This window comes from Panicum virgatum, chromosome 2N (assembly GCF_016808335.1).
Source record: "Panicum virgatum strain AP13 chromosome 2N, P.virgatum_v5, whole genome shotgun sequence".
Lineage (NCBI taxonomy): Eukaryota > Viridiplantae > Streptophyta > Magnoliopsida > Poales > Poaceae > Panicum > Panicum virgatum.
The window spans coordinates 45,160,934-45,233,022 of record NC_053146.1 but is presented as its reverse complement, the minus strand read 5'-3'; the positions used below and the strand labels follow the sequence as shown (position 1 = coordinate 45,233,022).

General features: G+C 42.7%; 2 protein-coding genes and 1 long non-coding RNA gene across 3 annotated transcripts; all 3 read right to left on the bottom strand.

The window, feature by feature from the left end:
- Window positions 1–21,005: 21,005 nt before the first annotated feature.
- On the bottom strand, window positions 21,006–23,161 carry LOC120660675. The gene is made up of 2 exons (XM_039939291.1): window positions 21,538–23,161; window positions 21,006–21,449 (listed from the first exon to the last, which is right to left on the bottom strand). The coding sequence occupies exons 1-2, from the start codon at window positions 23,094–23,096 to the stop codon at window positions 21,365–21,367; spliced, it is 1,644 nt and encodes a 547-aa protein (XP_039795225.1). The 5' UTR covers window positions 23,097–23,161; the 3' UTR covers window positions 21,006–21,364.
- Window positions 23,162–23,231: 70 nt separating this feature from the next.
- LOC120660677 lies at window positions 23,232–23,734 on the bottom strand. The gene has a single exon (XM_039939292.1). The coding sequence runs from the start codon at window positions 23,669–23,671 to the stop codon at window positions 23,267–23,269; it is 405 nt and encodes a 134-aa protein (XP_039795226.1). The 5' UTR covers window positions 23,672–23,734; the 3' UTR covers window positions 23,232–23,266.
- Window positions 23,735–31,911: 8,177 nt separating this feature from the next.
- Window positions 31,912–40,339, bottom strand: LOC120660674. The gene is made up of 2 exons (XR_005669694.1): window positions 32,409–40,339; window positions 31,912–32,326 (listed from the first exon to the last, which is right to left on the bottom strand). It is a non-coding gene; the product is annotated as an uncharacterized LOC120660674 (long non-coding RNA).
- Window positions 40,340–72,089: the final 31,750 nt, after the last annotated feature.

Genomic DNA, 72,089 nt, shown 5'->3' with positions numbered 1-72,089 from the left:
GTGGCTCAAGACCTTTTCCACACAATGAGATTGTGATAGAGTAATCCCATTATCATCCTTAATAAGCTAGATGTTCTTAATAACATCAGGTTCTCCCAAATCCTTCATATCAAAGCCCTTTGATAGAAAGGACTTGACCTCATTGATCACATCAATGTTTGTGCCAAAGATCAGTATGTTGTCCACATATAAGCATAATATAACTCCTCCACCCCTACCATAGCGATAGTACACACATCTATCTGCATCATTCATGGCAAAGCCCACAGAAGTTAAAGTTTTGTTGAACTTCTCATGCCAATGCTTAAGAGCTTGTTTCAGGCCATACAAGATTTCAAAAGCTTACACACCTTATTTTCTTAACCCTTCACAACAAATCTATCGGGCTGATCCATGTAGATCTCCTCATCCAACTCTCCATTTAAAAAAGTTGTCTTAACATCCATCTGATGAATGATAAGACCATATGAGGCAGCCAAGTAAAGTAGTGCTCGAATCATGGTCAATCTAGCGACATGTGAGTAAGTATCAAAGAAATCTTCGCCTTCCTTTTGTGTGTAGCCATTGGCAACAACTCGAGCCTTGTACTTGTCAATAGTACCATCAGGCTTAAGCTTCTTCTTGAATATCCACTTACAACCCACTGATTTGCAACCATAGGGTCGTTCGGTGAGCTCCCATATCCCATTAGAAAGAATTGAGTCCATCTCACTTTGGACAACTTCTTTCCAATCATCTGCATCTGGAGATGCATATGCCTCGGCAATAGATGTGGGAGTATTGTCCACAAGGTACACAGTGAAATCATCACCAAAGAATTTTGCAACCCTTTGTCTTTTGCTCCTTCTAGGAGCTTCACTGTCATCCTTCTCTAAGATATACTCATGCTCATTGGATTGTTCAGAAGACTCAATAGGTGCAGCTGGTTGAGGAGTTATCTATATCAAAAATCTAGAATTGTTATGCACATATTTCAATGGAAAAATATTCTAAAAAATTACATCACGAGATTCTATAATAGTATCAATATGCATATCAGGTATCTTAGATTTAACTACTAAAAATCTATAAGTAATGCTCCTCTGAGCATATCCTAGAAAAACACAATCCACTGTCTTCGGCCCTAACTTGCGCTTCTTTGGAACAGTCATATTAACTTTCGCTAAGCATCTCCAAGTGCGCAGACAAGAAAGTGATGGTTTTCTCCCATTCCACATCTCATATAGAGTTTGATCTTGATTCTTACTTGGGACTTTATTCAGGACATGACATGAAGTCAATACAGCGTACCCCCACCATGCCTTAGAAAGACCAGCCGTGTCTAACATGGAGTTGACCAAGTTAGTCACCGTGCGGCATTTCCTCTCGGCAATCCCGTTTGATTCGGGAGAATTGGGAGGCGTCCTCTCATTAATAATTCCATGCTCCTCACAGAATTTATCAAATATTTTAGGAAAATACTCGCCACCACGATCTGACCTTAGACACTTGATTTTTCTCAAGTTGATTCTCAACTTCAGCTTTAAAGATTTTAAAGTAGTCTAACGCTTAGTCCTTACTTCGAAACAAATAAACATAGCAAAATCTAGTCGCATCATCAATCAACGTCATGAAGTATCTCTCTCCACCCTTTGTCAACACACCACTCATCTCACATAGATCAAAATGTATGAGTTCTAGAGGTGCCAATGTCTCCCCTCAGTTGCCTTGTGAGGCTTTCAAGGTTGCTTTGATTGCACATAGCTATGACACTTAAACCTTTGGCAATTGCGAATTTTGGAATTAAACACATGCTAGAAAGCCGAGACATCAAACCAAAATTAATGTGACACAAACGTGAATGCCAAACACTACATCATCGCTAACGTTGCCACAAATATGATTCACAGACTTACTATAGAATTTAGCAAGAGAGAAGCGGAACAAACCTCCGCAATCATAACCTTTACCAACAAATTGTCCATGTATATCGACACGACAAATTTATTGGACTCTAACACTACCTTAAACCCGTCCTTGCATAGGACTGACCCGCTGACCAGATTTTTGTTGATAGTAGGGACATGCGGCATGTTCCTCAGCTGCACAATCTTTTCCAAAGTAAACTTTAGATCTACAGTGCCAAGACCATAAACAGAAGCATGTGACCCGTTCCCCATCAGCACGGAGGAATCCCGGACGGTCTGGTAAGAACAAAACATGGAGATGTCAGCACACACATGAACATTAGCACCCGTATCAAGACACCAACTCATGGATTGAAAAACTGAAAGAACAATAGGTAAATTACCGTACCCATCTCCAGTGTTGCTCATAGTCACCATGTTGACATCTTTTGACTCATTAGCCTTCTTGGAGAAGTGTCCAAGCTTACCACAAGCATAGCACTTTTCCAAAGCTTTGTTCTTCTTCTTCTTGAAGGTAGTGGTCTTTTTAGGCTTGTTGTTCCCTTTGTTCTTGCCACGTGGGAACTTCTGGACCATGTTGGCGCTGGACTGGCCTTGATCTCCTTTCTCAAGCACATCCTTTTTTTGAGGTTGCTCCTCAACATCAAGAGTTACTATCTGATTTTCAACTGATATTTTCTGTCTCTTGTGTTTCAGAGTTGTGGCGAAATTCCTCTACGTGGAAGGCAACTTTGCAATGATGCAACCAGCCACAAACTTGTCGGGAGTCGGACACTTATGAAGGTCAAGATCCTTGACAATGCGCTGCACGTCATGCGCCTATTCCACCACAGAACGGTTTTGTTCACTATCATGTAGTCATGGGAAACTCTCCATGACGTACAATTCATGGCCTGCATCTGTTGCATCATACTTAGCAACTAGAGCATCCCACAACGCCTTCGCCTCTATCTCTTCCATATACACACGAACCAAGCCGTCGGACATATTACTAATGATACATCCCACAAAAAGATTATTGACATCGTTGTACTTCGTCTGCTCTTCAACAGTAAGTACACCCTTAGGCTTGCCAAGTCTCGTGCCCCAGATGTGCATAGCAATAAACCAGAGGCAAACCTTTAGTTCCAGATCTTAAAGTTCACACTACAACACATATGACCTTCCGTGATGAATATCACACCAGAAAACTTTTATGGCCTCAGTGACTCAGCAAAACCAGTCATTGTTAAATCAATAGATTGGCTATAATCAGGTTTTTAGATTGTTGAAAAAACAGACAACTGTAAGTTTAAATTCCGAACTAGATTAAACATGACAAGAATAAAACATAGCATGCAATACTCTAACATACTAGACTGTACGAACAACATGAACATGATCTCAGAAAACATGATTATGAACTGGATCTGATCACATAATACATATTGAGCGGAAGCCACCAGGAAGACGAACGGCGTAGACGGGACAAAGATGGTCCTCCGAATGGAGCGCAGCAACTGTCGTTGTAGACGACGATACGCTGCAGCAGCTAATTTTGATGGAGGACGAGTCGTGGTGAAGATCTCAAGCAGTCACGCCTAGCACTTCCCAAAAACATAATTTGCCCACTCCTGGTGCTGGATCGCAAGAGCGAATGATTCTGGAGACCCGCTCTCCCATTCGCCGGTCCACGCCGGCGTTCGGGATGGAGTAAGCTACAAAGGCGGTGTAGCAGCAAGGAGAGGCAAATCTCTAACTTGATTAGAACGTGTTCTGGTGGAGGTCGATAGGTCGAATGTATAGGAGAACCCATGACCCAAGTTGTGATCGATTCTGAACAATTAGGAAACCGATTAGGCTTCCATATCTTGTTAACTTAAAGGCCAAGTAACCAAAAACAAAAGGAAGCAGTGCCCCCGCAATGCGAGGGGCCGGATTTCGGCGAACCATTCACGCGAACGTCGTGCGCCCGCACCCTTCGCCAAGCCATGCCATGCCCCGCCCCGGCGAAGCGAGTGAGCGTGTGTGGATCTCTCATTCTCTCCCCACACATATAGCTTGGATAAGTGAAGACAACCTCCATATTTATATTGGTCATACTTCACTTCAAATAGCAAGGTGGGACTAAAAGATTCCACACTAGCTCACTTCCTAATGCACACACATGAGCTTTTTGAGATTTATTTGAAATTTCTGAAATCTTTCATGGGCCAAACCCAAAATTCCATCAAGTAGGCTGAGAGGTAGGCTGTAAGGATCCTTGCAGCCTGCAGCTGGCTGTATTATTGATCTTGCTTTTATGGAGGCAGTATACACCCACTACTTACAGATTTGACGAAGGAAGGAGAAATGGTGGGAAGCAAGCTGTGGATGGGAGAAGTGTGGAGTGCCCTGTTCGTCTTCATGCCCGGATGTTCGGTGATGTAACTTCCTGAGTGGGTCAACCGGTCCTAAGTCCTAACAGATGTTCAATGATCTGATGGCCTCGTGGCAACATGATACCGACTCTGGCATTTATAATACATGCATTCACACCTAAGGTGATTCATGCTTCCCGAGCCACCCCAAGATGCATATATAAGGGGGGATTTGATCTCAGAAGCTCTTAAGGGAAAAATGCTCACACAAAACACATCATATATAAGAGCAAACTAATAACATGACTATCATGCATGAGCTTATAACGACACAAATCGTAAGGAGTTTTGCACGCATCAAGCAAACTGACAGCATGAATGTAAAAGGAATGGAATCATATGGATTGGTCCAGCTAAGGTGGTTGATAAGGTGGTGTTCGGTTTGTCATCCATCATGTAGGTGTACCATCACTATTGGAAACCGATTTTTCCTGGTGGGTGTCCAATTTTCCTTTGTGTTTCTTTGAGCGTGCACAGGAAAATTCATACTTTCTTATCGGTTTTGTATGAACACATAGGGAAATGACTGAACCTACAGGAAAAATCGCATTTCCATGTCAGGCATGAAAGAACACACAGGGAAATAACTTGAACTCACAGGGAAAGTTTAATATAACTTTGATTCAATTTGCTTGTGCACAAATTTAATTTTCTGTAAATTTTGTATAATGATATTTATATTTTCAAATTATCAGGTATTCATATCTCAAAAAATTGGCTTGAGTTGTAAGAAATTATGTGAGAGATACACCCTTTTATGAGAAATGTATAGACAACTTTATTAAAAACATTTAATTTTTATGTCAATCTTAATAACAAAAAATATATTGCCATATCATTTTGTAGAATTTTCTAACCCAATTTAGATACTATTGTAATTATTATGTGGTAATATGGAAATAGAAGTTTGAATTATCCCTAGAAGATAATTCAATTTTTCATATATCTCCAAGACATGTGCTATAATAGAACATATGAACCTGAATATAATTTTTGTGAAACTTTTTATATCTTATTATATACACATATAGTTCAATTTGGAATTAATTTTGATAGCCATATAGAAAATCATTTAACATATATAAAAGAGTAAATCAATTTTTAAAAATTTCAAATTTCAATAAGACAACTTATAAATAGTTTATTATACATAGAAAATATATTAATTTGTACAATACAATTATTTTTATATGATACTTTATAATGGTGAAATAAAAAAAGAAAATGTTGGGAAGAAATGAAAATAGAGATAATTCCCCACGAGCCATTGCAAAAGATCGAAATTCCTCATGTACCATCTCTCTAGTGGCCTCCACTTTCTTGCGATCTTGTTCACTCAGTAGTACCCCCCTATCTCTCTGGTGGCCTCCACTTTCTTGCGATCTTGTTCATGCAGTTGCACCCCCCCTAATTTCTGCAGTAGTAAATCAGATTTTTACAAGATATCAATTGGTGAGGAAGGAAACTTTTTCTCGACCGCCATCTTGTTTCTGTTAGTCCAAAGCGCCTAGGCAATAGCAACAAAATGAAAGAATTTTAAGTCATAATCACTACAACCCATAGTTAACCAAACCCCCAAGAAATCCACCATGTTAGCTAACGCCCTATCCCAACCTAAGGCCTCTTTGTCCCGTGTACGTATAGAGTCACTTAGGCATGACTGAAGATCCAAGTTTTCATGGATTGAGGCATTTGCTACCTGAGTAGATTAGCTATCGTTAAGAGAAGACAACAAGTGCAAAAGTAAGTAGTTGATGTTGCGACAAAAAGAAGGCGCGCTGCGCATAAAGTAGTTGGTGAAGTGTTGCTCTGGATGGTAATTCCCATCGAGACACGTACACAGATAAGTAGTCGGCACGATGGCCAATCTTGTGGAAAATAAATTGGAGAAAGGTATAAGTCACTTAGCTTGATGGACAATTTGTTGATGAAGCCAACTACCCAGAGTCGATCCAACTACCGTTGATGCTAGATAATGACCCATTTTAAGCATCATTTCGAGACAAAAATCATGAGAATTAAAGACTCATGCATATATATTCATCCAAAAAGGGCCATTTCAGTGTTTCCCATTTGAAATTTTGCTATATCGGAATTTGGGCAGAAATGCAGGTAAAATAGGCTCCAAGCTCCAAGTTACAAAACTCGACTAGTCAGAGCATGCTGATTAGCCTCGCATGGATCAGAGCAAACCTTCAGCTCCTGCATGAGCGTATAAAAGATGAGTGTCAACATTAGTGGTAGGAGTTGTTACTAACAAGTTCTACAAAGTGTTGGTAAATATTTGTATGCAGGTTGCTTATGCTTGGGAATGAGAAGAAAGCACAACCCATGAGCATGAACATATCATCAATCCAAGGCTACACTCTCTTGGTGAATCAGGCATGAGCACAAAGATCAAAGGGCCCACCAGAGCATGCAACCGACATAGCTTTGAGCTAAGCCACCAGGAACCGACCTAAGAGCCCACTTACCAGCCCCCTGACCAAAGGTGGTGTCCAGAGGCAGTGGCCACTGGTCGGCAGACCCCACTGGTTGGCCAAACAGGCCCTAGCCCCCCTCCTCTCCAGCTTACATGTGGCAGCCCTTGGTGAACTCCTGAAGTCGGTTTCGAGCGTGCCAAGCTTCCTCTCGTCCGAGACACCCCTGGTTCCCCCTATAAATATAAGGGGAGGGGTGGAAATGGAGACATCCCACATTCACTCTCCTCTTGAGTTTTCACTTCTTCACTTGAGCTTTAGGCTCATCCTTGAGGTGTAGTACTTCCTAGGTAGATAGGGATAGAGTGAGGGGGAGTCGAGGAGGTGCCGGTTGGCCCCCAATAGTCTTCTACAGCTTGTACCTCAACAGATGCTTATCAATCATAGTAAGTATTCGTGATATTCTTTGTGCTTTAGTTTCTTAGTGAAGTAGTGCTAGTTCCCTAGTTGTTTTACAGGATTGATTGTTCACTAGTATTAGTGGATGCCTCTAGAGTAGGACTTCTGATAAAGATGGATAATCCCGATCGACTCTAGAGTTAGTAGAAGACAGTGTAGACGTGGTGTCTAGACTAGACTCTACCCTTCGATTGTTGTGATATCCCACGGTTTGTAGAGGTAGCCTGCAGGTCGTGACAACCCTGTTCTGTGCCATCGTAATCCTCCATGTTCGATGTATGACAGTAGCCTTATTTTCAGAGCTTCTAGTATTATCCAGGTGAGCCTGATAGCCCGAAGTAAACAACTAGTTAGTGCTATCTTACCTTTGATTCTGAGCCTTAGAAATCCTCTCTACCCCTTACCTCTTCGGTAGTGTGGTGTCCTCGGATGAATTCGGGCCTTATATAATATACTTACATTCCTCAGTGGATACGATACCCTGGAATACTCCCGAGTGAAAGCTTCGACGATATTCATGCGCTTGCAGTTTCTATTCGTGATGCTTCAAAACATCAACAACTACTAGTTGACCGTGCAGAATTCATCACCGAGTAATTTAAGACTCATCCCCAATAAGTTTGTTGTCAATACGAGTAGTTGGGGTCGACGACAGCGCATCAATATTGCGGCGCGAGCTGAAGTTGAGTCGAGTAGTTGAGATCGTAGTTGTTCATTCAATGATTTGATCTCGAACTCAACGAATTGATCTGAGGTTCATATGTGCGGAGTGGCAATCCGCCATGTTGAGTGGATTGATCTTGATGAATAGGTCCTTTATGCTCACTCGATGATCTCGACGATGGGCCCCACGGTGGCGCCGGCTATTTGTGTTTTCATCTACCAACCTACCGAGGGATACCCAGAGGTAGGAGATTGTTTGGTGGGGGTTCGCTAAACCTGGAGCTTGTTGGTAAAAGCGAGGACATAAGACACACGGATTTAGACAGGTTCGGGCAGCCAGAGTAGCGTAATATCCTATGTCCTATTTGGGGTATTGTATATTGCACCCTGCGCTTGGGTGTTGTGTTTCTCTGTTCAGTTTGTTGATACCCTTGCCCTCCTTTATATATCCTAGAGAGCAGGTTACTAGTTAGTTATAAGGTAGGAGTCTTAGTAGGATTACAGGGTAGAGTCCTAGTAGGATTAAAGAGAAATCGTAGTAGGAGTTGAAAGTGATCGGGTGCTCTAGCCTAAGAGGGGGAGGGGGTGAATTAGGCACTCTAAAAACTTAGACCTATGGCTCCAACTAGTTTGCACAAAACTTAAACTAATTACAAGCTATCTAGATGTGCAACTATGGTTGTTCTAATGTGAAACCCCTATCCCAAAAGAGTTTAGCAACCTATAGCCTTTCCTATTAAGAAACTACTCTATGAAAGTAAAGGCATACAAATTGCTAGTATGAAATGCGGAAGCTTAATGAGCGGGATAGGAGATAGCAAACTCTTGACGCGGGTGCTTATCTAGTGGTTTGGTTAGCCACAAAGGCACACCTACATCCATGTTGTTGTAGCACTCACTAAGAGTATTGCTACTCGGCCACCAAGTCTCTTCCGTGAACACAATCACGGTCACCTTGGCCCTGGGTTCCACTAAGGAGCTTCTCCACAAAGGATGGGGGTCTCCACGTCCCCCGCACAAAGATGTCGTCGCCGCTCCACACCAAGTCGGAGGGTCGATGACGTTGCCGGCGAGCTTCACGCTCCAAGGTGCCGGCGCACCAAGCTCTTGTTTTGGTTCGCTAATAAACCACAGCACAAAGGCTCGAAGCCTTGCAATCTCACTCACTAAGAGCTAATCCTTTACACAACACTCTCAAAGTGTGCTAAGGGCTAAGGATCTGAACACTAAGCTCTTGGATGGCTTGGAGTGGTTCTTGGGTGTGTATGTGACTTCCTTGGACTCCAGCAATCTTCAAATGGCCGGGGGATGCCATATATATAGGCCACCAAGTCTTGTAGCCGTTGCTCCAACGGTCAGCAGAAAATCTGCGTATCATCGGATGAACCGATGCCTCTAGCATGGGTAGCGTCGGTTCATCCAGTCTCTCTAAGCAACTGAAGTAGCCGTTGAACTCCTGACAGCTGACTCAGTGAACACCGGTTGAACCGATGCTTGACCGTCAGTTAAACCGGTCACTCACACTAGCCGTTGGCCTTCTTCTCTTCTGCTGATGTCATTACACCGGTGCTTTGTTCCGATGCATCACCGGTTCATCCGGTGCTGAAGGATCTTCTCCTAGGCGCTTGACATCGTCTCTGGAACACAGTATGCCCAATGCACCGATGCCTGTCCTGATGTCGTCGGTTCAACCGGTGCCTCTCAGACTTGCATCAAAAACCAGGTCATCGGATCATCCGACAACCATCGGATGCACCGATGCTTAGGCACCGGTTCAACCGGTGTTACTGATTTCTGTAGAACTCGTCCAATTCAATGTTTCTTTGAGTTCTTTCTTCGTGTTTTGCTTTGCATGGCCTTTTTACTTCATCCCTAGGATCTAGAAATGTTCACTTAACAAAAGTATTAATCCCACTGATTGCGTTGTTAATCAATCACCAAAATCACTCGAAATGGCATAAATGGTGCCATGTTCGTTTCAGGAGTCCGACTTCTTCTTTCCTTGTGGGTAGCTTCCTTGTAGGTACCTCAGGATCTATCCCTGACAAAGATCCTTTCTTGGTGCCAAGGACCTGTTGTGAGCTATGTACCTCCACTCTTCTAGTCCCAATGATATTTAAAGATGCACACATACATAGGCCTCACAGGGGAAAAAGTCAATTAATCACCATGCTATATCAAATCCAACCAAAACCAAGCATGTATCAACAACGAATAATTGAGAATATGGGAGCAAGGCAACATGAAAGACTGAGCGGCATGATTAGGAGCACCTCGCTGTTATGTGACACCACCACCTCCCCATCCCCATCCCCATCCCCATCCCCATTCGTCATTCTAGATCACACTAATCTACATGTGAAAGCGAGAGGGTAGAGGCCAATGGTGGGCAATGAGATCAGGAGCAAGGATGAGCTATGAAGTGATGCCCAGCAAAGGCACAAGGTTCTTCATATTTTCCTGAGATGAAAAAGGATGGGGTTCCCATCCCAGTAGGCAACAGATACCATCTTTAATTTCCATCCCCCCTGACCATTTCCCATTTCTTCAAGCAAATCTGAAACCAACCCTAAAGTGGTGGAGGCAAAAATATTACCAAAATTAGGGTATCCTTTTCCTCAACCATTTCTTTATTATCTCATTTTGCATTAAGGATTATCCATTGGAATTCCCATTTCCAAGGGCCCCGTACAAGCCAGCCATGAAACCTTTTAGCCCAATATGCTGCAACTCCTCCACCGCGGTTGCAGGCCACTTTGTACGGTGCAACTCCTCAACATGCTAGTGAGATGAAAAGGGGCTGGCGGGCTGGTTGGAGAATGGTGTGCACGAGATCTGGGGGCGGCACTGCAGGGGGAGGGTGCATGCTAGGTTTGGCAGGAGGCTTAGGTGATATTGATATAGAGGTGGAGGTGGTGATTTGGGGCAGAAGGGTGCAAAGGCGGTGATTTTGGGAGAGGGAGTGTGTGGCGGCGTCTTGAGGATGGGCGTGGGAAGTGTGGTAGGAAACTTTTGAGCTAGGGTTTGGTGGCGTGGACTCTAGCCGTTTTTTTGTGAAAATTCGAGTGCGAGTGGGCTGGCCACAATGTGCCTGGGGAAACAAGATCTAGCCTACATATAATGACCAATCCTTGGACCTAACTACTGCGATTTGCTAACTAATGCTCTAACAACAAATTGAAATATTAATATTCTCTAATATTCTATTAGATGATGTTAATACATCGACAAATGATTTGACTCTAATGGAGCCTCGATAATCTTTCAGTTTTACCAACTCACGTCTAACAATATAATAGGGTTGTGGTATAGATGGTCCGCTTGAGGCATGTGCAAGAGCACACAACAACAGGTGCATTCCTAGGCCGTCCCTTGTTTATTCTATAACTCTTCAAGCACTTGACTTTGATCATCCTGGTAAGGTCGCAGATCCTATCTGTCGGTCATCCTACTCCATACTTGAGCCTGCTCATTGTTTGAGATTCATGCGCTTCTTTTTCTATGTAGACTCACCTGCTTAGCTTTTCTTCTTTTGATTCCACATCTATATTTTTCCTCTCCCTAACCTCTCATGTTCGGCTACTCATGGTGTTACGGTTATGGGGCCTGCTCCCACCTTCCCTCTCCCCCAGTGGCGGAGCATGAGGAAAACTCAAGGGATGCCATTTTGCTATAGTGTAGCGTTAACTATGAGGAGCACTACGGGCATCGCAGATTCACTGGCAACTTTGCAGTAGTACCCTTGAGTTTTTGTCAGGTGGGGGGCATAATGGCCTGGCCGTAGCCCCCACCAGTGCTCTCCCCCCTGCAAGCTAAATCCATATATTCCCCCATCTCTGAGTTATAGACTAGAACAACAACACACAACCAACACATGGTATGGACAAACCAGTAACCACTAGAAGGAACTTATCAAACCATACCTCGACCAGCTATGTACGTTGTCCATACTACATGGCATGGAAATTATTAGTTTATACTCCCAATGCATTATTCTTATTATGATACATTAATTAGTTAAGAGCATCCTAGTTGCTGCCACAATGAAAAAAATCTTTATAGAATTATTGCTGAGAGCGTGAAATGCATTATCATATGAAATTACCACGGGCCACCTAATTGAAGCCACCCTAGTTAAAGCTACCATATTCATTTTTGTTCTAGCTCATTCAAAACACCGGCTGACACTATGCAGCTAGGAGCCTTCACCTAGATAGCTAGAGCAACATTAGTTGGATAGAGATAGTTGGAGTGGATCCATACAAGCCCCTAGAATGATACCAAGATGACATGACTTTCCAATACTACTCTAAAATGTTATGATAGGATTTTTAGAGGATCGGTAGGTATTGATTGTAATCCTTTGGAATTGCATTTACTGGTTCTAAAAATGATGTAGAGATTTGTTATTTAGAGAATTTCTATAGGTGTAGCCGAAATTGCAAGAAGTTATTGATTAGAATAAAATAAAATGCTAACTTTTTTACTTGAAGAATTTAATAAGAGATCTTGATTTGATTTGGTAAAACTAGATTACGTCCACACATATATCATTTCTATATCTTGGGTCTCTCAAAGGCATTCTATACAGTCATAAAAATTGTACAATATGAGTTGGCGAGTCATAATGGTACTTCAATACTTGCCTTTTACATAAAGGAAAATAGATCTCATTGGATCCCACAAATTTTAAAAATAAGGAATGGAAGTTCTACAGATGACGGGCCCACAATTTTACGTTAAAAACAAAAGGAAAGGAACTAATGAGAGTAATGGGCCCAAATCCAAAAGTAGGAAGTAATTAAAACGGTGGGCTAAATAATGTAAAATAGAACCTTCTCGAATCAACACATTCTATATATATAGGGGCATACCTACCAAACTAGGTTATAGGCAAACCCTAAATTGGAAACAAATTCCCATCTATAATGGCGGCGCCCGAGCCCAAGGACCAAAGAGATGCAATCTATCCACACCTCCTCCCTTTGGAAAGCAGCGATGATGAAGAATTCCATGTCGCGGAAGTTGTCAATAAGAAACAAAAGTTCCAATCCGAGAGTGGTATGAAATCAATCTCCTTCCCCTTTTCTATTGAGAAAATTCCCTATTTGATATGGTGTAATGAGTAATTCCTTCCAGGCCCTTAAAATTTCAGTCTCCTTTACTTGACATTGAGTCTAATTTCATACATCTTTACCCCTATTTTCTCATGAAGGAATAATTAACAGATTACTATTTCGTTATATATAGTAAAATAGCTAGGCTTAGTCTAGGCTGAAAATCTCTAAACAATTTTGGAGGGTTATCAATGGTCAAGATACAACAAGAAAGACAAATATTCAGTCTTTGGGGGCAAACTGAAAACAAGAACACCAAAACCTATGCCCATCTCTCACTACTACTTGGAGTCTCGGAGATGTGAGGTGGGCAGGATATTATTACTAGTCCCCAACGTGGATCGCAAGCCGCACGCTTGCACCATGCATGCACGAGTGTTTCTGCCCACCAGAGCACGGAGCATGTATGAGCCCATGAAGAACCTCCAGAGTATCATTGAGAAGAAACTAGTTAGAAAAATCAGAGACAATGGGGACTACAACCTTCTCCTCCCAGGACCCAAGGTCGTGCATATGAGATTATGATTTCCAAGGAAACTGAGAACTCTAGAGAGAATAGAAGGTTGAGAGTGACCAATTCTGCTAGTCCCAGGTGCGAACTGATGACCGGCAGCAAGGAATGTAAGTTGACGACACCTCCATGAATGGCAAGAACAAGAGAAAGTAACGAGGGAATGAGAGGCGGCGGCAGAGAGGTGGCTCTAGAATGTAACATGTGGCAAATTTTACTTTTCACATGCCATTTAATAGTCTTTAATAGAGTATAATAAAGGGCATAAAATTTAGACCTAGTGTCAAATAGGAGGCTGAAATTTTAAGGGTTAGGAAAGGAATTACTCAATATACCAGTATCAAGTAGGGAATTATCTCTTCTTTATTTCCTTTGTGATAAGTTCTAACTTGAAATTATTGGTGTTCTTGTTCAAACATTCAAGGGGAAACAAGTACTTGGCAACTCTCTCTTAAGTTTGATGAGTGGTTAGGACAAAATGGAAATTTCAATTGTGGTATATGCTTATCGGATCTACCAAAGTGTGAAAATTTTCCAATGAAAGGATGCATTCATCTATTCTGCAAAGATTGTATAAGTACTTATGTTACCACTTGGATTGAAGAGAATAATATACCAATCAAATGCCCCATGTTGGACTGCAAATTTAGCTTCTTGCAGCTGGATGCATGTCGCAGTATTATTACTAAAGAAATGATTGAGAAATGGGGCAACTTGATGGAAGACTCAACATTTGGACTACCTAACAAGGATGAATTCAACAGTCAAAATTTCGATGGAACCTCTAAAGATGATGACATACTGCTCATGAATCTTGCTCATCGTAACAGATGGAAAAATTGCCCAAAATGCAGTATTTGTATTGAAAAAGTTGATGGTTGTCGCATGGTAAAATGCAGGTAAGGAACATTACTTTGTCTGCTTGAATTTATAGATATTGGTTGTCCCCATTTATATGGTCTTTGTTTTTAAGTTACAATGGTTATTAGTTTTAAATTGTAATCTTATTTATAAAGGTCTTAATTTTGTCAATCAATAAGCATACATACCTGTAATAGATTACAATTTTGTTTGAGAAATAAATTGATTGCATTCTCCATTTGGTAGTAGATATTGTTGTTTCAATGACACGGGGTTTCAAATTCAGTGTTGTTTGCAATATCAGAATAATTGTTCATGGCCCTATCATGAAAATATGTTGGTGCACAGATGGAAAATAGAAATAATACATTGAAACTTAAATTGACATAATGTTTGTGGATTGTCTAGTTTATTTGAGTAGTTGATAGCATCTTTAATATTCATTTGTGTTGTCACATATTCCTCTTGGGTCCGATTGACACAGCTGAAAACATGTTTTGGAAGTGATATTAGAAGCACATGTGCTATTTGAATCTGTGCAATCACACATTAGTTGAATCTTATAATTCTGTTGATGATAAATCTTTTGAAAGCTAAAGCGCCTGCAATTAATTCATCCATATCAAGTTTATTCATATTTCTTTAAGTTTATAACTCAAATGTGTTAAGCTTATGATGATAAATAGTAGGGGGCATATATTGTTTTCCCATCTAGATGATATGTTAAATGACGTAGAAATGATTTACGAACTACAAAAGTAAAATATACCTAGGCACACAAACTCATGAGTGGAGCTCAATTAGGTTTCAACAAGTAACTCATTGGCAGCTTTATTGCAAGTGGTAAATAGAATAAAGTCTTGTTGTAATCTTCTTCAAATTTTTAGAAAAAGTAGTAAAATTTTCTTCTATTAAAGTATGGAGTGCCTTCCATGGTCAAAAGCAATATATAACGCTGAACTGGCCTAAGGTGATGATCCACAAGGATGATTGCGGTCCTTGGGAACATACCAAGATATACCACCAATTATAACTTGAGACGAATGTTGGTTGGTATCAATATATTTGTCCTCCATGACTACTACATATGGATAGGCAAACACAAGATGTACTCGTTTCTTTCGGTGCCTAATAAGTACATTAACACATGCTCCACATGTATTTGCAGTCTAGATAAATATTTTGTGTGCAATGGGATTTTTGTATTCACTTGATCTCTTTAGATCCAAATGAAAACAACTTCATATCATGTTTTCTACAGCCAAATTCATAACATTTTCAGCAAGTATGATTTCAGTATAAATTCATCGGATGATATATATTCCGAATTCTAGAAGTGAGTTAACATATCCCAACCCCATCTATCAATTAAATACTTTCTAAAATGTTAAGGGGAGAAATCAACTTTCTAAAAATCATGAAAAACTATTTTACCAGAGTGCAAAGGAAAACAATTTGGGGCAGCATATTAAAGAAAACACCAGCAGCAAAAACCCTACCAAAATAATGGTCTATACTTATTTTTTTAGAGAAAAGATTCCCCTGCTTTATTCCCACAACACAAAGCATACATTCATTCAGTTTATCCAGGGCACATGCCCATCAAAACATAAATTCATGGCTCATGGTATAAACAGCAGGACTCTGAACTTGATGTATACTGTTTGAACCTTATAATATCTTGCCAAAAGAATCAAACATGTTATCCCACTATAATATTTATTCTAAATGAGCTAACTGATCAACGACAATCCAGAGAGTTGTAAAGCTTCTGTCATTTCTATTTTAATTCTTGGCTGACCTCTACTCTAAATATATACTTGATCAGGGCAAATAATTTATTGTGTCATCTTGCACACAAACAACTACTATATGGGTAGCTTCTGCCATTTCTATTTTACTATTTCTTGCTTATATTAATGACCCTTGATAGAGGTTGCAGCTTCTATATATTTATCAGTGACTTTTATCACCATAACTAAGAAATTCAGGGGCACGTTTATATGTTGAATAGTTATAGTGATGATAAAACTGCAATGCCATGATGTATATATCCATCAAAACAACACAAAAATATAACAATTCTATTGATTAACAAGATAAAATCTTCAACCTATATATGGAATTTGCCTGCTAATGGTAGACCGAAAGTATGTTAAAAGGGATAGATCATTCTTGCAGCATGCTTACCATTCTTGAAGTCTAGAAAGTATTAAAGATTTTAAAAAGTTTACCTTCTCTACATTACGGCAGAGCTAACAAAGCAAAAGGATTGAGGAGGGCATGATGCAACAAGTTCCTTGGTTCTAATTTGCACATAAGCAAAATGTGAAGGATAAAGTGAACCATTTATTGAACTTTTACATGTTTACTTATTGGGTAATAGAATTAAGATGTTACCAAATTTTGACTAGGTGGTTTCATTAAGAGTATTTTCATAATAGTCCACAAGTTCACCTAAAAAAATTGGATCCCGGACTTACTGCAGTAGAGGGTTAATTGTGAAACCCTGGACAAATATCTTTAATGTTGTTGATAATCTGGTAAAAGAAGTGATTTCTATGCAAGTATTTGTGATTTGTTGTATGCATACTAGATATTCCCATATATTTCTCATAAACTAGTACAGAGCATAGAAATATATATCAGGGTAAGAGATGTTTTTAGTTGATCAAATTTAATGTAAGCTATCTATCCTTGATATTATATTTATGTGGGAATATTTGTATTTATTTTCTTTTACTTTCCCGACTACACATGTAATCGTTTACTTTTATTACTCCAAATTACATGTCTATATATTGTATGTACCATATAGTAATATATGTGTATCTTGTGTAGAACATTTTTAATTTATTTATGTTACTTTGTTTAATAGGTGTGGATGCAAGTTTTGCTATGCATGTGGTCTCCAAGGAGAGGAATGCCCAGGTTCCTGCCCATTTTCAGAATGAGGAAAGGTCAAGTTGACTATCCAACTTTGCAGTTTCAGGCACTAGTTCGAATTAACATACTTTATGCAGCTGGACTAAATTTTATGATAAATTGATCTTGACCTCATTTGAGTATTTGAGATGCATATTGGAACCTTTCTATCTTACAAGTTGTGGTCTGCGTGCTTCCTTCGATAATACTGTGCTGTAGATTTTATTGGATTTGGCACCCTATAGCTTCGCAACTCAAAAAAAATCCTAGTTCTTCAGTTATATGTCTATTTTAGTTTACTCTTTCTAGTGAAAATACATGTCACTTTAGAATTGTTGCTGGTCAAACTTTTTAAATTTCATCATCAATATATGAAAAGTTGCATAGATTGACAATGTAAGATACTAGACGTTAATTTGTTACTGTATATATTCACCACAATATGTACCTTTGAAATGTCATATTTCAATAGGAATTTCTGGTCAAAAAGCTTCACCTTATAGATAGTGTTGCTACCCTGTAAACAACATGTGTTTTGAATCGGTGAGAGTAGTTCCTAGTTAGCGTTACTAGTAAAAATTACTTTTCTTGTTTTGAGCTCTTGGTTTATGTTTTTTTGCAGGGGCTTGATTTTATCTTTTCTTACTAAAATCTATTTACAATTACATAAATTTGACGGTAGTGGTGTTCATCATTCAGGCAATTCAATTCTGCGGCAGAGACTTCCGGTTGATGGACTCATCTGTTGATGGAACTGCGGGTGTCTAAGGGTGCTGACCGATGACACCATCATGGTTGCCTGTAGCTGTGGATGCTGATGGTTCTTTAGCTATAATTTTATACTTCATGCTGGGTGCTCAAACTATCAATAATGGTTGCTTGTTTCCCTAATGTCGAATGATGTGGTCTAAACCTACAACTGCTAGCTTGAACTTTATGGTCTTAAATCTAGAAATATTTGGATTAAAAGTTTGAGGTTTGTGATGATTTATGTTCCAATCCTTTAATTATGCAGATGTTATTTGATTCGATGACTCGTACCAACAGGCTGGGTAAATATTGAGCTAGAAGGCATGGGCAACACTGCATGTCCATGCCTCCAGACTTTCATGGTTAAGTTAAAAATAACAAACAATTGGTCCCAAAATAGTTCTGTAGCTTTTTGGTCCGATTTTCTCTCGTAAATTGTAGTTACATCAGTACATCGGAATTTCAGCTTTTCTATAAACATTTAGGAAACATTTACCAATAACCTTAGTATCGGAATCAATGGTTAAGTATTCCTAGTAAAGCCAATCAATAGCATGAGCTGCCATTATATATGAAGTATCTGTTTTTTTTTTGAGGAAAACATGAGGTATCAGTTGACAGATAAAACCAGAGGCATACAAAATTAAACTAAGATCCATGTCAAAAAGAGGTCCCGAGCTTCATACATTGCATACAAGGAACGGACCTACGTGAGGATCTGATACTCACAGCGCAAGTACGTCAGGTCCTTCACAGCATGTCAGTTACATAAGGCTGGGTCTTGAGTTGTCCCGACAAAGTTGTAGTGGTGCTTAGTATTTGTTGTTAGTTAGGTTGGCCGTCGTATCGAAGTTTGTATAGTGGTCGAAGTAAGGAAGACATCCTTAGGCTGTCCGCAGTGGGCTCTGAACCCACTCTGTAAAACACTCGCTACACGCTATAGCGCATGGATAGCACGTTTTTTTTTGCTGCAGCGGGACTCTTTACCCCGATCTCTATCGCTGCGGACGGGAATCCCGCGCGCCAAAGCTAGCGCGATAGCGTCCGAACGCAATGCGGCGACGTGGCGTGGGGCCCGCCTCCGGCCGTTGCTCCCCAGCCTCCTCCCGCGCCCGCCGCAGCAACGCTCCGCCGCGGCCGCCGCGCGCGCCGGGCCGAGCAGGGGCCGCGGCCGCCGCGAGCGGAGGGAGGCCCGCCGCCGCCTCCTTGATGCCGCCGTCCTCCGCGAGGAGACGGGCGAGCTCCAATCCGGATCTGGGAGGGAGGGTGCGCCATGGCCCCTGCTCCACTCGATCCGCCGGCGGGGGCGCTGGCGAGCAAGGGCCGCGGCGGCGCCCTGCCCTGCCCCCCGTGAGCTCGAGTGGGAGGCTGTGCGCGCCGTGGCTGCCGCTCGCAGGGGATCTGGGAGGGAGGGTGCGCCGTGGACGCAGCTCTCCAGTGGGCGGCGCCCCCGAGCTCCAGGTACGGCCCGCCGAGGCCGACGCCGCCAGCCCAAGGCTACGCAGCGCGGAGCTCCCCGCCCGTGGTCCGCAGTGACGCTCGCCCGCCCAATGCCGCGGCGGCCGCGAGCCGAGCAACCCCTCGCCGCGTCGGCCCGCCCCCGCCACGCCGCGCCGCCGCACCCGCTCCGCCCCACCGCGCCCCGCTCTATTGCGCCCCAGATGCTGCTGCTGCTGCCCCGCCCCGCGCGCGGCGCGTGCCTCCCTGCTCCGGCGCGCGAGGGAGCTCTGGCTCCGGCGGCCGGCGCGCGAGCGGATGGGCGAGGAGCAGACCGAGCGGCGGCCGGGGAGGGAAGGGAGGGAGGCGCCGGCGTGCTCGAGGTGGGAGGAGAGAGAATGAGAGAGAGGGTGGTGTGGGGCGTGCTTGCCGGAGAGGAGGGAGACGCCAGCGGAGGAGGCAAGGAGAGGCGCTGGCGTGGGGAGGGAGGAGAGCGCGCCGCCGCAGCCGGCCCCACATGAGGGAGGAGGGCGCCAAGGCCGCCTAGCCATGGATGGCGCGGGCGTGGGAGGAGGAGGGAGCCAGGGCCGGCGCCAGCGTGGGAGGAGGAGGGAGGAGGAGGGGCGCCGCCCGCCAGAGCAGAGGAGGGCCGAGACGGCCACCTCCCCAAGCCGCCGCAGCTCAAGATCCGTGGCACGGCGAGGTGGCCGCCATGGCCCCGCGCGGAAAGGGGGAACACAGAGGAGGGAGAGAAGGTGACGAGGGCGGAGAGGATGCGGGGCAGGGGAGGAGAGGGAAGGCCCGAGGCGAGCTCGGCCGCCGCCTTGTGCGGAGCTCCCCGGCGCTGAATCCGGCCGCCGGAGCTCGAGGGAGGAGGGTGCGGGTCGCCGCCGCTGCGCGGCGAGGTAGCAGGGAGGTGAGTGAGGGCGGAGAGGAAGGGAAGGGGGAGGAGAGAGAAAAATGGGGAGGGAGTGGAAAAAAAGTTGAAATGTGGGTCCCATGACATGGTTGTTGGTATAGAGAGGAGATATAGAGAGTGGATGGGTGCGGAGAAACTGAATATAGAGAATAGAATATCGATGTCTAGGACGAAATATTCTATTTAGAGAGTGATTTTGGAGTATGACGAGTGCGGAGAGCCTTAGTTTGTATAGCTTTTTGGTCTGATTTTCTCGTAAATTGTGTTAATAGTATACTACGGCAAAGCTCTTGCCGTTAAGAACAATAGATGATGCTGAAAATTTGGAACACTAAGATCAAACGGGAGTTGCTTCTCAAAGTTGTGGTCATGGTTCAGCCATAAACCAGAAGTCGAGTACGGTATAAATGCAAGGGGAAAAAATGTTCCGAGGAAAATTGAAGGAATAACCATTGTCTTTTACGTTGCCACGTTTTTCTTGGCATGTCATGCTGAAGTTGTAGGAGAGCCAGACAGCTAGTAGCAGCAGGAGCAAAAAAACTTCACGGCACAGATTGACCTGTTTCCTCTTTCCACAAGATGCACTATAATCGGAGTCCAAGTAGAACTACACTTAAAGCACAACGAAGAAATTGGATGCGTCTGGGAATGAAATTTAGATAGAATAATACATTAGATAGTACCATAGGTAGTTCATACGACATATATTCCATTTACATGCTCAGTGATGCCATAAAGGCCACATTGAGTTCCATTCTAAGGTAGCACCTTATACATTTTTCTTAAGAAAGTCACCAGCTCTCTATCATAAGTCGCTTCAAGACTAAAGTCTCTGCCATGTCTTTTCCTAAACAATGCGTACTTTATCATAATGATTTGGCCAATCACGATTGCCCAAGCTAATTCTAACCAAAGCAATCATACCAGCAACTGAATGGTTTTACACAGAGTTCAGAAACTTCTTTAATTTCCCTCAAATAGAGTTCTTCAGGTCATTCACCAGGTCCTCTTGCACCTGCTGCAGTGATGTATGCCCCTGGACATTGGGGAGGCACAGAGGTAGCAGAAACGATGCTGGCACCTGTAATTTGGAATAATGAAGAACCTTGTCAGTTGTCATATCTGCTCGTTGGACATGTAATTTTGGACTGCAAGCAGCGAGACAATACCTGCAGACGATGTACACGCAGCCCTGGGCCCTCTCGACGTACATCTTGCACTTGGGGCACCTCTGCCACCTGCTCTCCCGTGCGACCTTCCTCAGCAGCAGGTCATTCTTGTCCCGCTCGTCCTTCCCGAGCCGTTGGAACTCTGCGCAGGCAATGCCGTCATGCCATGCCACCTTGCACTGTGCACAGAACAAACGACGGCAGTGTGGGCACTTAGCTTTTGTTATCACTGCCTCACCGTGGCCACGTTCATGAACAAGCAATGCCGAGCAGTCGTTGAAGGGACAATAGAACTTGAATGACCCCAGGGCTGAGTCACAAAGCGCAGCGCCCCACCTCTGGAACAGCTGCGGCGGGATCACGTCACGGCACGCCTCCGGGTCTAATGCACCATATTTGCATCCTGGGTCAGGGCAGCCAATGGACAACACGTTATCCTCTACTTTCGCAGTAATGTACTGGCTCATGCAGCTGATGCAGAAGAGATGTTTGCACCCAGGAATAGGAAAGAGTTCCCTGACGTGCACTGCCTCCATGCATATGGTGCAGTAGAACTCATTGTTGGCCATCCCATTCACACCAGGAAAGCTTTGGCCTAGCTCCATAAGCATATCATCCAATGGCTCTTTCCCTTTTCGACTGTCCATGTCTTCAGTTGAGATCAAGGTACTATGACCCACATCGATGTTTGGATTTCCCTTTGACTTGCACAATGATTGACAAGTAGACACCACACGCCGGATGCACCTCTGCAACTTATTCTCCCCCACAGCCTTCTTCAGCAGCAGGTCATCTCGCCCCTGTTCTTCATTCCTGAGCCGCTGGAAATCTTCACATGTGACACCGTAGTGCCATGCCACCTTGCACCGTGCACAAAACATCCGGGAGCAGTGTGGGCACTCAGCTTTCCTTATTGCTGCATAGCGAGGGCCACATTCGTTGACCAGCAGCACAGAGCAGTCCATGAAGGGGCAGTAGAACTTGAATGCACCCAGTGCCGAGTCACAGAGTGCAGTGCCCCACCTCTGGAATAGCTGCAGTGGGATAATGTCACGGCAGGCCTCTGGGTCCAGTAAACCATCCTTGCACCCGGGTTCTGGGCATCCAATGGAGAACACATTATCCTCAACCTTCGTAGTGATGTACTGGTTCATGCAACCAACACAGAAAAGGTGTGTGCACCCAGCAATGGGAAAGAGGTCTTTGAGGTCTACTGCCTCCATGCATATGGTGCAGTAGAACTCGCTGCGGGCCATCACATTGGCACCCTGAGAGCATTGGCCCAGCTCCTGAAGCATAACAATAAATGGCTTTTTCCCCTTGCAGTTGTCCATGTCTCCGATTGAGATTAAGGAAGCATGACCCACATTAATCCCTTGATGTGTCTCTAACATTTGCAAAGATTGACAGGAGCCCACAGGATTAGGTTGCGCCATGCTCTCCTCCCTGATCTTCCTCGGTAGCAGGTCATCTAGTCTCCCCTCATCATTCCTGAGCCTCTGGAAATCTTCACATGTGACGTCGTAGTGCCATGACACCTTGCACTGCACACAGAACATCCTGGAGCAGCATGGGCACTCAGCTTTCCTTATTGCTGCCTCACATTGTCCATGTTCATCGACCAGCAATGTACTGGCTCACACATCTGACGCAGAAGGTGTGTGTGCATCCGTCAATGGGAAAGAATTCCCCAATGTGCATTGTCTCCATGCAGATGGAACAGTAGAACTCACTGCTTATCATTGCATCCGCACTGTGAGCATTGCCCCAGCTCTTGGGGCATGCCATCGAGTGGTTTTTTCCCATTGCGGCTGTCCATGTCTTCGATTGAGATCACGGTGCCATGAGGCACCCTGATTTCAAGCTGCGCCTTTGTCTGGCACAAAGATTCACAAGAAGGCACTGCACACCTAGGCAGCCCGGTGGCCTCTGTGCATTGGCAGAAGCAGGCAATGCAGATGACATGGTCACAATTGTCAGGTTTCCAAGAGGCTTCCAATGATTGGATCACCTGTTTGCAAACTGCACAGACATTCTCACTCTTCAAGTGAGTCGAGAATTGGAGAACCTCCTCAACCTGCAGATCCTCAGCCAGTGCAGAATCATCAGCTGCCATAGCAACCAGGTCCAGCATTGTCGTTGTTGTGTTGCGCTGCTGCTCTCTCGGTTGAACCTGATCAATACCTGGCCACGGTCTCTGTTCTGAGGAAATTCAAGGAGTGAATAACTTCTCTTGATAAAATGAGAGAAAATATCAGAACAGGCAAACACTACAGGATCCAAAAGAAATGGTAAGTACATGAAAGATGAAAACTAAAGATGCAATATGAAGCAACCCTAACCTGACGGCCTGCTACCAGTACAACTAGCAGTGAGCAGGAAGGCAAAAGAGCAGAAAAAAGGAGCAGGCAGTAAAGTCCTCTCACTCTTATCACCCTATCATCAAACTACTGGTTGAAATCTGTATGCGTGCCCTGACTTGGATGGAGAACGCCTCCCATAAATTGGAAGCCCAGCACGCGGACTCACTGCCACAATGTCCTGTCAAAGTCATGGCTTACTGGCTTGAACCGCTAGAGAACGGTAGCCAGAGAGAGAGCGGGCGAGCTCCTTGCAGCATATCATCGAACATTTAGAGTGCGGCAGTAGAAATAGGGGAATGTATGTGGGATCGGGGACCGAAGCGGAGCAGTAAAGCAGATCGCCTGTTGCCGAGGTTATCGGGATACATGGAGTCGCCACCACTTTAATGCAACGTCCTGATCCTTTGGATGCCAAGGTGGGCACCTGCGTCACACGTGACATGAATCGTAAACTCTGTTTTGGACGAAGTGTTCTTTATTTCGACGATATTTTGTACAAAGTTCGTGTGAAATATTATGGGTGACGGTTAAATAAATAGAGAAACGTCATTTGAAGGTTTTACTCAACGGGTTGGAAATTTTACAGATGGTTAACGAGATATATTTTATTTTGGTTCGAATATGAAAAAACATTATTTTCAATCAAAATTTTCAAGTCTCTCTTTAGGTAAAGTATATTAGGTAAAGTATATTGGTGTCGTCTTATAAATAATAAGGCAATGCATGTCATGTAATCTTAAGAAGATTTAGTAGGCAATCTCTACAAGGTTATCTTTTAGGACTTACTAGTGTCCGGACGTTCGATGGGAACTTTCCCATTGGACGCTCTATCGGTCCAACGCAACATCAAATAATAACGTCCGCAATAGAACGAAAACATTTGCAACATAGAAAACCACCGTTTGCGACATCAGAAAATATTGAAAAAAGCTGTTAGTCATCTATTGATGACGAGAAAAAAACCCACCGCAACATCTGTTTCATGTTGCATGGCACATTCAAATCTCGCATTGAAGATGCAACACCCAGATAAAACACTTGCAACATCCAGATAAAACACTTGCAACAAATACAATAACACCACATCTAGATATACTTTTGCAACATCTACATGAAGCAGACTCAACATTCCAGAAGTCTTTACTGTAACATCATAACATCATAAGATACCTATTGCAACATGATCATCCGGTGCTTGCCACAACGTTCGCTCCTCTGACACCCTAGGTAATTAAAATGCTAAGCAGAGAAATTAAATATAGGATCATGCATCATTAACTAAGAAGAATTGAAATAGATGCATGTATGTGTGTATGTGCCCATGTATATGTATTTTGGCAATCAATCCTTAAACTCACAATCCAATAAAAATATATATATGAAATTGAATATTCATGTCACTCTTGTCTAGAGAGAAAAAAATTCACACATGAAATGATAAGTTGTTTGAATCATGGTTTTCAAAGAGCCAAATTATCTTTTAAATAGACTTTGAAAATAATTTTCAAACCGTTGCTCAAATAAACTTTTGGCTAAAACGAAAGTTGTAGGGAATTAAATTTGGAACAACTTTTATATTTGGAGATTTTCGAATTCCTTGGTGAAATTTTGAGAAAATTTGAATTTGACCCGGTCAAATTTTTTCCTTCTTCTTTTCTTCTTTTTTCTTTTTCCCTCCCCTACCCTGTTTCCAGCCGAAGCCGGGCCCTGGCCGCCGGCCTGGCCGGCGAGCCCTGGCCGCCACGCCCCACCCCAGGCCACCGCCCCGCTCGCCCAACCCTGCACTTTCGCCCACCGCACGCGACGACGACGCCCTGCGTACCGCCCCTCGTCGCCGTTGCATGCTCGCCAGCCGCCACGCGGTCGCCGTCCTCTACGCGCGCGCACTGCGCGTCGCCGGCCCTCCACCACCCCATTGCCCCAATGACCGTGCGCCTCGCCCTGTCCCATCACCGCCCCTCCTCGCCGCTACATGCCTACCACGCGGCCTCCACCCCCTGCCGAGCCCTGTCCACATGCCACCGGGGACGACCGAGCGCCGCGCCTTCCCGTGCCTCTCCCCTGCCAAGCCCCCTCCCCCTCATTTGCTTCGCAGAGAAGCTTTTCCCTCTCCCCTCTCTACTCCACGCACTAGAGAGCCGAGCCCCGGCTTTTTCCCCGCCCAGAACACCACCCGCCAGCCACCATAGCCGCCGCCAAGCCGAGCTTGCCGTGGAGACCCTCCTACGGCCTCCCTCTGCCCCAACGGAGCCTGGGAACGAGATCCCCACCTCCCACTGAAGCTCACCGGCCCAAGATCGCCGCCCCTTGCACGCCGGAGCACCACCGCCGCCGCCCAGACCCGCCGCCGCCCCTATCCATCACTGACGCCCCCCCTCCCGGCCATCTCCCACCCCAATAAACCGATCCCAAGGTAGCTCGAGACCTTCACTTGCCTCTCCACCCCTCGATTGCCGCCGTCGAGCCTTTCTCCCGCCGGATTTCGGCCGGCCAAGGCCGCTCCCCTGCTCAACTCCGGCCAAGGGCCAATTTGCGAGTCCCCAATTCTTTCTAGGGGGTTTCCTCAATATCCAGAGACCCCGTTGCAATTTTAAATCTTGTTTGCTATACTTTTACAGTGAACTTGTAAATTCAATTAAAAATTGTAGAAACATCATAAAATGGCAAATGTAGACTTTTTGGAATCCTTAACAAAATCTATACCCTCTGGAACCATAATATGACAAGTGTTAGTTAGAAATTTTTGCTGTAGAAATGGGATTGTGCCTAATAGTGTTTAAAGGCTAGTTGTGCTCGTATTTTTCATAACTGATGTTTGGAGCCATTTCATGCTATGAAATTTTTATAGTAGTATATAAGTGTGATTATAGTGTTGGGGTAAAAATTTCAGATCCATTACTGTTCCCTAGAATTAGTTCTTGATAAATCTTATTTTAGGCAAGGAAGTGGTACATATATTTGTGCAGCATGTTATAATGTATGTATGCTTGTAAAATTTTTACAGTATGATACCTACTATTAATATAGCTATGTGTAAAATTTGGAAGGGTAATGGACATACTTAACTCTAGGTTTGAGTTGATCCTGGTTTATTCTTGAGCTTGGTAGATTTATTTATTATGGTTGTTATATTATGTTTCTGGAGCTGAAATTTTTATAGTAGGCTTAGTTAGTCTCCATGAAGCTATAGAAAAATGTGGAATCTTTTCAAACATACCTATCTGACCTAACAAATTTATGCCAAGCAGAATAGTGATAAATAGGGAAAAATAGATTATCTGCTGGGAAAAATCTGATTTTTTTTGGAGCCCTTAGTTGAATATCTAATCATGCCTATAAATTTTGAGCTTCTGGAACTCGGTAGTTTACTTTGTATGAATTTATATTTACACATGCTTTAGAATGGAATATTATTTTTCATGCTTGTTGTGTAGCTCCATTAATTATGGAAAATTTACCGCAAGCTCACCTTAAGAAATCTAATCTTCAGTTAAAAGATCATTACTAGCATTTATATTGTCTAGCTTGGGGAATTATTTTTGGGTTAATAGGAATAACTATTTCAATGAATTTTCTTGGTTTACCTGGTGCATAAATTGGCCTGACAATTTTACAGTAAACTCTTTACTCAGAAATACACATCACCTAAAAATCTCAGCACCAGTATATGCTTTTAGCATTAGTTATGATTTTTCCATCATGCCCAAGTGGTAATTAGATAAAAATGTTTTTTCTACACTTCCATAAAAGAAAAATAGCAAGCCCGGCTTTTTTATGAGTTAGTATAGATAAAATACTACTCTATAAACGACTGCTCATATAATGAAATTGAAAATCTAGCTGAGGTTGTTGAAGACCTGAACCAAAGTTCAGAAGAGCCCAAGGCTAGCTTTGCTCAAGAAGGCAAGCCAGGGAGCATGTCCTATCTATTTTAAATTTATGCAACTTATTATTATTCCTATTTACTTGTGCATTTAAGTTTATAAGAGTTGATTGGAATCTTAGTTGCATGATTCTAGGTACCTATGCTTGAACACTAATATGTGTAGGTCGCTAGTTGGCTATGCTAATTGTTTGATAGAAGACTAGTGATTTCCTGTCACTAGCGAGAATTATAGGAGTATACACTGCAATATAAGGTTTAGTGAACCCCGTCTATTTAGTGAGAATGGATAAGGCCGCGGTGTGTGGTAGTGGTGGTTAAGCATTTGAACGTAATAACCACATGCGAGTGGAATCTACTTTCACCCTCTTTGAACTTTGTTCACATGGGGCCACATGCGGGTGCAAGTGTGGTCACGACCTGACGTCGTAACGTGGCGTGGGGCTCTTGTAGTCGAGGGGGTGACCCTATTCCACAACCCGGAAAGAAAGGGGAAAAGTCGCGTGGGTGACTTGGTTCCCATACGTGTGTGTTAGCTCTGCCTTGTAAGGTTAACAAATTCGATTCGAATCGTCCGTCTCTCGCGGATATTGAGACTGCTTAACTCTTTTGCCACATAGAGTAACAAGTGGAGATTATGATGATGAATCTTGTTGGATGATGAAAGATAATTGTTTTTTCACCATATATGCTATTGGATAGATGCTAATATAGGATGGTTAACTGAACTAGAACTTGAAAACTAAAATCTGAAAATAAGGACTTACTCTGTTGTTTTTCGGCCAAAACAAATCCCTCGAGCCAAAAGCCTTGCATATCTAATTAGATGACTAAGTATATCCTAGTTGGATAAACCTTGCTAAGTATTAGTATACTCAGTCTTGGTTGTGACTAAATTTGTTTCAAGTGATGCATTCGAAGAAGTGATAGCTGGCTTGACTTGGCCATGTACCCTTCCCCCTAGTTGGTCGGTGGAGTGGGATCCGTCCCCGGCCTATGATGATAATGCCGAGTGATGTCTCGTATGGGCTTCATCGTGATATCCTGTATTGTTGTTTTGTTGAACTCGTTTTATTTCCGCTGCAAGAAACTCTGAACTGTGTCTTAAGTTGCTCTATGGTGAACTTTATGTCTCCGAACATGTGTTGAACTATGTTTATGAAATTCGAACTTGGTTTGTAATATTAATTAAGTTGAAACTCAGTCATGTAAGAATTGATGCAATGTTGCAATCTCTGGTCCCGCCTTCATGTGGGCTATGTTTGCTTTGTTCGATCCTGGATTTTTAAGTAGTTTTTATCAGAATTTTACCCGAGGGACTGCCAATATGATCCGTCTGAGGTGCGAGTTGAATATAATTGCTTTTGCGATGATGGTTAGCGCACTTAGCCCGAGTTATTTCAAACGATTCTGCCACAGCTCCTCTGCATCCTCTCGGAGCTTCCTGCCATGGCTGCCGCCCGGAACTCCTTCGGCGGCCGGCGTGACTTACCCCTGGCTGGGGAGCCATCCATGGAGGCCAGAGCTCCTGCGCCCCACCTCTCGCACGCTGCCGCCCGCATGGTCAGGAAGAGCCCCTCGTTAAGGCACTGGATGGGCATCACGGGAGGTCGGAGGGCTCGCCACAGGCCTCGAGCCCCGTCACGGAGGGCTCGCGCCGTGCCTCAGGCCCCGTCGCCGCGAAGGGCTCGCCGCCGGCCTCAGTCCCCACCGCCGCTGGGTGGCCAACATGCAATTCGAGGTCTCGAGGATTTGGTCGGAATGCGCTACACGAGCAGCAGCGAGCGGCGGTGGTGGAGAATTGAAATGAGAGAAGCGCAAACGATAAGGTGGAAGGGAATAAGGTTGCCGAGGCGTCGACTTTTTTACTGGCTCCAGACGACCGTAGGGAAGCATTACCGTATTTTTTATTATCTCATATTAGTACCACATCACTCAATATATGGACGGAATGAATGAACATTACGATGAGTTGTATGGCAACAATAACTTATACAATGATGAGAGGGTGATTCTGTACTCCTAAATTTTACGGAACAACCGCTTCTTAATTTTGTCTCCCTCTCTCACCTTCACATCACTATACATGTGAGAAGAATTGAGGACTCCAAAAGCTTATCATGGATATGTATGTTTGGCTGTCGTGGCAACATCATAAGTTTAAAGAGCCTTGTTGGCTATGCACTTAATCAAGATAGATTTACACAATAGGTCTCTGAAGATACTCTAGGTTCGTTGTTATTGTGCCACTTTGAGAAAGGGATCTTTAGAGGACTTGATATTGATAAATTAAGAAAAGGTTTCAAGCCATGTTCCTATTTGGATCAAATTTGTTCATGTTCCAATTATTTTTCCTTATAATTATGCTTTTTTTGATAAATTAGATTTACATAAGTCTAAATAAAACTCCAACAGATACGAGCAGATTACATTTTTAGTAAAATTATGGTAACAATTTCATATTTATTTTGGATTTAAATGAATTAGTTTTGAGTTTTTAGACCAGACTTGAATTTTTCAATTTTGAAAAATGATTTTTTTTGTTTGAAAACCACCCAAAAAATTATATTCATTTAATTTTACCAATTGGATGGTTTTTTATTTCTTTTTAGTAAAATTGAACTATCATGGTATTTTTATCAATTTTATCATGGACCATGTTCTTTTTCCACTTCCGCCCCCACTTGCGCGCCCACCATCATCCATCATCATTTCTGCCCTCTTTTGCCAGCTCCCGCAGCGATGCAGCACATGCTGCATGCCCATTGGCCATTGCCCGCTACTAGGGAGGAACCGTCGCCACCGATCAGATCAGGCCGAAAAGATAGCTGGGCCCTGATGTGTTTCCCAGGGTATACAAAACCGGTGGGAACCGGTCCGGTTTGGTCCGGTACCAAACCGGTCCAAATTTAAAATTTAAATTTAAATTAAAAAAAATGTAAAATTCTCAAAAAATTCCTAAAAATACTTCAAGGTGCGACGAATCTAATGGTGTCAAATTTTCTCAAAAATTCGTTCGTTTAACATACTTTTCGGGCATTTAAAGTTAAACCAAAAAAGAAAAGGAAAAAAATGAGACAGCCCATTAAGGCTCACTTGGTAAACCGGTCAAACCGGCCGGTATACCATTCCAAACCAGTTACACATGCGATTTTAAATTTGGATTTGAATTCAAACCGGTCAAACCAGCCGGTATACCGGTACGAACCGGTTGAACTGAGTTTTTTAAATTCAAATTTGAATTTGACCGATTTCTACCGGTAACCGGTCAAACCGGTCCGGTAAACCGGAACCGGTGGGCGCCGGTTCGGTCCAAACGGTCGGTTAGGAAAACCCTGGTGTTTCCATACGGGCTTTGTCCGTGGGCTGCAACTTGATGAAAACGTTTATTTTTTTTGACAAGAAACTGGGCGTATAGTCCGCGCATTTGCGCGATTAGTATTGAAAATTCAAAAATTCGCATGTCGTTGTATCCTTACTTAAAGATCATACTATTTTTTTTACCATACATCACACCATGTTTATTATCATAAATTATGTCTTACTGTTGGTTAAAACAATTAAAATATGATCTACCTATAATAACAATTTGATTTGTTGAGCTTTAATAATATTATGCATATAATTATTCTTATTTTCATTTTATTTTGATGGATTGTTGTTAACTTTAGTTTTTATTAATAGTATATATTTGTAATTGATACATAGCTAAATGATATTTTATATTTAATTTTTTATAATGACATTGGTGGGTGATTTTAATTAGGCACAGGGGTATTTTAGGTAAATTTTTATCATAATGACAGTGGTGGGCAATTTTATTTTTTCTATTTTTCTTCGATTAACGTGAGAATTTCTAGACCTTGAGAGTGAACGTGGAGTCTCGGTTTTTTGGCCAAATAATAAGATAATAGATGGTGAATGTTTATGTTTAGCTCTAGGTGAATGCAATGCGATGAAATGACTGTAAATTATGTCATGTTAAATAAAATAGATAAGGTCGTAGGGGCAACAAGACGGCGAGACATGAAAGGAAAACGCGAGCAGAGGTGCCCCCAGAATTTAAAATAAACAAAACTTCTGCACAATGAACCCTATACAGGAACTTCATGGTATGTAAGCCAACCGTTTCCAAAGCTACGTTTACATAATCAAAACAACATATGAACTTGAAACTTCATTCCTTGATGTAGCACACTGATCCTTCAACAGAAACTTGAAGGGTTGCAGACTTGCAGTTTCAGGATATTGCAATTTACAAGCCACAAAAATATGATTGAAGTTCTCTCGGTGCAGTGACAACAATGAAAACAAAAAGAAAACAAAAGAAAATGCTTCCAGTTCGCATCATTGCTAATAGAAGAATAGGTGAGTTGAAAGCTCCGATCCTGATCTTCATGCATGGCTTCCTATGCAAGATTATGACACTGCATATGAAATATGATTCTGTCTCTTGGGAGCAGAAAACACATTTATTTGTAGCGGGATCTTCCAAATGTCCAGGTTTGTCCGTATATGTGTCTTGGCATCTTGCGCCTGGAACCTGACGAAAATCATATTAATTAGTACAGAAAACTAAAGACATCAAGCTCGCCATGCTACAATTTAACAAATAGATTTCTCACATGACAGTTTGAGCAAGTGCATTTCGCCACAGGCAGCTGGGTCCCAGGCACACAGACCCTTCCACCTAACCCTGCAAAAGAACGTAGTTCACACTCACAATATATATATTGGGTGTATACCATACCAGACTAGGAAATGCTTCGTCCGCAATCTTCAAGGCACCTACAAATATATATGTGATAATATGAGGGCTGCTGCTTGCAGACAATATACTTAATGATGTATGCAGTATGCAAGCTATCAAAAAACCTTCCTTTTATCTGATATAAAAATACATTTGCCCAGCTTCATGTATTCCTTTAGCCATAAATTCACGAGTGACCACAGATGGAAAAGTGCGGCCTACCTAAGTAGTTGACCATGTGCCCAAATGATAAAAAAAATTACAATATGGGATATGTGATCAACCAAAAACAGAATACATCATAAATTGACTTTTTGAGTGCGATAGTGATTAATTACGCTCATAGTATACAAAAAGCACAATATCAAGAAAATTGTTAGCAATAATAATATTTCACCTTCTTACAAGGCTAATTAGAAAATGCCTTCCAAAATAAATTGTTTGGTCAAGTCAGTCAGTTCTAGAAATTAGTCATACATGTGTATGATCAGTATCCATATAAGGTTCTATATATAACTATATATAATAGGCTACCTTAACAGTACTAGATCACATGCAAGGTACTAAATGTTGTTTTAGCCAACAGAACAAAAATTACATACCTACTAAATAGTTCTAAAACAACAGAGGCAGTAGGAGCTTGTCTCCTTAAGCACCCCATAATAACTAGGCACAAAGAGAAACTAATTTAGACATGATCTTATAATTTATTATCTTATACTACATTATACCATCTTCAATAGTACTACATGAACTTATTGTCGATCAATCTCTATATACACTATATTGTTCCATAAACAATGGATAGTAAGCTATATAAAATGTCTTTTTCAAATATTAATCATCTAATTATATACAAGAGTACATAAATGCTAGAGAGACCCTAACAAAAATATGAAGTAACTTGTGTGTACAGAGTGAAGTGAAAATTTTGTTGCATATATAGAAATATTTGACAAAGAAAGCTGGTTATCATATCATATTATTTATGTTGACACCAACTTTACTTATACCCATCCAATAAATTTACTCTTCATAACCTGAATTTGATATTTTGATTCACACTGCATTAAAAATATATGTAACTTGCTTAGGCATATGCTCAATAAATCTTGCTAATTACATTATTTGTGGGTGCACTGTAAATTCTCAACCCTCAACCAAGCTCTTCAATATCTAATTCTTAATTATTAGAGCCCATATGTTGAATTTGTTAATTGGTTTCTGTCTACATGATCAACAAATTGTCATGAAAATAGAAAAATGTTAATGCAAAACGTTTTTAAATCAAACCATGCAACTAGTTAAACTACATGTACCTCGAATTCTAAATATATAATGATTAAAATTTTGCAAGAGAAATTGTAGTAAGCAAAATGACTGACCTTGTGTCCTCGTTGCACACACAGCTACAAAAGCTGTTAACTTTTTTTTCTATTAGATACAACCTATGGGAAATGTATGAAGGTCTAACAATTGCACGCTGACTTTTACTAAGGGTATATTTGGAACTAAAGGGAATACTATGTTGTCGACGCGTTTGTTGGCAGGCACTACCGGCGGCGCAACAAACGGCAACAGCTGCATCAGCAACATGGCTAGAGCCGACTTCCGGTGCTGCTTTTACAGGAGAAGTTAGGAGTTTGTTTCAGCATTGTTAGGAAGTTGTTAGCAGCTAGCTTGATCAGGACCTAATCTATAAAGGTCACCACCTAGCTTGAAATCAGGATTATCGAAGAATAAAGTTATCCCATTCATCGGCGTTCATGTTCTTCAGACGTGCGGTGGCTCCGCAGCATGACAAGCTGCCGGCGTTCGAGCACGAGCTCATCAGGTTGGTCAAGGCTGTCCGAAACTGGAGGTCGTACCTTTGGGGCCGCCCGTTCACCGTCCGCACCGACCATTGGAGCATCAAGTACATCCTCGACCAACGCCTCACCTCCATTCCCCAGCACACCTAGGGGTCGAAGTGGTTCGGCTCCGACATCGCTGTGGAGTTCAGGCCGGGCTGGCAAAATGCGACGGCAGATGCGCTGTCCCGCCGCAACGAGGAGGGCCTGGCTATCCAAGCCGTTTTCATGCCGGCGTTCTCGGCGTACGAGGAGCTGCGAGCTGAATTGGGCGAGAACCCTGCCGCCCAGGAGCTGCTCGCACAAGTCGCGGCCGGCTCGGTGCCCGACGGCCTGGACCACGGCGGATGGCCTCTTGCTGTTTTGTGGGAATATCTACATTCCCGATGACTCGTCGCTTGGCCACGTCTTCTGGCCGAGGCACACGAGATAGGGCCGTGAGGGCGTCCAAAAGACGGTGCACCGGCTGCGGAAATCCTTCTACAACGCCCACCTTATTCGACTCGTGAGCAAGTAATCCAGGGTTGCGTGGTGTGCCAACGGAACAAGTTCGAGCACTTGCACCCGGCCAGACTCCTGTAGCCCCTCCCGGTGCCACGGGAGATATGGAGCGACATATCCATGGACTTCGTCGAGGGCTTCCCAAAGGTGGGGGCCAAGTCGGTGGTCCTCACGGTGGTGGATCGCTTCTCCAAGTTCGCGCACTTCATCACGCTCGGCCACCCCTACACTGCCGCGTCCGTCGCCCGAGCATTCTTCACCAACATCGTGCGCCTCCACAGGTTTCCAACGTCCATTGTCAGTGACCGTGACCTTGTCATCACCAGCAACTTCTAAGCTGAGTTGTTCCGCCTCGCCGGCGTCAAGCTGCTGATGAGCTCTGCGTTCCACCCACAGACGGATGGGCAATCCGAGGTGGCTAACCGTACGATCGCCATGTACTTGCGGTGTTTGGCAGGTGATCGACCATGCTCCTGGCTGCAGTGGCTCCTGTGGGCCGATTTTTGCTTCAACTCGTCCTACCAGACGGCCCTGCGCGCCATGCCGTTCCAGGTCGTTTACGACCGTCCCCTGCCGGTGCTACTTCACTACTCACCAGGGTCAGCACGGGTGGCTGTTAGCTCCAGGACCGCGACAAGTTCCTGAAGGAGATACGGGACCGTCTCCTCCTTGCACAAGATGACATGAAGGCGATGCATGACAAACACCGGCGCGACGTCGAGTTCATTGTGGGTAAGTGGGCGTGGCTGCGCCTGCATCACAGGGCGGCATCCAGCATCACGGCCAGTCGCCGAACAAAGCTGGCCCAACGCTTCTACGAGCCATTCCAGGTGGTGGAGTGCATCGGGAACGTGGCCTATCGGCTGCAGCTATCGGACAACGCCAAGATACATGATGTCTTCCACGTCGGCCTCCTCAAGAAATTAATTTGAGGGCACGCCGCCGATATCAGTTCCGCCGCTGCCTACGCCCGAGAAGATCATCTGCGCCAGGTTGAACCATGGCGTGTGGCAGCTGCTGGTGCACTGGGTGAGTCATCCTGCTGCAGACCCTACGTGGGATCTGTTGGAGGATTTTGTCAAGCTCTACGCTCAGTGGCAGCTCGAGGATGAGCTGTTCCGCGGGGAGGGAGGAAATGTTGTCGACGCATTTGTTGGCAGGCACTATCGGCGCCGCAACAAACGGCAACAGTCGCAACAGCAACGTGGCTAGAGCCGACTTCAGGTGCTGCTTTTACGGGAGAAGTTAGGAGTTTGTTTCAGCATTGTTAGGAAGTTGTTAGCATCTAGCTTGATCGGGACCTAATCTATAAAGGTTACCACCTAGCTTGTAATCAAGATTATCAAAGAATAAAGACCTCCCGTTCATTGGCGCGAGCTGACTTAGGTCACGGACGAGGAACTTGTCCTTGCCGGTGACGAAGACAATCCGCCGGCGCTCGTCCAATGCTCTCGCTACACTCTACGTTTCCTTCCTCAGTCCCAGCTGCTCTTGCATTCTCCCATGCGCACTACTCGGCGGCTCGTCGTACCATATAGACTAAAACTTAAATGTGTTTGTTAAGATCCTTATACCAACATATGATACATAATGATTTCACAATATTACCAATATTATCACAACAATGGCAAAAAAAATACAGATGAGAGATCCAAGTGAGAGTTGGAGGCCATAATATTGGATTGCTATTAGCATAAATGGTACAAAAAAAGGGCCAACACCATCAACAATTTTCAAATGACATAATAGGAAATATGACGGCAGAGAGCTATTTTTACCATTTGGATAATCTAGATAACTCTTTGCTTAAAGTTAAGTTATAGACAACCAGGAAATCAAACTAAAATACTGATTCCAAAATATCTTTTTCACAGTTGTTAAAAACCTCATATTTACATGTTTGGTCCAAACACTTCATTTGGTACATATCATGTTGCTCTTTCTATCCTATTCATCAGTACCACATTGGGCGCTTCTTGGATCTAGTTCATAACTTTACCAAGATCCAACAAGATTATTAATTTATTTTACCTACAAACAAGACTACTTCAGCTCTTTTTCTTTTTGTCATTTGCAGGTTGTTATTAGTTTTTTTTTCCTTTGGCAGACTTCAAGAAGATATATAATATAGCTACCTGCACATATTCCATACAATGTTTGATACATTTCCAAGGCTCAATTTTGTTGCTCATTTCAGTCATCATGGGCATTGAGGAGAAAAACTGATGTAACAGAAGGACATATAGCACCTTATCTTATCAGTGCACATAAAGCTAAAATGACAAACAAAAAAGAACTTGAGATACCATTTTAGGATATTACCACCATGACGTGTATATATGTTATACTGAATGTGTGCCAAAAAATTGAATGTAGAATCATTTTAGGTTTGATTTTTCTCACAGTAGTTAGGTGGACTAGAGCTTATAATTATATTTATCTACTTTTTTGGACTCCATATGATTTCAGCTATCTAAAATCTAATTTACAATCCTCATTTGCATTAACATCTATGCTATGGATGATATGGGGCCTCAAATAATTAAATTGGACTTAGATGACTGATTTGCATCAAAACATAATAGTTGAGTGGCACAAGTCAACAAAATAGAATGGTTTTGTTAGTTAATATCAATTACGGCTCATTATTTATATCAAATAAAATAATGTCCAAAAGCCAGCTAAGAACCAAAAATGCATAATTAATGTACAAATCAGCCAACATCACCTAAACAATACACTGCATGAATTAGTAGGGTAAAAAGGTACGGGGAGGAGCAAATGGTGATTTTGCTGGAACTGCAAGTATGGTGATAATGAAGGTGCAATAAGTGGCGGTTATTTGATTAGTAAATATGGACATCAATATCCAAGTTGATAAAAATAGACTTTGCAGCGTATGTATTGTCTTTTGACATGAGCATTTTCCTGTTCAAAAGCCCTGTAAAATCTACTGGGAAATGGAGCTACCTAGATCCAGTGTCTGTTGCAAGTTAAACATATTTTTATAATTGAGATTTCAATCAGATTCAGGAGCAGAGGCTGCAACCAGCACCTTATCTCCTTGTTCTGCTAAGGAATTTGTCACTACTACTTAACTCTCAGAATGGAATAATTTAATGCAATGCTACAGTTGCAAGAGGAACTAATATGGACACTGGTTAATTTTGATAGAAAACTGTTAGAAGCTAGAGTGCCCACAACGCCATTATTAGAAACTTAATCTGTTAGATATTGTCAAGAAAATTTGTAAAGCCTTATATAACCACAAGCATCATAAGCTCCATCCAAATTTTATCTTTTTCCAGTTTATGGTGTTCAAATATATATGCCAATATAACATACAATTAAAACTGAAAGTAAGCAGTGATCCTTATATGTGGGGTTTATTAACTTCCGTTTAATTTTATATGACCAAGGTAAAAAATATATCTTTGCTGTTGCTAGCTGAAACTTCATCAGTAAAAAAATAATGAGCGACATCTTAAACACAATGTGTCATGCATACAGCAACAAACTACAGGTTTTGCACTTGCATCACACACAGAAGTGCATGCAAATGATACATTTAAATAAATATATTTTGAGGCTAGCAGCAATTTCTGTACTTAAACTAATGAATTACAATAGCATTGTGGTAGCATGCAGCAACAGCTTGGAGGACCCCGACTATAGTTTTACACTAGAGTGGAAATAAATGGAGATGGCCGGCGCAGAGTTGAAGGATACAACAAATGATATATAAAGCACTGAAAAAATAATACATGCTTGCAAGTAAAGGAAGTAGTATTGCATATAGTAGTATGAAATCCTAGGAGTTGATTGTTCCAATCAATGGGTTCAACAAGCCCTCAATTCTGCATACAATAAAACGACCATGTGTTGCACTGTACTACAACGAATTTCCCAGATGGGAGATCATACAAAGGACTGATAAAAACAGGCCATAAATTAAGCAGATTAGGTGGGCATCAGAGTAGATAAGCTAGAACCTAAGGTTAACTAAGCCTATATTATCTGGAAGATTGACACCGGTTAACTCGAATTAAGAACAACACACATGCAAGAGATAAACTGAACACCAGAGACAAACAATTTCATGACTGAAAATCGAATTGACAACAAGAAACTCTTAGCTAGCTCATAACACACGTATGAATGCGCCATGAGATGCAAAATCCCCAATCGCCCTCAGAGACGAAATCAATCATCCACGAAAAAACTCTAAAACAAGGCAAGTAACAATATAAGCACAATACCACAAATAGATCAGGTAGGAGGAGGCATGCACACACTTTAGTAGAAACTAGGACGAGAGAGGAAGAAGCATGGACTCGCCGGCCGGGGAAGAAATATTATTTCCAGATCTGGTAGTCGCCGGCGGCGGCGGTAGGTGCCCGCCTCTCTTTCCACTTGCACCTCGCCACCTCGCAGATCTGCCTCCGACCACCGTCTTCATGGCTGCCTCCACGGCTCCACCTACTTCCCAACACTCAGAGCACCACATGAGATGAGCAAAACAACAGGGCAAAAAGATCCAGTTTTTGCTGTGATATCTTTACGGAAAGGAAGAGAAAAGAGTAGATAAGTGAGAGAGGAGGGAGAAGGGGTAGCAAGGACTAGTCAAACAGTGCTTTCCGTTAAGCACACCTGGGGAGGCGAGCAAAGCCAGGTGTTAATCAAACCATCACGCGTCCTCCTCCCCCAAGGCTGAAGGCCCCTGCTAATAATCCATCATCGGAAGCCACAAAGACAGCAACGACAACCTCGCCGAGAAAAGAAACGCGGGCGGCGCGAGGATCCATGGCGTGCATGCGCGCGGCGCTTCCTGAAATCCGAGGAGGAGATAAGGTTGCAGGTGGGGACACGGCAAGGCCGGCAGGCGCCTCAGGACGAACAGTGCCAAGACGGCCACGGCGACCGATGCGAGAACGTCTGCACGACTACGACGCAGCGGTGCCGCAGGGGGGCCGAGGGGGGAGATGGATGCGGCGGAACAAGTCCCGAGGAGGAGAGAGAGCTGACAGAGAGAAGTGAGCACGCAACAGCAGCTGCATCTATCCATGCCCCGTCGTCTTTGAAGCAGCCGTATTCAGATGCAGTCTGGCCCGCTGTGTGCTCACTCTCTTCTGTCAGCCACAACATCACCACCATGTCCAGCGCCATCCTCGACGAGCTGCAAAGGGCCAAGCAGCCGCAACAAAGAACTCGACACGAAGAGAGAGCACTAAAAGGGGGATCGGAGAGAGATATAGGAACCAAACGATGTTACCCAGACTCTTCATATCGTCGTCGGCTTTCCCGAATTGGGGACGAAGGAAGGCGCGCGGAAGCAGCCGGCCAGATCTGGGAGGGCTATATATCCTACTGGCTGAGCTTCTTCAACCATCCTGGGTGGTATAACCCATCAAGGTGGGCTTATATAGAGGGGATGGTCCCCTGATTACCTCCCGTGTTCATGCTAGTGGTGTCGTATAGCTACTGCTGCTAGGGTTGGACTTGGGAAGATAGGGTTTCATGAGGACAGGATTCTGCTCATTTTTTATTTCATTTAAGAATATACTCGCTCAAGGTGCTGATTATTGCTATGCGTACTAGTAGCTAGGATGGTATACCTTTGCCTGAGCGTCTATGATAAATTTCAAGACACAATAGACTCTACTCCATATACTCCTAAAGGAAGCTGTTTTGGATATCGATATGGTCTCTAAAAATAATTTTGACCACTATTTTTTAATATAAAAATATATTAAATATAGTCAATATACATACTTTTACGAAACTACATTTCAAGATGAATCTACATACATCGCATCTATATTTCAATCTCAACCTAAAAAAATATATTTATAGTTAAAGTCAGGGCCGGCTCTAGGAGAGGGGCAGTAGGTGCAACCGCCGGGGGCCATGGAGCTAGGGGGTCCAAGATCATATATGTAATTAGTATATAAGATTTTTTATTTGGTATAATAATTATCATATACCAACTTATGAGGACATATGTTAGAGATAGTAACGGATCATGGCTCTAGTGCACTCACAATCCAACCTGAGCCTTATATATTTTAGTTCAAAATTGAGTAAGATAAGAATATGTTCTTTTAGAGTCCGGTCCTTAAATTATCTAAGATAATGTTTGAGGTCTTTTACCACCTCTAACCATGACATACAGCCGTAGAAAAATCTCCAGCTTGTAAACTAACCATCGGTGGAGCGCGGCCATATGTTTCGAAGTTTCGTTTTCGTTTCCTGCCGCCCCTCGACCCTAGCATCCTTCTCACGCCTCCCACTAGTTTGGGTTCTAGATGAGGAGAAGAGATGCTGATGCCGATGTGATTTGCTCCTTACTCAGCGACCGCCAACGGGAAGAACGACAAACAACCGACATGCACGCAGTCACAGTAAGCATTACATTTTTTATTTGAGTATCATAATGCTTATTATTTTTAATTTTTTTACACTATTGTTATGTTTTAGGGGCTATATAAAAATATATTGCAACTGTAATTTTGGTATAAAAAAATTAGTTCATCGGGCTCTTATCTACTTACTCGCCCAAGGCCCTTGAAATTATAGAGCCGACCCTGGTTAAAGTTTAGTAAAGACAAACTCAAATTGAGTTTGTTTACCAACACGGAGGGAGTACTTTCAAGTGTGAATCCCAACCTCTGAATTTCATTCCCCACTTACTAATTCCATTGCGGTGGACACCGCAGCATATATTCACTTAGAGTTGATTAGCTCATGTTATATTTTCTTATATTTTAAGGGCTCCAAGAGGTTAAGTTATCGCCTATCTTTATTTGGTACGGTGTCTCTATGATATTGTTTATTTAGTGTAGGTATGTGTATGTATAGATCTCTTTACTTTTACAACATAGTCTTATCGTGAGTTGCTTTCGCTCTATGAGTTATGCATGTACACTACTATAGAAATTTTAACCGATGCAGTTTCTTTAAGGTGCTCGCCTCGGTTAACCTTTAACTGAGGCGGTTGCACAGCCGGCGGCCCGACCACCACTAACCGAGGCGAGCCGCCGGCCTGCTCGTCTCCGAGCCCAATTTAAAAAGTCACGGTTAATTATATTTTATAGTAGTGGTAGAGTTGTAGACCCAATGAGTGCTCGACAAAGGTTTTATTCGGTGGTCCTAATCATATATACCATTTGTTGCATAAGAAAGACGGTAGAATAAAATGCAAAGCGTGTTTACAATGAGGTTCTGATCATACATATCAATTGCTGCGCTAAAATCAAATTCAAGACAATAGAATAAATGCAAATTGTTATTGTTTTCTAATGGTGGCACAAAGTCAATTAAGTTAGCTTAACCAGTTGAGAAGACTTACATGTAGTCTAGATGGTCCCCTAATTACACTGTTCTTGCTGCAAGCATGTTACCGTTGACGATGGGATGCTAGCTGTTCATTTGCTTGTGCAGGCCGAGTGATGCTAGCCTGCTACGCTTACCAACGTTCTCATGAATTCAATAACAGGAGGGTGCTTTATTCACAATTTCGAGAGGTGAAGTCATCGTTAAATTGCTCTCTTTTACCTGTTTATCTTTAATAAAAGGTTTTTTGATACTGTGGGGAGCTCCCCCACAGTTTTTCCTTCAAAAAAAGTCATTGTTAAATTAATTGGCTTTATAGTAACTGTACCTTTCCTACTGCGAACTAATGACAGTAGCAAATTTGCTCTATATATATATATATATATATATATATATGTGTGTGTGTGTGTGTGTGTGTTGTGGTCTACCCATCAATCAAGAGAACAATCATTCAGTCTTTCACTTTTCCTACAACAGATAGTACAGATTTATGCAGTTTTTTTAGATTTGTTTTTTTAGTAGAAAATTGGGAATACTATCGTTGTGGGGATCTGATAATAGCCGGCATCTGTATATCCAATTATAGATTTATCTTGGTCAAACTGATAGAATAAACCAAGATCTTTTGTACCTTGGAGATATCTGAAGATATTTTTAACTCCCGTCCAATGATATTTTGTTGGAACTGCGCTATGTCTAGCTAGTAAGTTTACCGCAAATGCAATGTTAGGCCTGGTGAAATTTGCGACATACATTAGCGCTCCAATGGCACTTACATATGGAACTTCTATTCCCAATAATTCTTCATCTTCGTCCTTTGGTCCGAATTGATCCTTATTCATATCAAGTGATCTGACGACCATAGGTGTCACTACTAGAAAAACTGCCTTTGGCACCGGTTGGAGAATGCCTTTGGTACCGGTTTTTTGAACCGGTACCCCAAAGCCTTTGGTACCGGGTAAAACAACCGGTGCCTAAGCCTTCAAAATTCACGCAAAATATTCTCTTTGTTTGGGACTTGAACTCGCGACCTCTAGCCTCGCACGTTGCTCCTTTACCATCTCAGCTACATAGTTGTTCTAATCGAGTAGGAGATATTTTCCATTTAAAGTAACTAATGGATGAGCCTAACGTACCGGTTGGTAACACCAACCAGTACTTAAGGCTCATCTATAGGTACCGGTTGGTGGTACCAACCGGTACTAATATAAAAGTTACCACCTGGTACCTATGGAGAGCCTTAGGTACCGGTTGATAATACCAACCGGTACCTAAGGCTCATTCATAAATTCCATCCACCCCAAAAGTACCGGTATGAAGATGAACCGGTACCTATGCTAGCATAGGTACCGGTTCATCTCTATACCGGTACTTTTGGGGTGGACCTAAGACTTGTTTTCTAGTAGTGTGTCTTTGATGGATATGATTTATCCATGTTAAATTTCTGAAGAATTTTCTGGATATATGCAGACTGATGTACTAATATCCTTGATGGGAGATGTTCAAGCTGAAAGCCTAAACAAAATTTGGTTTTACCCAAATCTTTCATTTCAGATTCCGTATTTAGATGGTTGCGTGCTTCATCTATATCTCGGGTACTGCCAATGATATTGAGATCATCCACATACACGGATATAATGCAAAATCCACTTAATGATTTCTTGATGAATACACATGGGTAATCATAATTATTGGAAAAACCTTTTTGAAGAAGGAATTCCTTTAGTTGGTTGTACCACATTCTTGCCGACTGCGTCAAACCATATAGTGATTTTTGAAGCTTTACACAATACATATTGCGTGAATGATTCTTGTTCGGAATATCAAGCCATTCAGGAACCTTCATATAAATATCCGAATCTAGTGACCCATAAAGATATGCTGTCACTACGTCCATGAGATGCATGGATAGACCTTTCTAAGCTGCCAATGATATTAAGTATCGGAATGTTATACCACTCATAACCGGAGAATATGTTTCACTGAAATCGATGCCGGTTCTCTACGTGAACCCTTGTGCTTCAAGCCTCGCTTTGTATCTCACCACCTTATTTTTTTTTCATTTCTTTTACGAACGAAAACCCATTTTGATCCCACAGGAAAAATATTTCGAGGAGTAGGTATAACCGATGAGAATACTTCTCGTTTCTTGAGCGAGTGCAATTCTGCTTCGATTGCTTCCTTCCATTTGATCCAGTTCGAGCTCTTGATGCACTCTGCCATGGTCTTAGGTTCTGGATCAGGTTGGAGGTCATTTGCAATCTTGGAGGCGAAATTAACGTCAACAATTGTAGTCTTTCTGTTAAATGATTCTCCAAAATCAATATTATTAGTGGAAATTTCATTTACTCTTTGTGACTCTTCTATATTTCCCAAATTATTAGAGTCTAGGTCTTCCGATGTCCTAGCACTTATATTTGTGCGTGCATGTGTGTCAGACCCGGGATAGCGGGACTGCTCTCAGGCATAGAATATTCTAGAATAAGAGATAGCTCATGGATGTACCTTACCTCTTTTGTAACTACCCAAATAGGCATAGTACTAGCTGCAATACAAGGAAACTACCCGATCGTGTTGTAGAAGGACACCAACTATACTCAGCTAGGACTTTCCGTGTAACCCTGTCCCCCCAGATATATAAAGGCGGGCAGGGACCCCCTCCAAACAAACATCTACACCTAAGGTAATACAAACCACCACACAGGACGTAGGGTATTACGCAACTCGCGACCCAAACCTGTCTAAATCTTTGTGTTCCTTGCACCATCGAGTTCCAGAGCCATCGATCCCTACCTACAAACCCTACTGCTAAGGGTATCCCTGAGCAGGCTTGGCGGTAAACACCGACAGCTGGCGCGCCAGGTAGGGGACTCGGCGAGTTCATCGGCGAGTTCGATGGCCACTTTCGCTTTCAGCACCATGACGCCTCCCAGAGGCGCCACCTTCATCTTCGGCTCATGGGTCTGCGTCGCCAATGGTTCAGGCAGCTTCACTAGCCACTTAACCAACTCTCCCACGCCGAAGAGCTCCACGTCAGAAGACTCCAACAAGATCGCCAGATCTCATGATCGCGACATTATGTTGCTTCCCGACCTTGCCAAGGAGATCGAGTCGAAACTCGAAAACAACTCGAGTTCTACTCGGACTCAGATTGATCTCAAACCGAAATCCACTCGGATTGGGACTCTTATCTCGTAACCCGTCTTTGGTTTGCGCAATTCATCGTCTGTTTACAAACAGATGATTAGATCCTCCTATGAAAATAGCTTGGATCGCATACTTCACGTCGAAAACCAATCAGCCACCGCTAGCTGGGAGGCACCCGTTTTTGACATTTACTCAGATCTAGTCGAGTCACCTCAAGACAGCCTGGATTTCATCACCAATGCGCTGGCTAAGATGCAACTCAAATCTTGTCGAGGTCATACTCTCGCAGAACTACTCGACAACCTGCGAGAAGTCGCTAGCATTGATGATCTCCTGTTTCAACACGGCACTCCCCTCGAAACCGAGAAGAAAAATGGCTCCAGCGGAACTGTCCTAGCTGATTACGAATCAGACCTGTAAAGCTTCTCTCACGAGCGTTTAGTTCCGGTAATCATCCAGCCCGGATTCAGGAAGGAGAAGCAGATGAAGCTCGACAACTGGATTTAGATTCAGTCGAAGAGGCCAGAGTCAATGCCTTAACTCAATCGGCTAGATATCTTCAAGGAGTCAGATGCTATCATGACCGCAACGTCCAGCAAAGATCCTTCAACATTGGAGATCTAGTACTTCGTCGGATTCAGGATGAGACAGGACTGCACAAGTTAAATTCCAGATGGGAAGGTCCCTTCATCGTAACTAAGGTTACAAGACCAGGTTCATACAGAATCACGGATGCAGATGACAATGAGGTACCGAATTCCTGGAACATTGAGCACTTGCACAAGTTTTATTCTTGATCCAAGCAGACTAGTGGTGTCAGTTGATTTCTTTAATAAAGTGAGGATCCTTATTGACATATCGACTACATTAAAGGTAGTCTGACAGCATCACCAGTCCGGGATAAGCTTACACAGTTTTCCATCAGAATAACTACACAAGCCGCATCCTTTCCCTTAAAGGGCACAACCTACTCGCCTAGCTCGAGAAGGTGAATGGATACCTTTACTAGTTGTCCATCTTGGATAACTTGACGGAGTTCATCCTAATAGTTCAACTATGAGGAACTCCAGCATTGCTGTCAATGCAAAACTACTCGCTCGCTCGAGTACGTTATGGATACTACTACATTTTGTCCATCTTGGGCAACCCGACGGGTTCGCCCTAACAGGTCAATCTTAGTAGTTACTCCAGTCTATAAGTTAGACACCTTACTCGCCTCGCTCGAGTAAGTTTTGGATATCTTTCTAGCATTTACGTCTTGGACAACCCAACGGGGTTCGTACCTAACAGTTTTGCCTTAAAGATTACTCCAATCCTTGGTTAAAGGACACCTTACTCGCCTTGCTCGAGTAAGCCTTGGATATCCCTATGACATTTACGTCTTGGGCAACCCGACGGGGTCGTACCTAACAGTTTTGTATTACGGATTACTCCAGTCCTTGGTAAGGACACACTACTCGCCTGATCGAGTAGTTTATGGGTATCTTTACAAGTTTTTCTATTTGGATAGTCCAACGGGACTCATCCTAACTGATTAACTTTAAGGATTACTCCATGCGGGTATTCTACTCGATTGATCGACTAGTTCATACTTATCCTACGGTATCAGATTATGCTTCTGAAGACACACCAACAGGATACAAGCTATGAACAACGACAAGAGCTTACTGAAGATTATAAGAGTTGTTACAAACAGTCTACTATGCCATGTTCTTCAGAATTTCCTCCGCAATCACTTCTGATTCCTTACAATACTCTCGGAGTTTCTCATCAGAGCAACTAGGAGCTATTCCTTTAGCTAGTGGAGCTAAATTAAACTGAGGCAAGTATGACTTGACAACTCCTATCATGTGGGTTAGATAATTCTTGGAAGTAGCTGTCAGAACATCAAAAATTTTCTGGGGAGCTTCTTCCAAATGCTCCACCAAGGACTTGCTACTCGACGACTCTTCTTCAGTATCAACCACATCCACAAGAGCTTGAGCTGTTGCTATTAGTCGAGTATGGTCTTCTGGAGATCCTGATAGGAAGATATCTCAAAAATTGATACGACAAAGTAAAATCAAGACAAAAGATCGAGTACTTACAGGCTTGGGCAGTCTGCAATTGCTTCTGGAGCCTGGAATTTTCCTCTTGAAGCTTTGATCTTTCTTCTTGAAGATTCTTAATCTGATGCTTCATGTCACAAACCTCCAGATGATGCTGCTGACTTGCCTCATAAAGTTTGCTCCGAGCAGCAAGGGCTTCATCCAGTCGTTTGGCAATCATGATCTTTTGCTCCTCTAAGATCTTCTGATTGTTTACAGTCTTATATAAAGCATGAGACTTCAAGAAAGATCGATTAGCTACATCCTGAGGCATACAAGGCAAACCTGGTCAGACATCAACAATTACTCGACGAAGACAAATAGTGGCAGAAGTCTCACCATGGTAAATTTAAAGCTCCACTGCATACAATCTGCAAGTTTCTTCATGTTGTCTAGACACAACAACGGATCATCAAACAGTTCCTTTCCCAACTCTTTCGGGGTTGACTGAGGCATAGACTGGAATGGCACCAATCAAACAGAAGGACCTTTTGACCCTTCTGCTCCACTACTCCCAGATCCACCAGCTTTGAAGGCTCTTTCAGCAGCCGCAGGAGTATCAGATGTTTCAGGGCTTGGTTCGCTTGGTTTCTCAGCTGTGTCTACACTCGGGAAACTGGCAGCCGGGGTCTCAATCAACCCAATTATAGGAGAATCGGGGGTTGATCGACTAGTTTCTTCCGAACCACTCGACACCCAGTTGTGGAAGTCTTGGACTTGATCTTTTTCATGCGCCGAAAGATGTTGGACCCTAGCCAAGCAAGATTCTGAATAAGAAAGCTGAGGCAAATGGGATACAATCAACAAAATATTATATACTTACTCACCGGCATCGAGACGAGGAACTTTCCTCTGTAAAATTGATCCGGGAGCCACCTTCCATTTCTTGCTGTCGTCATAATCAGCATTTGCAGAAGTCGGAGGCATACAATACCAGGATTTATAATTCTTCTGCAGAAAGATGCCAATACTTAGTCCGAAGATAAAAAATGGTTAACTACAAGTACTCGACATGGTATCCAAAGCACGTACCCAGGCATTCTCGGGAGGATTTTGTGCCGAGAAGAGTGTTGGAAGCGTCAAAGATTTGTCGAAGTTATCGAGTACTTTGCAGCATCTTTTTATTACTTCAGACTGAGCCAATGGTTCTGAGGACATCCTAGTGGGATCCTGCGTACCGTCATATCTAAAGGCAGGATGCTTTCGCAGCTGGAGAGGCTGCGTCCGGCGACTGATAAAAGAGAAGACCACATCATTTCGAGTTACTCCTTTTTTCTTAATAACGGTGTTGACACTGTTTTTTGACACGTGTCAAGGAAGGTGATTCTTGTGAAGGGAAGATGACCAATTTGGAAGAAACCAAAAGACACACAGGGTTGGAATCGGCCGATGGGTCAAAGGAATATTCTGCGAAGATGCTGATCCGCCAACTTTGGTGCTCGGCCGATGAAGAGTTGCCGATGAAATCAAGAAAGGAGAGGAGGATCCGGACTCTACGAAAATCTTGATGATTCGGTTGTAATATTTTAAGTAGTTTATCTTTTAGATTAGTCTTTTCTTTAGGGTCAAATAATGTTTGTCGTAATCGGCTAGGACTTGGTAGCGCTAGGCTATATATATCAGTTGTAAGGGACCGGAAAAACTTAATACACATCCAATACAACAAACATTACAATTCCTTTGCACTTTTTTGGCGACTTTGCCTTTTCTTTTCTTTTTTTCGATGAGTTCTTTCAAGTTGATCAAGGACGCCTCACATTCAAGCGATTTGATTTGATGGTGAGTTTTTGTTTTACCAAATATATTTGAGCTTTAGCTACCGAGCGCATCACTGTGGCTTCGTTCAAATCTATTCAAAAGTTATCGAGTTTATCTAGGCTTTGACTTCCGAGCGCATCGCTATCATCTCATCTAGATTTATTCACCAATTATCGATATCGGCTAGATCTGTAGGTTTTCCTATGCTTTTTGGCCATTATCACATCTAAAAACATACTAGATCGGCTTTAGGTTTTGGAGTAACACTTTTGTTATCTCAAGAGCTGGCTTAGATCTATTTTTAGCTTCACAACATCTGAGTTACACATTCGTAGCTTAGATCTTGTCATACACACACGATCGGCTATTCAAAGCCGGTTTTGTCATTTAGTGTATCGGCTGATTCTGCCGATACGCTCGTTTACTACGCGCTTGCATTTAACATCTTTTTGTCGTCTATAGTTTCGGCAAAGCTTGCCGATACGCCCATTTGAGAGATATTCGGAATCCCAGCCGATACGCTCTCGAATTTGACTTTGTTTTCTCCCTTGTCAATTTTGAGTCAAATTGACTGGCACGCTTGGTTGACTTTCCGTAACTCGGCGAACATTTGCCCTCGGATTCCAGTGTGTTGATTTTTGCGTCAACACATCTTTTGGCACACTCGGTGGGACCGAAAGCTTCAACTTGGTGGATATTACTGATAAATCTGCGGTCAGTGAAGAGAACCATATCCCTGTTCCTGAAGACAAGCTCAAAGAAGAACAAAAGAAGGAATATGAAGAGCTGGTGGAGAGATTCAAACGTGAATGCCTCAAGTCGTACAACGTCAACAGATCTGGTGAGGTGGTCAAGAAGTTTAATCTTCCATCTTTCCAGTCATTGACAGAGGCTCAACATGAAAGCAAGATGATAGACGCAGTTGGCCAAGCTGTGGCACAAGCCTTCATCAAGAGTGCAACAGTCATGGGCAACATAGTGCACAATGCAGTGGTCAAGACTTTTGCTAAAGGCATGTTTCCAGGGTGCATGGGTCCTTGCTATATACAACTAGATCAGATGCAATATACTCCCTTGGAGGTGTCTATGGCAGTAGCCCTGTCGGCTCAAGATAGCCAGGCAGGAACAAGCAACAGTCAAACTCTACCCCAGATGACTACTGCGGCATCGGCGGGTACATCAGATCCTATCTACTCAACCATGCTGTCGATTGCTACAACTGTGCAAGATGGATCTGCGTCTGTATTTCCTAAAGGATGAAATCCTGCTACTGGGTATGGTATGCATCCGGATTTCTTTTCTACACCACCCAAGATGCAGTTTAATGCGTCGGCTTCTCAGCCGATAGCCTCTCAGCCTAATCCATCGGCTGTTCTGCCGATGGGTGCACAGCAGGATGCATCGGCAACACATCTGAATGCACAAGGCACATGGAGTCCACAACAGATGTCACATGCTAATGCATCGGCGCCAACGCTGATGACCCCACAGCAGCGTCTTGCTATCCTGCTTCAACCCCAGACTCCTTCAGAAGTATTATTGTCGCAATCTCCATATCAGAAGGGAATCAACTGGGTATTCCATAATCAAGCAACTGGACAGATACGATATGTCAATGTGCCATACATGGATATTACTGGGATTACTGAGTTAAAGTTGACCGATTTGACTGACTTAAGACAAAGAAACGATGAATCGATTGCTGCTTTTATCCAAAGATTCAGAGATGTCAAGAACCGATGCTACAGTTTGGTTCTGTCCGATCAGCAGTTAGCCGATGCAGCATTTAATGGGCTCTTGCCGTACATTAATGATAAATATGCATCACAGGAGTTTGAAAGCATTAGCCAGATCGCGAGTCGGATGATAGGAGAGACTCGATCCTACGAGTCCAAGAAGCCTTTTCAGAAGAAGATAAACTGTGTGGAGTATTCTACTAATGATGAGTCTGAAGAGGAGCAAGAAACGGTTGCATCGGCTGAGTGGATACAGAACAGTAAAAAGCCGGTGACGTGTCCGTTTGGGAAGAAGAGCCTGAGTCGTATGGGTTTGACATCACCAAAGCCGACAAGATTTTTGATTTGTTATTATCGGAAGGGTTGATCAAGTTGAAGCCATATCACAAGATTCCATCGGAGGACGAGCTCAAAAATATAAAGTACTGCAAGTGGCACAACGCCACATCGCATGACACAAATGAGTGCAAGGTCTTCCGACAGCAGATTCAGATGGCTTTCTAACAAGGGAGATTGAAGTTTGAGGCTCCCAAGAAGATGATGAAGATTGACGGGCATCCTTTCGCCACAAACATGGTTGATGTGGCTAGAGATGAAGATTCTCCTCAAGTCAAGATTCTGACGTCATCATCGGCCAAGAAATCTGGAGCTATTGATCCTAAAGCGCAGATAGCGGCCGATGATGTCAAAGGAAAGGGTCCGATGAAGGATGCTGAACGTTCATCGGCACCACGTAGACGTGTAACGTCTCAAATGCTGTTGAACAAGTTTCAGCGTGATCGTGAAAGGCGACAGCGTAGAGAAGAAGAGGAGTGACGCGAGCAAGATCATTGGAGGTGTCCTTTCTTTGTATACTGCTGGGAAGAAGGGTTGACATTGCCATCGGCATATGATTGTCTCGAATGCAATGGTCAAGGCAGCTGATCATGTGAAAGGTTACGTCATGAGCCCTATCGGCGTGAGCGCACTCCTATGCATGATCGGCTAGGAAAACGGGTATCGGTGCATGATCGACTGGGGGGCAGGACAATGCTACGTGATTCTGCTGGGAGAAGAGTGCCTATACACGATTGACTAGAACAGGTGGCCGATGACAGAGTGCAAGATGATCAGCCGAAGCGGAGAGATCCAGAACGTGAGCCCGATCGAATGGATCAATCTCAATGGTGCCAAGGGGGTTTGACCAGGTCTCAGAAGTGACATGTTATGAGGTTACCCCAGTTGGAGATCATTGAGGAAGAACAAGAACATATTTTGCGCAAGAAAGGGATTAGGTCACAAGTTTGGCGTGCTAAGCCCAGAGCCGATGGTGATCTAGATTCTGGATCATCGGCTGCACCAATTAATATGGTTTTTATAATGCCGAAAGAGTTTATGGCACCAGATGATGAAGATCATGAACCAGAATGAGAGGAAGCCATGACACAGTTAAATTTGGAACCATTGCTAGTAACATTTGAGAAGCCAGAAGATGATAAGAGGCAGCATCTTAAGGCACTATTCCTGAAGGGATTCGTTGATGGTAAGCCTGTTACGAAGATGTTGGTTGATGGAGGTGCAGCCGTGTATATAATGCCCTATGTTATGCTACGCAAGCTTGGGAAGAATCAAGATGATCTGACGAAAACTGATATGATGCTCAAAGATTTTGAAGGAGTCGTATCTCCTACTTTGGGGGCATTATGCATCGATCTCACAATTGGCGGTAAGACCCTTCCCACTACTTTCTTCGTTATTAACGGCAAAGGTTCATATAGTTTGTTGTTGGGTCGGGACTGGATACATGCCAATTGTTGCATTCCATCTACTATGCATCAATGTTTGATTCAGTGGGTTGCCGATACTGTTGAAACAGTATCGGCCGATTCGTCATTCAGCGTGGCATCGGCTAAAACCCATATAGTGAGTTATGATCGGATGAATTGTCTTTCTAGTCAAGCATGGGAGAAGAATTTCTTTTAGATGGCTGATTATGAAGTCACATCGGTGAAGTCAAGAGATTCTTAGAATGAGTCTTGATCAAAGAGGGGTATGGCCGATTGTAGTATCAGCCGGATTTTGTAAATTATAGCCAATACTAGGAAGTATTGCCTTTAGTGCAAAAAATATGTTTAAGCCGATTCGCAAGTTGGATGCATCGGTTGTAATATGGCCGACATGATATGAGTCGCTCTTAGAGCAATAAATCACAAAGACAGAGTTTCTGGAAATGGATCATGTATTTGCAATTCCTGGAGATTACAATACATGGAGTGCCTTTGCAGTAATCCTAGTGCTTCTCGGATTACTTTTATCGCATGCAGGCAAATTTGATCAATGTTTGCGATCAATTGATTATTATTCGCCGATGAGCTAGAAATCGGCTGCAAACTCGTATGGAGTTGATATGCTTGACGAGCATATTTCTGTTTGTCTTCTTGGAGTTTGGTGATGGCCGGTGGAATTTGAGAAAGATCGTGATCTGCGATGTCTATTGCTTGGTTTACCCGATTAAGTTCTTGCAGAAGACGATCACGTTTAGCTTCCAATTTAGCTTTGTTCCTCAAGATGCTAGCCTGGGTGTCATTCAGGGACTTGATTTCACCAACGGTCGATTCTGCTAAAGCTTTGAAGTTGTCCCTCTGTTTGATGATTTCTTCTTGACGACGACGATCGACGAGTTGTTTCTGAGCTTTGTTGAATTGTGCACGGTGGCTCTTGATGAAGGATATAGGAGTTAGTGCATCTTCAATTATTTCTGGGAGTTTACCCTCCAGTTCTTCCAAGATGGCGCGGATCGGCTGTGCATTCTTGATCAGTTGGCCGATGTCCTGATTCAGAAATTGGAGGGATTCTTGGAGTCTGGCCTTTATTTCATTTGATAATACAACTGAATCGGTCGATGATATTTCTTCTCCTTCTTCCTAAGAAGTAGCTCCGATTTGGAAGGAGAATAGACTGTTGTCCGGAGACTCCTGTGCCTGAGAAAAATTAAAGTTAAGATGGCCGATGGAAACAAAAGAGTAATCGGATCGGCCAACAGAAAGAATAGTTGTTTACCTGTTTCAGGCATATTTCTTCTGGATTAGAACCAGCAGGGACGAGGGGTTGTGATGAAGAGCTCGGGATTGAAGTGTTTGGCTGGCCAAGTAATTCAGATAGTGCATGGTCGGCAAGCTGAAAGATGATTGTCAGAAATATACAGAATATGTTCATGAGTGAGTTTTGAAATCGTACCTGTATCAATGGAGAGCCTGCCCTGGATTTCCTGGGAGTTGGAGGCGAATGCTGTATATGATGAAACCAAACGGAAATAATACCGTATTCAGAGTCATGAAAAGATTTAGATACTTACTGAGTAAACAGAATCATACCTGAATGATGGGTGATGGAGGAGGAGGTGTTTTTCGAGGATTTTCTTCTTCTTCAGATTGGTGTTCAGGGGTATCTTGATTGTGAGATGGAAATATGATCAGCATTCAGATAAAGTGGAGTCATAAAGGATTCAAGTTTTCTTACCTTCTGAAGAAGAAGGAAGATTGACTGGAACATTTGTTTGAAGTGCTGTTGCTGCTGAAGCTTGGCCTGGAGATTTCTTTTTCTTGCGGGTTGTTACCTTAGTGTAAGATACCTTGCGTTTTCTCCCAGTGGCCACATCTGTCAGAGTCAAGGCACCATAGCCGATGTTTGGCTTATCGGCTGGCAAGGCGTAGTTGATCGGCTGCCCACTCCTGCTGATTGTTGGAGGTTTTCGATAATTATCCTGCAAAGAGTAAAAATCAAAGGCTGCAAGTGAAAAATGTTAAGATGTTTTGGGAGGTAATTTGAAGTGTACCTCATTCTCGCCTGATTGATAATTGTTGTCCAGGGCTATGCATTATAGATTGGCCGATTTGCAGAAGATATGCTCTTGCCATTCAGACCACCATTGGATGAAAGGGGTAGCAGCAAAAGGTGCAATCTGCCAATCGACTAAGAGTGTCATGTCTATATCAGGCTCCAGATCTTTCAGCCGACTGTAAGAGAGAGAGCTATTGAGAGCTTCTCTGAATTGGACTTTGCCGAGGAAGAAAAGAGAGGGTGGTACTTGGCCAAATCCTAATTGCCTGGCTGCCACTGATGGATTATAGAATTCATAACTGTGGATATCTTTACCAGTTGTGAAGTTAACAGGCGGAACCCTTGGGGAGATTATTTCTTTCAAAATCTTGGTGGCTTCTTCATCAGTTTTCCATGAGTCAAACTGGAACTTTAAGGGATTTTCATACATAACTTTTTCATCCTGATATGCAAACCAGATAGTGGAGATTTCTGGGAACCCATTGTAGAAGGATTTGAAAAAGTCAGTAATGCCAAGGGTCTTAGGATCATTGGCAATCATAATGACTGCTTCACCAAATGATGTGAATCGGCGAGTGACGGTTTCTTCTTCTTTAGAGAAGTTTTCTGATGGGAATTCTATCTCTGACAATTCAATTGTCATAGTTTTGTGCATGTACATATGCAGTCACAACTGAATGAACCACCAGGGGCCTCCCAAGTTGGTGATCGGTTGGCTCTTTCTGAGTCTGGATGATACCTGATGAAGCAGGTGGTAAACTGACCCTAGAAGATGCTTGCGGAGAGGGACAGGATTGCCAGTAGCCAGAGTTTCTGCCAACTTAAGATTAGTATTTGTTGGGCCAACTGTTTTACCACAGAAGATGAATTTCTCAAGCCACATGTTGAGAAAGGCTGTATGCTCTCTGTCAGATATTGATCCGGTCTTCATATTCTTGTCGATATATCCTTTCCATCCGCCGATGCTTTTTGTTTCAATCTTGAAAGATGCTTTTTCTAGCAAACGGAAAGGTCTATCGGGAGCATTGATATTCAGGCCAGGGAGCATCACAACATCCATCAGGGTAGCTGTCATTGGCCCATGGTTAAACATGAACGCGTTAACAGCGTCAGACCAGAAATAAGAGAATGATATGAGCATCGGCTCATTTCTAATCATTTCCGATAAAGATAAGTTCAGACATTGGCTGATATCATACTATTCCCAATTGGTTCTTTGAGAATTGGCCATCCTACGAAACCAATTTCTCCGCCCAGGAGTGACACTCGGCCAAGACCTAAAGGCCTGAGACCAATCTAGATTCATATCAGAGGACTTCAGGGGATTATGTTGGTTTCTTGATTAATTATGTTGATCGGATCTGGGTTTCCCATAAGGCCTAAATAGATCATGCTGGGTTGGTTCTCTAGCGGAATAATCATATTGCCCCTAAGATTCTGGAAGAAAAGGACAGAGATAAGATGACGTGACTGAAGAAATTAAAAGGGGAATGAAAAGCAAATGCTGTGGGTGAAGAAAGGAGACTTGCCTCTGGAACTTCGGAGATGGATGCCATTGCCAGGAGAGTGATTCTTGAACTTGGGTCCTTGAAACCCTAGGAGGCTGCGATGGCGGCGGCAGGTCAGATGTGTTCTTGAGTAAGAGAGGAGGCAGAGGTGCTACAGGAAATGTGCCAGCGGAAGGGAAGACAGAGATATTTATAACCTTTGCTCGAGGGCAAAATGGAAATTCGATACACCGTCTGATTGGGAGATTTAGATAAATTTGAACGTTGGCAGTAATGATTAACATTAATTTCGGAGCAACAGATCTATTACTCCAAAACTAGGGGGCATGTGTTGACACCATTTTTTGACACGTGTCAAGGAAGGTGATTCTTGTGAAGGGAAGATGGCCGATTTGGAAGAAACCAAAAGACACACAGGGTTGGAATCGGCCGATGGAGCCCGTCCGATGGGCCAGAGGAATATTCTGCGAAGATGCTGATCCGCCAGCTCTGATGCTCGGCCGATGGAGAGTTGCCGTTGAAATCAAGGAAGGAGAGGAGGATCCGGACTCTACGAAAATCTTGAAGATTCGGTTGTAATATTTTAAGTAGTTTATCTTTTAGATTAGTCTTTTCTTTAGGGTCAAGTAATGTTTGCCGTAATTGGCTAGGACTTGGTAGCGCTAGGCTATATATATCAGTTGTAAGGGACCGAAAAAACTTGATACACATCCAATACAACAAACTTTACAATTTCTTTGCACTTTTTCGGCGACTACGCCTTTTCTTTTCTTTTTTTTGACGAGTTCTTTCAAGTTGATCAAGGACGCCTCACATTCGAGCGATATGATTTGCTGGTGAGTTTTCGTTTTACCGAATATATTTGAGCTTTAGCTACCGGACGCATCGCTGTGGCTTCGTTCAAATCTATTCAAAAGTTATCGAGTTTATCTAGGCTTTGACTTCCGGGTGCATCGCTGTCGTCTCGTCTAGATTTATTCCCCAATTATCGATATTGGCTAGATCTGTAGGTTTTCTTATGCTTTTTGACCATTATCACTTCTAAAAACATACTAGATCGGCTTTAGGTTTTGGAGTAACACTTTTGTTATCTCAAGAGCTAGTTTAGATCTGTTTTTAGCTTCACAACATCTGAGTTACACATTTATAGCTTAGATCTTGTTACACATACACGATCGGCTATTCAAAGCCGGTTTTGTCATTTAGTGTATCGGCTGATTCTGCCGATACGCTCGTTTACTAGGCGCTTGCATTTAACATCTTTTTGTCGTCTATAGTAACGGCAAGGCTTGCCGATACGCCCATTTGAGAGATATTCAGAATCCCAGCCGATATGCTCTCGAATTTGACTTTGTTTTCTCCTTTGTCAATTTCAGGTTAAATTGACTGGCACGCTTGGTCGACTTTTCGTGACTCGGCAAACATTTGCCCTCGGATTCCAGTGTGTTGATTTTTGTGTCAACAAATGGCAACCACACGAAGAATGGCTTCAACTTGCTTGCCACCAGGTCCTCTACTTGACCAGCTCTCCTGAACTTGGGGGGCACCAGCAGTCCTTTCTGGAAGTGGGGATTCAAAGTTCCCAATATGGAACCAGAATTTCTTCCATTCGGCTCCTTGACCCGCCGGATCATAAGCGAACTAATCGCCTCGATTCTCAGGGCGGAGTACTAATTCACATCCCCCGATGACGGCGGGATTGGTGGCATTAGGTATTGGAACAAGGAAGAAGAAATATTGGAAAAGGTGGAAATGGGTGAGAAGTCCAAGGAATGCCTCACAGAAATGAGTGAAAATTGAAAGATGCAAGATGGACTGAGGAGTGAGATGGTGTAATTGAATTCCCCAGAACTGAAGCAGTCTATAAAAAAATTCTGACACAGGAAGAGTGAGACCACGTTCTACAAAATCGCGAAACAAAACGGTCTCAAGAGTACCTTCCATAGGGTAATCTTCTTCTTCACCAGTGCGCCATTGGCTTACGCCCTGCTCTTGGAGGAGACCCATATTCTCCAACTCTCAGACTAGTGATTCAGACATTTTGCTTTTACGCCAACCTGTGGACATATTGGCGACTGTTCCCTCCTCAACTTTGGATTTGTTCTTCTTGGGAGCCATCTCAAAGTCACGAGTTTTGGCTCGGGGGCTACGAGAGGGGCTTTTGGATTTTGACTGAGAAGAGGCAAATGTGAAATCTGAGTTTGACGGCGGCCAGGAGTTCAAGGGGTAAAACCCTTGGAAATTTTCAACCGGCTTTATACGGTCATCAGGGGTAATTTTGTGAATATTTGGGATGCCAACAGATTCTTTCCTTCTCAGGGAAGTTTTCAGTTTTTGCTACGAGTTTACATTGATTCTTAAATCTAAATGGAGGGATTTAAATTCAAGACTCAGGGGCCACGAAATATATGTATCAGAGATTTATTTTTCAAATTTTTTGAAAAATAAAGAAGGAGAAAAAGACTGAAGTGACCCTCAGCCTGATTCTACGATTCAACCTAAGGCTTGGGGGCTACTCCATATGGAGCGCGAGTACTTCGCGCACCATATATGATCAAGATTTCGGGGCTTGAGCACCTCACAGCCTCGGAGCAACTGCAAGTACTTGGAGGACTACCCGGCACATCAGAAGGAAGACCCAGAAGCAATCGGAAGGGTGTTCTGACTACTTGAAGTACTCAAAGATGCCGTCCAAGTACTCGACGCCTACAGGACTCGGCTACGAAGAGCTCGGGGGCTTGTCAGACCCGGGATGGCGGGACTGCTCATAGGCATAGAATGTTCTAGAGTAAGGGATAGCTCATGGATGTACCTTGTCTCTTTTGTAACTACCCAAATAGGCGTAGTACTAGCTGAAGTACAAGGAAACTACCCGATCGTGTTGTAGAAGGACTCCAACTGTACTCAGCTAGGACTTTCCGTGTAACCCTGGCCCCCCGGATATATAAGGGCGGGCAGGGACCCCCTCCAAACAATCATCTACACCTAAGGCAATACAAACCACCACACAGGACGTAGGGTATTACGCAACTCGCGGCCCGAACCTGTCTAAATCTTTGTGTTCCTTACACCATCGAGTTCCAGAGCCATCGATCCCTACCTACAAACCCTACTGCTAAGGGTATCCCTGAGCAGGCTTGGCGGTAAACACCGGCAATATGTGCTAGTTATATGATGTATTTGTTGGTTATCCATATTATTTGGATTTTCAATATTCAATTGGTGTCTATCAACTTGATGTTCATTTGCATTTACCATTTGAGAGATATTTTTCCTTGGTTTCCGTGGAGGTTTATTCTTTGTTACCGTACTTCTCCCCCTCTTATTTTTATCTCGGAGATTTTGAGTATGTACTTCTACTCTTTCCGGTACGATTACGACAGGATTATGTGATTTTGTGATACCTTTATAATTAGTAAATGCTTCTGGCAGGTTATTTGCAATAATTTGCAAATTGATTATCTTTTGAACTTCGCGTTCAGTTTCTATAGTACGTGGATCATAGGATTGAATACCTGAGGCATTCCAATTTATTTCCTGCCATTCATTTTGGTACATATTATCTCCCCCTAATGCCGGGAAATTGTCCTCATCGAAAATACAATTAGCGTGATGGGTAGTGAATAAGTCCCATGTAAGAGGCTCGAGGTATTTTATGATTGACGGTGATTTATACGCTGCGGTGGTGAAATCGGTATATATACAGCGCAACCGAATTTTCGCAGATGGGAAATACTTAGTTGATTCTCACGTACTAACTGCAACAAGGAAGCTGTATGATATGCAGTAGTTCTTATTTGAATCAAGTCAGCGGCATGTAAGACCGCATGACCCCAACATGATGTTGGTAATTTGCAATTCTATAGTAATGGTCTTGCTATTAATTTTACTCTCTTGATAAGAGATTCGGCTAATCCATTTTGTGTATGTATATAAGGTACCGAATGTTCCACATTAATTCCTAGAGCCATACAATAGTCATTGAAAGTTTTTGAGAAAAACTCAGCAGCATTATCCATCCTGATGGATTTTATTGGATTATCTGGATAATGTGCTCTTAATTTGATAATTTGAGCTATGAACCTTGCAAAAGCATGGTTTCTAGTGGATAACAAACGTACATGGGACCATCTTATTGATGCATCGATAAGTATCATGAAGTACCTAAATGGCCCAGTTAATGGATGAATAGGACCACAAATATCTCCTTGAATGCGTTCAAGAAATGTTAGTGGTTCAGCCTTTATTTTAAGATAAGAGAGTCTTAAGATTAATTTCCCTGTGGCACATGCAGCACACAAAATCTGAAGGTTTAGGAAATTTTGAAGTATTCGTATGATGACCAAGTGAATTGCTGATAATTTTTCGCATCATCCCAATCCTAGGATGACCTAGGCGATCATGCCAAGTCTTGAAGATATCAAGATTTTGAAAAATTATCTTATATGCAACATGTTGTAGGGGTTTGATGTATGTGAAATACAATCCAGTTGATAGTGAAGAAATTTTCTCAAGCAATTGTTTGTTATATCCGTCATTTTTGGTGATGAATAGATATTCATCTTTATTGTCGTTATGTGTTTCGATATGGAAACCATTTCGACGGATATCTTTGTAACTCAATAGGGTACGAGTTGAATCGGGATACAAGAGTGCATCCTCGATTATTAACTGTGTACCATAGGGAGAATTATTATGGCTCGTCCTGAACCAACCATCACGGCATCGCGTCCTGTGATAGTCGTGACTTTGCCTTTACTCTTAGTGAGAGTTTGGAAATATTTAATTTCCCTAAGTATTGTGTTAGTGGTAGCACTATCCACTAAACACCATTCTTCCTCCATTTGGATTGTCCCCATAGGTTAATATATAATAATTGAGTCAAATATATTAAGAATAACTCAAAAATTATATATGATACATTCTTTATTGCATAACTATACAATAGTTAATTGTATTTTTTACTATACTTATGACAACAAATATTTACAATACAACATAATTATTACAAGAATATGGCTGGATAATCAAGTTTTAGCGGTGACGAAGACTAGTTGTTGTCTCCAAATATGTCCTTGGATAGGAATTCAACGAGCATATCGTCAGTGCTGAGTAAATCATCCATCTACGGAGGAGTTTTCTCATCAATGTTTTCCAGAGGAGTATCCTTCGAGCAACTGGTGTTAGTTGGTTGAGTAGTGAAGTGCGCTTCATACTTGTCCCCTAGAATTTGTTTGCCAATAGATTTTTGGTAGAGTTCAACCAAATGCTTGGCAGTGTGGCATTTTTTGGTGAAGTGGTTGTGACAACCACACCTTTGACAAACTTGAGAGTTCATGGCGGAAATTTTTCTTGGAAATGCCGTTGCCTTTGTGAGAATCCTTATTTTTCTGAAAATGATGCTTATTTTTCTTGTTCCACTTTCCCTTGAAATTCTTTTTGAATTTCTTGCCACCAAACTTCTTTTGATTGTTCTGACTATTGTAGTGACCTTCAGGTAGAGGTGCTGCCCCAACCGGGCGCATTTGATGATTCTTTGTTAAGAGTTCATCATGTTTTTCTTCCTGGAGTAAATTGTGTATCAAGTCAGAGTATTTGGCATAGTTATGGCGGCGGTATTGCTGCTGTAATAACCTATTTGCTGGGAGAAATGTGGACAAAGTCTTTTCAATTTTTTCTGCATCATTAACTGGTTGATCACAAAAATGAAGCTTGGAACAAATCTTGTGAACAGCAGAGTTATATTCTGCAATAGATTTCAAATCCATGAGACGAAGTAGAGACCATTCCCGTCTTGCTTCGGGCAAAATGATTGCCTTTTGTTGATCATAGTGTTCTTTGAGTGCAACCCAAAGTGTTCGAGGATTCTCCTCCATCATATATTCGTTCTTGAGATCAGGGTGAAGATGATGTCTCAAAAAATATAATGTGGTGTATTTGGCTTCGTCTGTAACAGGGGCTTGTGGATTTGGCTCATCAATTGTTTTGATATAGCCTTTTGCTGTTAGCATGATTTTAACGTCCATAGCCCAGTCAGATAGTTGCTACTATCTGCTGCAAGTTCAGCGAAATCTTTGTTGACTAAGTGAGCCATTTTCCTACATGAAGAATCATGTATGTGATTAATTTACTGTAATAAATTAAAATAATATGTGTGTGTAAAATTGTGCAAAATATTTGAAATCAAGATGATTCTTGAATCATAATTTTAAGTTATATTTATTTAATAGCGTAACTATTTTTATAATATTCCTGCAGGAATAAATGACTTGATAGTTGAAATATATAAATTTAATTGTATAGAATATTTTGGATATACACATTATAGGTAATCACCATAAGAAGTAGACCTTTAGTAATGGGCAAATAATTTACTACCTAAAAGCATGGTCTCAGGGCAAATAAATTCTTAAAGAATTTATCGCAGCCGATACCTAGGTCTCCATTACCTTGTGTTTTTCCAAGAATTCAGATTTATATACCTTGATTTTAATTTTGCATATCTCTACTTGATGTAGAATATAAATCAAGTGCTATATTTGTAATGATACAAATACAAAATAAACTAAATTGCACATGAAAAAGATTGTTCAAATTAATATTTGCATAACCAATGTAAGATCTGCGGATCACATATATACAATTACTGCGGTAATCATAGAATTCAAATTTAATTGGTGCTAGCATACAAACTTGATAATCTAGAACCTATTTACAATAATTATGCAAATTCAGAATAGTCTATGGACTAAAATAGAACAATCTATGGCCTTAAACATAAATTTACAGAACTAAAATATCTAAAAACATTAATAGATAAAGTTTTGGGGCCTTATTGAAGGAGAGGGGGGCTCGGCCTAGCCCAGCGAGCTGGCCTGCGAGCCGGCCTGCGGTGGCTCAGCCTGGCTTGGCCGGCCCAGGTGGCCCATGTAGGTCCGACTAAAGGGAGGGGGTGGGGGCGCTAACCCTAACCCCCACCCAGTAACTGCCACCGCCGGCCCCATGGTGGGGCGCCACCGCCGCCGGCTGCTTTGCGCGCTACCCCTGCGCTGCCGCCACCCGGCGTGCACCGTCGCCCGCGTGCCTCCGCCCGATCTGCGCACGAGCACCGCGTTGTGGTGCCCCTGTGTTGGCGCTCCTTAAGTACCCATTTTGTTATACAATTAGGAGAGGTTTTGGTAAATTCTTCTGGATGATTCATGTACTAACCCGCCACTTGGCACCCGAACTTGACTGTTTTCGATTTTGTCCTGGATTTTGGAGCATGTTGTATTTTGGTAGGAAATTGGACATTTTCGGAGATATTTCGACGAGACCCATGATCATGCAATAACACGAAGGAAGACGAAGGCCAAAGCCCAAGCAAAGGACCAAAGGCCATGACGACTAGAAGCCCGTTCATGCACATCCACCCTCCAATGAAGCCCAAAGGACAAAGCCCACAAGATGAGATCGAGATACTTCGGGACTAAACAAAGTAAATAGAGATTTAAGGAAGGATTCTCCGTCCTATCCTCTCCCTCGAAGAAATCTCGAAGATAACAACGTCCAACGGGGTGCAATCGTGAATGGTATAAACTCCAGAAGACTCCAGAAGACTTGGGGAGAAAGGAGGACGTGAGGCGGCGAGAAAATGGGCCAGCCGGCCAGCCTGGGCCCATTGAGCCGGCCGGCCCAGGCCCTTTCCAGGGAGTCTCGGCCTCCCCTTCGACCTAGGGTTTCCTGAGGCTATTTAAAGACCCCTCCCACAGGCTCACGCAGAGATGATTGGGGAGACGACGTCAAGGAGCAGAATTGAGTTAGACACAAGAGAAAGGCGACATCGGAGGCCTCATCGTCTCTCGTCTCCGCTGCAAGTTGGAGGACAGCAAGGGGTCCATCCCTTGCCGGAGATTTCGTCACCATGATCGACTACCCTTCTCCTAGCTTCATGGGGTAAAGTCCTCGTTTGTTCATGGGGTTGTAAGGAGATCTTGAGTTGTAATTGCCGAATCCTTTATGAGATTGATCTATCACGATTCTTGTTGATGATGCTTTGATGCTTAATAGTTCGCGACTTGGCTTTGGGTTTGCTTTGCTCTTGCATGGTTTACTTAGATTACATCAACTATCGTGTTCTTGTTGATTCGTTACCGATTATCCTCGTGTAGTGACAGTATGCGGGAGGGAAAGGTTTTGATCTTGGAACACACCTTTGGTAGATTAGATCCGTTCTTCGTTGCTTGGCGATTACATCCCTAGCGATCCTAGACCCTATGGACAAATACTCTTCATATCTTGTGCACACACCTATCATTTCTCACTAGTCTAGATTGGATTAGATTGGTTAGATTAGATCTATTTCACACTCAATCACTCAATATAGATCTTTTACCAACTTCATTAGTGCTTAGTTAAGCATAGTAATACACTTGTTCCGTGGATTGATAAACCTTGGGGGAATACTCTAAGGGAAAAGCTACACGATCCGTGCGCTTGCGGTACATAAATTAGCGCTCTAAGGAGCGTCAACATGCTTTTCTAGCGCCGTTGCCGGGGAACAAGCGATTTTGTATGTTTAACTTTGTATTAATTTTGTTGGTTACTAACACCTAACCTTTTCCCTAGAAAATTTTTGTTTTTTTTGTCTAGATGGCCCATCTCATTCAACACGTGGAGGAAGGAGAAAAATCACTAAGGGATTATACAATCCCGCGATCGGAGGACTTCGACATGCAAAAATCAGATTCGGTGTTGCGAGCCACCGAGTACGAGATCAAGCCTCAAATCATCAAGATGGCGGCGGCAAACCCCTTTAGAGGAGATGAGACGGACAACCCATATAGGCATATCAAGTGGTTCACAATGCTATGCAACACGGTACAACAAGACGGAGTTCCGCTAGCTTGGTTTAGATGGAATCTTTTTCCATACTCACTTGCGGAAGAAGCGAGAAGATGGTTTGCACTTGCATCCTTCGAGGTAAAAGGAAATTGGGATGACTTGATGAAGAAATTTTGCGAGCGGTTCTTTCTGTTAAGCAAGGTTCAACATATTCGGAAGCAAGTGATCAACTTCGCGCAAGGAGAATAAGAAGGGATAGATCAAGCATGGGATAGATTCAATGGATTGATTGAACAAGAACCGAAGCTCGGATTTTTCGGTGATGTACTCTTGCATACCTTTTACTTTTCCCTAACCCCCTAGTGCATGCAGTTTGTTCAAATATGTGCAAGAGGAGATCTCATGGAGAAAACACTCACAGAAGCCGCCCAACTCCTACAAAAAATCAGCAAGGGTGCGGCCATGCGAAGAGATTGGGAAAAACGATTTTCGGCAAGCTCCGAGGAAGAATCTCAAGTGCGGGTGCTTGCTGGAATTTTCAGAAAAGAGACATCGGAAGTGAGGGAAGAACAACCGAACCATGATGAAGGAGCATCGATCCGGAGTGCAACGAAAGACGACCCGGAAAAGAAAGGAAGAACCTTGGGCACCGCCAAATCGCTAAGGGAATTCGAGCAAATGGATTGGATACCAATTGATTTCGGAAGATTGTTCGACAAAGCAAGACCGCATCCAAATCAACGAGGAATGGCGAAGGTGATAGCGGAAGACTTTCCGCCGGATAACCACACGGGATATACATTTGGTAAGGAATTGCCCGGTGATATTATTCGGAAACTTTTTGAAAAAAAAGAGGAAGAGATTGACTTGGAAGAAGTGCTGGAGGTCAAAAGGATCATGGGAGTGAAATCGGAATCACCACCCTACGCGCACATAGCCCAAGTATATGCGATTGGAAGCGACCAAGGCGAAGGTAATCCATCACCCACACCTCGTGTTGATTGCAAGATAGACGGAGTAAAATGTTGTAGTGTTTTATGTGACGTTGGTGCCCATGTTAGTGTGATGAGTTCCAAGGTTTATGCTATGCTTTTTAATGAAACACCGAACCTAGATGCTACAATCATTAAATTGATCATGGGAGATGGTAGGTTAATCAAACCGCTGGGAGTGCTTAAAAATCTAAATGTTGCCATAGCGGGTAAAGAAATTCCTACTGACTTTTTTGTGATTAATGCTAGTGATAATGAACATGAAAGCATAATTCTTGGAAAACCCTTTCTCAAATTAGTAAATGCTATTCTAGATGTTGGGAAATGGATTGTCACTTTTGATCTAGATGGAGAGAAGCACACTTTCAAATTTCATTCAAAACTGTCTCGTGCTTTACCTCTACCTCTTGATAACGAAGGGGTAGAGAGCATTCGTTTCATTGATTCTTTCAGGGATCCTCTCCAACGCGCTTTGGTGAATGGGGACGCTCAAGATGATCAAGATTGAGAACTAGTGGAAACAATGGAAGAGTTGAAGCCGCAACACGGGAATTTGGAGGAATAAAAATTTGAAGACATTGGAGAATTAGATCAAGAAGAGGATGGTGCGCCCGATGTTGAGATGAAGCCGCTCCCCAAGGGATTAAAATATGAATTTTTGGGGGATGGCAAGACTTTTCCGGTGATTGTTAGCGACGAATTGAGCCCGGAACAGATGGAGAAGTTGCTGAATTTATTAAAGAAGCACAAAAAGGTGATTGGCTACTCGATTAATGACTTGAAAGGTATTAGCCCCGCTTTTTGCACACATCATATACAACTCGAGGAGCAATACAAGCCGGTCGTAGAGCATCAAAGAAGGTTGAGCCATGCTATGCGTGATGTGGTGAAGAAGGAGGTCATCAAATTGTTGAATGCCGGAATAATATACCCCGTGCCACATAGTGAATGGGTAAGCCCCGTGCATTGCGTTCCGAAGAAAGGAGGACTCACGGTTGTGAAAAATGAGGAGGAGTAATTGATACCGCAAAGAACCATCACGGGATGGAGTATGTGCATCGATTATAGAAAATTGAATAAGGCAACGAGGAAGGATCATTTTCCACTACCATTCATTGACGAGATGCTAGAAAGGTTGGCAAAGCATTCACACTTTTGTTACCTTGATGGATACTCGGGATTCTTCCAAATACCTATTCATCCGGATGACCAACATAGGACCACATTTACTTGCCCGTATGAAACTTTTGCATATCGGAGGATGCCTTTTGGATTGTGCAATGCGCCTGCTTCTTTTCAAAGGTGCATGATGGCAATATTTTCAGATTTCATAGAAGAGATTATGGAGGTATTCATGGATGATTTCTCGGTGCATGGTACTAGCTTTGAAAATTGCTTGGCAAATTTGGAGAAAGTTCTTAAAAGATGTGGAGAGGTTGATCTTGTGCTTAACTGGGAGAAGTGTCATTTCATGGTGAAAGAAGGAATTGTTCTCGGTCATGTTATCTCCGAGAGAGGGATAGAGGTGGACAAAGCAAAGATAGAAACCGTGGAGAAATTGCCACCACCCACGGACAACAAATCTTTGAGGAGCTTCCTTGGTCATGCCGGATTCTATAGGAGGTTCATAAAGGATTTTCCAAAAATCACCAAGCCATTGACACAACTTCTCCAAAAAGATGTGGAATACACCTTCGATAGTGATTGTCTTCACGCCTTTCGAACACACAAGCAATCTCTCATAAGTGCTCCTATCATGCAACCTCCGGATTGAAATCTACCTTTTGAAATCATGTGTGATGCAAGCGACTACGCCGTAGGAGCCGTTCTTGGACAAAGGAAAGAGGGGAAGGTAAATGCTATCTACCACGCAAGCAGGACTCTCAATTAAGCCCAAGTTAATTATGCAACAACGGAGAAAGAATTGCTTGCCGTGGTATTCGCCTTCGAAAAATTCAGATCATATCGAACATGCGCCAATCAAGTATCTCTTGTCCAAGAAAGATGCTAAGCCACGCTTGATTCGATGGATTCTATTGCTACAAGAATTCGATGTGGAGATAAGGGACAAGAAAGGGGCCGAGAACATTGTGGCCGACCACCTATCGAGGATGAACCATGAAGATGATGGAAAAGAACCTATCAAGGACCAAATGAGAGATGATCACCTATATAGAATTCTCGACCAAGATAGTTGGATGAATGATATAATAAGAGCAATAAAAGAGATGCCCTTAGATCACTTGGAAAAGAATGCAAAGAAAAGAGTGATCGCGGAAAGAAGAAAATACTATTGGGATCCACCATACTTATATAGATATGGAGAAGATGGAGCCCTAAGAAGATGCATACCGAGGGAGGAACATGAAGAAGTTCTAAGAAAGTGTCACTCATCGGGATATGGAGGACATTATGGGCACTTTAGAACTCAAGCTAAGGTATGGGCTAGTGGATTCTATTGGCCCGAGATGCATGAAGACGCGAAAAGATTTGTTTCGACTTGTCCGGAATGCCAAAGGACGGGGAATATCTCGCAAAGGAATGCCATGCCATTGAACTACAACTTGCAAATAGATCTATTTGATGTCTGGAGAATCGATTTCATGGGACCATTCGTGAACTCACATGGGTTTGAGCATATATTGGTGATGGTGGACTATGTTTCAAAGTGGGTTGAAGCTATGCCATGTCGGAAGGCATCAACGGAAGAGTCCATACACATGATTAAATCGGTTATCTTCCCTCGATATGGCATCCCGAGAATCTTGATAAGCGATGGAGGAACACACTTCACGGGCAAAGACTTTGGTAAATGCTTGAAGAAATTGGGAATTGAACATAGAGTGTCCACGGCTTATCACCCCCAAACAAACATACAAGCGGAAACTTCGAACAAGAAATTGAAGGACATTTTAAAGAAGACCGTGATAAAAGGAGGAAAAGATTGGTCGAAGAGACTAGATGATGCACTATGGGCATATCGTACGGCACACAAAACCCCGATTGGTATGACTCCTTATCAATTTATTTATGGAAAAACATGCCACTTGCCGGTTGAGCTAGAACATAAGGCATATTGGGCGATGAAGGATATGAACTTTGATGCGGAAGCCGCTGGAATTAAAAGGAGAATCCAAATAAGTGAATTGGAGGAGTTAAGATTGAAAGCGTACAATAGTGCAACAATTTACAAAGAAAGGATGAAGAGATGGTACGACAAGCGATTACAAAACAAGGAATTCAAAGAAGGAGACAAGGTCCTACTCTACAATTCAATATTCAAACTCTTTGGCAAAGGAAAATTGCAAAGCAAATGGGATGGACCATACGTCGTACACTCGGTTTCACCCACGGGAGCGGTGACAATCATGGATGTGAAAGGCGACCAATATGTGGTGAACGGACAGCGACTAAAGGTATTCTTGGAGCCCGACGTCGTGCCCCTTCATTACATCGACATATATACCATGGATGAGGAACCGGAACGTCAAGCCTAACGACATTAAGCAAGGTAAGTTTGTAAATATTCTCTTTTAGATTTTATTTTCGTAGTTTTATTTTTATTCTGGACGAACTTTGAGTAAAACATAAGCTCATAATTTGTTGGTGGGCACCTCGAAAAAAGTCGGAGTCCAGGGGGCCGAAAAACCCCCTGGGCCGGCCGGACCAACACCCCTAGGCCGGCCGGCCTGAGCCTCCTCGTGCGCGTTTCGGTCTCGATTTTTGGTAGGTACGAGATAAGGAAATTTTAAACCCGTGTCTTATAGATTTCGCATGCCAAATACGCAGAGATATTGGACTTCTCGTCCAAGTCTTTTCAGGACTTTAATAGAGGCGCGGTTTAGATCTATTCTTTCATACTTTTCAATCTATACCACCACCTCGTGAGAGACATCAACAATGGCCGTTCCAGCGAGCGCAAGAGCCATGATTGCAGCAATGGAGATCAAGGAGAGGGGTATGGCACCCGACACCCCCATGCCAAACCAGCAGATGCCTAGCCCTATCTCGGCAACCGCTGCGCCGCCCCTCCTTGTCAAAGCAAAGCGATGTGAAGCGAAGACCCCTCCGAAGAAATTTAACACCCAAGCACGGATGAGCGTCGGAGGGAAGGGCCTTCTGTGGTGCAAGAAGAAGCTAGCTCAAGCCCAAAGGGAGGTTGTCGTCATCAGCAACGAAGACGAGGGCGAGAAGCGACAAGACAAAGACCCACCCGCACCTAGGCGTTCCTTGCGCCTTCTCGGAGTTAAAAGGAAAAACTACATCGAGTGCACCCCGGAGCTGAAGGACTATGCGCGGGACAGCGATTGGGAGAGCTACATGAGCCCCGGTTCATGGGGCGCCACCGGTCGTGACTACGATGATGATTGACCGGGGTGGGCCGAAGAGGAGAGAAGGGAGGAAGACGATTTCAATGTTAATATAAAAAAATAGCATATATCAAGTGATTGTGTAGTGTGGTAGAGAGGAGAGTACGCGCGAGGCTTTAGGTAAGCGGTTTGAATCCCGATTTACGCAAAGTTTACATATTTCGTCAAAAAAATATACCTCGGTAGTAGAGGGGCTTATGGTTGTGGCCAGTTGGCTCTTATATTTTTTTCTTTTTTATTGTTGTTTTCATGCTTTTTCTAAAAAATTTTATCACTTGGAAATTGATTTGTACCGCCCCAAATCGATTTGTAGGATCGGGTGGCACCATGATCCACCCCTATAAATGTATTTGTAGGAACAGACACATTACCCGTCCCTACACATCGTTTTTTAGCTGCGAGAACTAGGAGCGAGTACCACACCCATCCCTAAGAATACATTTTTATCCACCTCTAATTTTTTTAGTAATGTTAGTGACATTAACATGAACCCAACCACCTGCATTGTCATCACAAGATCACTCTTCAAGTCATGGAATTAATACTAATATTTAGATTTAAAATATACCAAAATTTGCCTATATATCTAACATAGTCTACATGTAGTGCAGGTGGGTATAATTCGTTGTTTAGCCTACTAGTTCCTCCTACTCCTAAACCTTTGTTGGTCCGCCACCGTTACCGGTGTTGGAAGACTAAGAAGAAAAGCTATATACGATGTAAATAATATTGATTAGTATATAGTGATTTTATTAAAATATGATATATTATACACTATATATGTTTTATAACCTATATACTATTCTACACTTTAGGTGTAGTAATTTATTCTACACCAATAGGTAAAATGAGCAGAATTACTGAACAAATTTTCAGTAGTTCATTAATCGGCGAGATACTACTGAACAAAATTTAATTCAGTATTTTGATAATTATTTTTGCTAGTAATAGAAGATAATATTCTAAACCTTGAGTATTCTACACCTTGGGTGAAGAATAACATTACCGTGCTTTATAATAGTATTTTTAACTAAAAGATTAATAACCTAATTTTATATAGTTTCGGACCCTTACTCAATATACAGCTTGGGCCTTGTTTAAATGCAAAATTTAAAATTTCAAAACTATCTTGCGGCACATGCATAGAGTATTAAATCTAGACAAAATAAAAAAAACTGATTGCATAGTTTGCTTGTAAATTATGAGATGAATCTAATGAGCCTAATTAGATCATGATTAGACAATAAATTGCTACAGTAAAGATACAGTAAACATGTGCTAATGATGGATTAATTAGTTTTAATAAATTCGTCTCGTGGTTTACAGACGAATTCTGTAATTAGTATTGTAATTAGTCTATATTTAATATTTCAAATGTGCAAAGATTTCATTTCAATACTTTACACGAGATATCCAAACAAGATCTTAGTTTTCGATTTCTATCTGACATTTTCTTCGACATTTTCTTCATCCATGAACCCACCACGTTATGGCCCACCAAGATGAAAGAAAAGTTAACGATAGACCACGGAAATAGCCCTCTCCTAAGAAATAGGTAGATATTAGTTGGATGATAATAATATTGGTGCCGGTAGATGGACAGAGAATCAAAAGGTTCGAGGCGCATAACATG

Bases quoted from the DNA above. Each gene is read 5' to 3' on its own strand.
- LOC120660675 (XM_039939291.1), bottom strand. From the start codon at position 23,096: ATGTTCTGTGTGCAGTGCAAGGTGTCATGGCACTACGACGTCACATGT. The intron at 21,450-21,537 runs GTATTGTCTCGC...TCCAAATTACAG, and splicing joins TGCGTGTACATCGTCTGCAG to GTGCCAGCATCGTTTCTGCT.
- LOC120660677 (XM_039939292.1), bottom strand. From the start codon at position 23,671: ATGCTGGACCTGGTTGCTATGGCAGCTGATGATTCTGCACTGGCTGAG.